General features: G+C 35.6%; 7 protein-coding genes across 15 annotated transcripts in view; 4 read left to right on the plus strand and 3 right to left on the minus strand.

Annotated features, from left to right (window-relative positions):
• Positions 1 to 412, minus strand: part of LOC106356897 (zinc finger protein 1-like) — a 1,293-nt gene extending 881 nt beyond the window's left edge. Inside the window, exon 1 of the mRNA XM_013796617.3 lies at positions 1 to 412. This exon is cut by the window's left edge and continues 881 nt beyond it. The gene's annotated coding sequence lies outside the window, so the exon portion shown is untranslated.
• Positions 413 to 3,314: 2,902 nt separating this feature from the next.
• Positions 3,315 to 5,039, plus strand: LOC106402376 (60S ribosomal protein L7-1). The gene is made up of 6 exons (XM_013843087.3): positions 3,315 to 3,560; positions 3,675 to 3,918; positions 4,074 to 4,171; positions 4,261 to 4,398; positions 4,493 to 4,595; positions 4,693 to 5,039. The coding sequence occupies exons 2-6, from the start codon at positions 3,706 to 3,708 to the stop codon at positions 4,909 to 4,911; spliced, it is 771 nt and encodes a 256-aa protein (XP_013698541.1). The 5' UTR covers positions 3,315 to 3,560; positions 3,675 to 3,705; the 3' UTR covers positions 4,912 to 5,039.
• A 2,404-nt stretch (positions 5,040 to 7,443) lies between these two features.
• Positions 7,444 to 10,453, plus strand: LOC106402349 (GTP-binding protein 4-like). 3 transcript variants are annotated; one of them, XM_013843063.3, is made up of 13 exons: positions 7,444 to 7,852; positions 7,925 to 8,055; positions 8,162 to 8,285; positions 8,356 to 8,420; positions 8,495 to 8,608; positions 8,702 to 8,776; positions 8,969 to 9,079; positions 9,167 to 9,280; positions 9,363 to 9,434; positions 9,512 to 9,548; positions 9,629 to 9,741; positions 9,877 to 10,086; positions 10,176 to 10,453. In XM_013843063.3, exons 1-13 carry the CDS (start codon positions 7,660 to 7,662, stop codon positions 10,263 to 10,265), a joined length of 1,449 nt encoding a protein of 482 aa, XP_013698517.1. In that variant the 5' UTR covers positions 7,444 to 7,659; the 3' UTR covers positions 10,266 to 10,453. The 3 variants fall into 3 exon arrangements, with proteins under 3 accessions (XP_013698517.1, XP_013698516.1, XP_022559690.1); XM_013843062.3 differs by having other exon boundaries at positions 7,497 to 7,852; positions 8,495 to 8,623; XM_022703969.2 differs by having other exon boundaries at positions 7,794 to 7,847; positions 7,939 to 8,055.
• A 3,458-nt stretch (positions 10,454 to 13,911) lies between these two features.
• LOC106406385 (factor of DNA methylation 5-like) lies at positions 13,912 to 17,094 on the plus strand. Of its 5 annotated transcripts, none has more exons than XM_013847032.3 (8): positions 13,912 to 14,151; positions 14,360 to 15,264; positions 15,335 to 15,516; positions 15,602 to 15,691; positions 15,777 to 16,064; positions 16,177 to 16,389; positions 16,474 to 16,716; positions 16,928 to 17,094. In XM_013847032.3, exons 2-7 carry the CDS (start codon positions 14,361 to 14,363, stop codon positions 16,714 to 16,716), a joined length of 1,920 nt encoding a protein of 639 aa, XP_013702486.2. In that variant the 5' UTR covers positions 13,912 to 14,151; position 14,360; the 3' UTR covers positions 16,928 to 17,094. The 5 variants fall into 5 exon arrangements, with proteins under 5 accessions (XP_013702486.2, XP_013702488.2, XP_013702489.2 ...); XM_013847034.3 differs by having other exon boundaries at positions 13,970 to 14,159; XM_013847035.3 differs by having other exon boundaries at positions 13,971 to 14,248.
• A 3,130-nt stretch (positions 17,095 to 20,224) lies between these two features.
• On the minus strand, positions 20,225 to 21,088 carry LOC111211332 (glutathione S-transferase T3-like). The gene has a single exon (XM_022712334.1). The coding sequence runs from the start codon at positions 21,086 to 21,088 to the stop codon at positions 20,225 to 20,227; it is 864 nt and encodes a 287-aa protein (XP_022568055.1).
• Positions 21,089 to 23,267: 2,179 nt separating this feature from the next.
• On the plus strand, positions 23,268 to 26,992 carry LOC111211333 (sister chromatid cohesion protein PDS5 homolog D). Of its 3 annotated transcripts, XM_022712337.2 has the most exons (12): positions 23,273 to 23,921; positions 24,147 to 24,350; positions 24,431 to 24,615; positions 24,683 to 24,809; positions 24,875 to 25,072; positions 25,141 to 25,231; positions 25,334 to 25,629; positions 25,722 to 25,795; positions 25,871 to 25,922; positions 26,010 to 26,099; positions 26,166 to 26,224; positions 26,306 to 26,992. In XM_022712337.2, the coding sequence occupies exons 1-12, from the start codon at positions 23,808 to 23,810 to the stop codon at positions 26,685 to 26,687; spliced, it is 1,872 nt and encodes a 623-aa protein (XP_022568058.1). In that variant the 5' UTR covers positions 23,273 to 23,807; the 3' UTR covers positions 26,688 to 26,992. The 3 variants fall into 3 exon arrangements, with proteins under 3 accessions (XP_022568056.1, XP_022568057.1, XP_022568058.1); XM_022712335.2 differs by having other exon boundaries at positions 23,268 to 23,921; positions 25,141 to 25,629; XM_022712336.2 differs by having other exon boundaries at positions 23,272 to 23,921; positions 25,141 to 25,629; positions 26,169 to 26,224.
• Positions 26,993 to 29,150: 2,158 nt separating this feature from the next.
• LOC111211330 (metal transporter Nramp1-like) lies at positions 29,151 to 32,728 on the minus strand. The gene is made up of 11 exons (XM_022712332.2): positions 32,062 to 32,728; positions 31,672 to 31,750; positions 31,545 to 31,585; positions 31,239 to 31,317; positions 31,056 to 31,160; positions 30,860 to 30,969; positions 30,601 to 30,782; positions 30,273 to 30,516; positions 29,959 to 30,195; positions 29,777 to 29,872; positions 29,151 to 29,670 (listed from the first exon to the last, which is right to left on the minus strand). Exons 1-11 carry the CDS (start codon positions 32,173 to 32,175, stop codon positions 29,362 to 29,364), a joined length of 1,596 nt encoding a protein of 531 aa, XP_022568053.1. The 5' UTR covers positions 32,176 to 32,728; the 3' UTR covers positions 29,151 to 29,361.
• Positions 32,729 to 51,484: the final 18,756 nt, after the last annotated feature.

Consider the following 51,484-nt stretch of genomic DNA (forward strand, 5'->3'; position numbering starts at 1 on the left):
GAATATATAAAGAGAAAGAAAGTAAAATTTGGATATAGATGTGAAGTGATGTGGTCGTGGGAAGTGAAGTGTGAGTTCTATTTATGGAATTGGATGGACATGTGACTTTTTTTTTTTAAATGAATGATGTTTACAGAAAAAGGACACTTTTGATGTGTGCAATCTGACCTAGAGCTACAGAGCCCACACATGTAATTGTATAGTAGTGGACAGTTGAGTAAAAGAAGAGAAAGAAAAATCATAATGTTGTAATGATCCATCATCCATTGATCTGAATTATTGATTTATTCTGGGAACATGAATAATGAGTGTTCATGATTATTCATGTTATACCTAGTGTAATAAATGCTATAAGTAGCTCTATCTTAATCAAATGAGTTTGTCTTTGTTGTTACCTATTTGTGCAATTTTACTATCGTTTATTCGTTATAAAACGTTATTATAATTATTATAAACATATGTTCCAAGAAAAAAATATATTATAAACATATATGTATGTATGTATGTACGTACGTACGTTTACGTAGTTCCATTTTTTAGGGTTTAGGTGAGATGTTTGATTCAAAATCCTGTATAAAGAAGCTATCTTTATATGTTTTAAGTGTTAGGTAAGTTAGCAATTTGGACAAGGATTACTAGGCCAATCAAATCTCCCCGACAATCACTTTCGTTTCAAATAATTTAACCTGGTCTCTCCTTTCGTTGAATGTCCAAAACTAAAAACCATACACATCCATCTCTCGTAAAAATGTCATTAATCATTGTTTATGATTATATATTCGTTCTTGTTAACTTATAAAACCATTCACCATTGGTATAAACTCAAGCGTTAAATCAGTTCTTTAATTACATTTGTTTTATGTAAGTTATATTTGTGGTTTACCAACCAAAATATGTATTTGATCATTTTCAATTGTGCTTATTATGAATAAATGTTTTTTTATGATTTGTACGCGTAATTAAAATATAATGGTATGATCGTTTTATAGTATCTTAAAGTACAGCCTCACATGATAATAATACCAAATGCATTTGAAATCTTATATATGTGTTCTGCCTTTTCTAAACAGTAGTTCATAAATGAAATGTTATTTTCTTGGCCGGCCAATGATTGAGATTTTGATTTCCTAGGTTATTAAAAATACCTATAGCTACGATCTTAGGGTATTTCCATCCCTACTCCATTTTTTTCTCTAAAATGGAGTAAAAGTGATTATGGAGTAAAAAATGCTCCAACTCAACCTCATATCTCACTCTATAATGAAGTTTACTCCATAAATGGAATAATCTATTTTTTTTCTTTTCATCACTCCATTATAGAGTGGGAAATGGAGTAGGATTGGAGCAATTTTACTTTATTTTCACTTATACATTGGAGATACTCTTATGTATAGTAAGACAATAAAATTACGAGCTGGTCATTACCGGTTCAATTTATAATACATCCAAATGTGATCTTATCACCAACATATGATTCTCCAACATTTATCAATTATGGATTTCTTTGAAATTAAAATCCATCATCTGCTGGAAAAAAGTTAAACCATTCATTCAGCTTTAGTTTCAAAAGTACATATTTAGTTTTGCTTTCATCCTTGTGAGGTGATGCATTTTGTTTCATGTTTGCTTTGTCTAATCAGTTTCGACAGTATATCTCCTCCTAGATTACCTTGTCGGTTCAACCTCCACACCAAAAATATATGAACCACCCTCTCATTCTTCATCAAACATAAAAAGTCCACTAACAATATTAGTAGAAATAAATTTTAAGTTGTGATTATATCGTAGAAAAAAATATAACGAATTCATTGTTTGAGTTGAAAAGTTTATCAAATTATTGACACATAAATTTTCTTCCATTTCTCTTTTTCTCATGTATGAAGAAATATTTTTATCTCTAATTTTAATGAAGGATAAATTAGTGAAAAGAAAACTCTTACTGTTTTTTAAAGAAAATTTAATTCTTCAAATAAAATTTGGTTATTCTTCTAACTATTTTTTATCGAAAATTCCGAAGACATAATAACTAACATCTTATTGATCCCTTTGATTAATCATAAACATTAAACATCATCACCTAATACAAATTTATTTTTCTGTGATTGATTTTATTTTACATCTAATCTATTAAAAGTGAAGTACAAAATATAATTAACTCTTAATTCATCTAATCTATTAAAAGTGAAGTACAAAATAGAATTAACCCTTAATTCACTTTAAATATTACAAGTCTATGACACTGGTCTAAACCGTACGTGTTTAACACTTAAATCAAACCATCTAAATTTAGTTTAAATAGTAACCAAACATTACACGATAGTTAACCAAACATTACGTGAATTCAATAATTACCAAAAGCTAAAAAACCACTACCTCTTCCTTTTAACCAATCCAAACTCTTTTATAGATTTGGAACAGGGCAAAACGGTGGCCGAATAGCAAAAAAATTGATGATAAAACATTTTCAGCTATACCAGTTTTGGAGGCGATCAATGTAGAAGAAAGTTCAAATAATCCCCAAGCAAAAACATTCTGGTTTTAGAAATCGGTAGTCTTCATCTGCTAAAGGTATTATTTTGAATTTCTTTCATCTCTATATCTCACCGAAGTTTTTCTCGAGAACAAGGTATTCCCAAAGTTTCAGTTTATCATTGATTCTACTTCTTCTCTTTCAAAACAAGATAACATAAGTCTCAATCAAGAGTATGATTGATTGTGTATGAAAAAAAAAAGACAAGGAAAAAAAAATCTTCTCGGGCAAATTATGAACTTCGAGTAGTCGATCGCGTCTTTCTTTAGATCTGAAACTTTTCTTATCAGTTTCCCCTCACATGTGGTTATAAGTAAAAAGGGAAATGTTATTGGAGTCGTCAGAGTGGCAAAGTTTCAGAACCATTATTCTCAAACGGGTGCTTTAGATTTCATGGTAGATGTGGCTAGCAACACTTTTATCTCCACGTATAAAATATGGGAAAAGTCGTGGAAGGCTTTCATAGGTAATATTGTAATTTAATCCATTCAATTTTCGTACCAAACTGACAAGTTAATGTTACAAAAATATATACGGTGAAACCTCTACAAATTAATAATGTTTGGACTACATCAAAATTATAATTTTTTAATTAATTTATAGAGATATTAATTTATCGATATACTAATTGAACCAAAAATTCAATTTGAAACTATAAAATTATATTATTTTATAAAAAATTTAAGTATATATTATTTTATAGAGTATTAATTTAAAAAGGTTATACTTTTTTGTTGAATTTGCAGTCATACGGGTGAAAGTCTAGTTCAACTTCACATATAAGCCAATCTCGAAATAATGGGCTTTCAATAAAAGTTAATGATACCCATAAGCCCATATATGGTTGGTTTATACCCTAGATTGTATAATTTGACCCGGACCGTAACTAGGTCTGTCTTAAACAGACAGAGAGACTTAAAAGTTGATAAACCCTAAGTCTCAGACAGCGGTTCTCGAACCAAAAGGACGATACTGCCGCCGTCTAACTTGGAATCTCTTCAACCACCGTTCGATTGCTTCGTCTCCACCGGTAAATAGTTGCTTTCCTTTCGCCTAATGTCTCTCGTCAAGCTTCGTGCTCCTTCTGTTTCGAACCAGAGTTATTACTTTGGCATCATAAATCATAGATCTGTTTGTTTTGCAGTGACTAGAGAGAAAGAGTAGAGATAATAGTAATGGCTGAAGAAGAAGCTAAGGTGATGGCTGTAGAAGAAGCTAATAAGGGATTGGACTACATACCTGAGGTTATACTTAAGAAGAGGAAGAACAGGGATGAGCTTGCCTTTATCAGGAAGAAGCAACTTGAGTTGGGCAATTTCGGCAAGAAGAAGAAGAAAGTTGCTGATATCAAACGACCTGAAGACTTTGTTCTTGAGTTCAGGGCTAAGGTCCATTTTATATAAACCTCAAGCTCTGATTATGCATCTATAAGACTTGTTTTGTAATCCTAACATAGAACTGATTCATGTTTACAACTTGTTGTATGTTTTGTTAATACTTGATCATTCTTTGTAACCTTACTGTTACTTGTTGTGACATTTAGGAAATAGATCTTATCCGGATGAAGCAAAGGGTAAAGAGGCCAAGGGCAACTCCTCAACCAGCAAAATCAAACCTTGTTTTCATCATACGCATACAAGGGTAATTTATTTTCTCCAGTGGTTTTATTTATCTTCCTATGCTAGTGTTTCCTCACCATCCCTCCTCCTTTTTCCTTTTCTGGTGAGCAGTAAGAATGATATGCACCCAAAGACCAAGAAGGTTCTTAACAGTATGCAACTAAGGAGCACTTTCACTGGTGTATTTGCCAAAGCAACTGATGGTTTGTTTCAAAAGCTTCTCAAAGTCCAGCCTTACGTCACTTATGGGTACTACGTTAAGAAAAATCATCTTTCAATCGTGAACTGTTTTGCTTGCTTGATTTTCTTTTATGAGCTCTGAACCAATGTTTGTCATTTCAAGGTACCCAAATGGTAAGAGCGTTAAGGACCTCATATTCAAGAAGGGATACACAATAATAGAAGGCAATCCTGTTCCTCTTACCGACAACAACATTATCGAACAGGTAATAAGTAGCTTCTTATTCAATGTATAGGATAGCTTATATCCACCAGATAATGACCATACTGTTCTTAAACCTTTTTAACTCGTGTTTACCCTAGGCTCTAGGAGAACATGGTATCTTTTGCATAGAAGACATTGTCAATGAGATAGCAAGAGTTGGTGATCATTTCAGAGAGGTTATGAGGTTCTTGGGACCCTTGAAACTCAACAAGCCAGAGGCTGGTGTCTTGCACGGGAAGAAACAAGTTTTCAGCGATGGAGGAGATACTGGAAACCGTGAAGATAAGATCAATGATCTCATAATCAAAATGAATTAGAAGCAGCCAGCAACAATCCATGGAACCGCTAGCTACTTTACTATGTTTTCCTTATAAAAAATCTGTATGAAGCTAAAGACAAATGCTAGTGCAATTTTGCTTAAAAAACATTCTCAAATTTATAGTTATATTGTTTGCTTCAGAGAATAAATTACACACATGTGATGCAGACATAATAAACAAAAAAAAACAATCTCAAGATTTGTCTTTAAATCATCATCATTTGCCATCAAGGAGTCGTGTATGCCTCTAGAACGAACAAATAATAGCGGAGCCCTCCCTTTTTTCCTCTTTTTTTCCATACCGATTTTACCCCTATGTCTATTGCTTCATATAGGATAGGTGTGTAATTTCGTCGGACTATGTTCTATTTAGACTTTTCTTTTTATTTTTTAAACACCAGACTTCTCTCATCTTCTCATCCTCTCACGTAAGTATAACATTTTTTATCCTCTCACCCATCTAACATTTAAAAGATATTTATATGTCAAGGGGGGTGTATCCAATCTAAAATTTGAAGTGATTTGATTTTTAACGAGGTTTTAGATGATTTTAAGGAATTACAGAGAATAAAATGTTTTTTGTTAAACCACTCTAGAGTATCAATTAAAACCATGTGATTTGAGTTTTATTTTTTTTAACTAAGAAACTTCATCCAAAACACTATAAAATCACTTAAAAACTTTAAAACTCCACAACTTAAAATATTTTTAATAACTGTAAATTTCAGAGTACTTTGTAAAATGTCAAGTTCAATAACACTAGATTTTAAATGAGTTTTTAAAATTCATGTTTCAATAACAGTAGATTTGTCATTTTGACACAAATCATCTAAAAATCTCAATTGAATACACTCCCCTAAATGTTTAGTTTTATTTATAAAATGTATGCGGTTGGAGAGAAACACACCTACTGTTTTTGTAAGAAGAGATGAAGAAAATAAAACAGGTATGAGCTCCCTTTCTCTTTTCTCTTGTCATGTTTGTATACTTTCCTATCATTTACTATTATTCGTTTTTGGCCAGACACGGTGGTGTTTCTAGTTTTCAGACATGAGATGGATTTCATGTATTGGTCGCCGATGAGAGCATTGTTGATCGGATTGTCATCAAGAGATAATGTAAAGGTCAAAAAACTTTGGTGATAATGTGATTGTTAGGATTGCAATTAGCCTGATCATTTTATTATTCAGCCCAACCATACCTTGTTTACTCGTTAGATATCATGTTATTAGATAATAATGACATTAACGCTGTAACTTGTCTATTAACAAATAACGTTGGTAATTTCTTGTTAAATTATTGTGAAAATATGATCACAGCAGAGTTTATTTTGGATGTTCGCATAAATGTAAAATTTATTTTAGACGACATAGAAGGAAACTGGTGCAGGAGTACAAACTCTGGGTGGCTGGATGAATAAGAAGATGGCTTTGTCGACAACATGGTTCTCCTGATTGGTAAAGGATATGTTTTCCGGAAAGACATGTTTAAAGGTGGATTCACAAGCGCTGATTTGATTCGTACGAGAATTAAACGAAAGCAAAAAGAAAAATAAGCTAAAGAAAGAAAGACGAAGACAAAACGTTGATGTCAACATATGGGGATCTTTTCCCATCCAAATGCTCACTTGTCTGTCGCTAACCTAGCTAGTTGCAGCTTAACCCAAAGATACAGTCGTTGACATTGGCAATATTATGAGGGAGGACTTTAAAGAGATAGAGCGGCGTTTGGAGAAGTCAGTTGACAGTTTGGAGAAGTCAGTTGACCACTAATGTTATGTTTGTCTGTAGCATATATGTAAGCATGTTAACTGTTAATACAAAGTGATGAACGAAGGGACATACCTATCTGACTGATGTCACACACTCATGGTAGTGTGTATGTTTATCCGTAGCAGTTAATTAATTACATTAACCGTTAAAATATCATTTTTTTTGTTTGTTGAGAAATGACTTAAAATTAACCTACATTTTCCAACTATAAAAAACCATGATTTAAGTTTATGTTAACAATACTTATTAAGGTAGTCTTGGCTATGTTACCAGTTAACCTATAATTTATCGTTACATTTATTTGTAGCATATAACTATTCATGTTAACTGCTAAAAAATTTTATGATCCAACATGACTGATGTTACACGCTCATGCTAATCGTGTCCATCCCAAGTTTAATGTCTGGCAACCCAAGTCCTACCCTAAACCATATATTTTTGTATGCTAGTAACCATCTTATACATAATTTAATTGCCTATGTTAATCTATGGAAGTTCAGTAAAAAAAGTCATGTTAACGTAGGATTAAAATGATATGTCCTCGTTTTGTATTGATAGTTAGCATTAAAATTAGAGTTATTATATTTATATTTGGCTCTAAAACCTCATCTGAAAAAATCTGCACATTTCGTCGTTCGATAAACATTTTTACCGAAAATAATTTGTGGTCCTAAAGCCATAAACAAAACAGTCACCTATTGAGTCCCAGTACAAATATAGCTCGTCTGCTGCGTTCAGGAGTCAGAACCTAGCATCTGACACAGCCCTTTTCCAGAAGGGCAAAATCGTGTCTCTTGGCCCAAAATCATACTCTGTTTACCTCTTTCGATTTTTCAAGGGCAGTCCTCTAATCTAATCGGTGTCTGATATTGGTATATTACCCTGAATCTCTATGTAAAGTCCTTCAACTGACATGGTATAGGCCCAATACACCAGTTAGCGTTGTTTTCATGGTTAAATAAATTTGTCGAACCATGAACCCAAAACCATTCCGGTCCAGTTCGGTTATCTCTGAATCCACAACTCAAATGGTGCAAGGCGTGACAATGCCTTGTACAAGCTTTCTCAGAAACACGATGAAATTGGCGTCGAGCTTGTTTCCCAATCAATGGCGACTCTTAGCATCATCACCACAGCTTTATCTACAATCTTTCATCTTCTCGTCAGGTACCTCTTCAATCGCTTCCTCAAATCCTTGTCTTTTCATCCTCCTCTTACCTCTCTCATACTCTTGTTCAGCCTCCACTTCAAAGTCTCCAACTTTGCGTCAATATCGGAATCTTCAGACAGCTGTTTCTCCAGTCGTCACTTCGAGTTACTTGCCCACTTCCTACATCACTCAGAAGCAGATTGAAACCCCTACCTCCCCGGTAAAAAGTTCCCACCTTTGGATCCCTTTTTTACTTACAAAAGTCTCGAGCTTTGGGTTAGGTAAAGTTTTTGACTTTTAACGAAAACGAATGTTGGGTTTTGCAGGAAAAGCAAGGGGCTCCAGTGCAGGAGAGTTTGGGGGCTTTTCAAAAACTCCCCATGGTGATGCCATCTATTGATTTGTACTCTTCTGCTCTCAGGAAGTCCAAAAGAGTCCAACCAACTAAAGGTTGTAATATTGATTCCTTTGTTCAAACTCGTTAGCTGAGTCTTGGTCCATTTTGCGGTGTCTCACTCAGGCATAGCTAATATTGCAAAGAGGGAAAGAAACAGAGGTGCTAAACAGCTTGATGCATTCATGAAAGTAAGCTCATTCTAACGCATCCTTTGGTTGAGATTCTGAGATGATTCTTGTCTGACTGGTCTTTGTTTGAAAAGGAACTGGCTTTACCTTTAAAAGGATACATGGAGAGTTTTCCAAGGAGGAGACTGTTGCATCCTTATGAGCGGTCTCTTATTGAGTTGACACTTGGTGATGGAAAATACGAGGAGGTATCTCTATTATGCGTATGCCCTTTAAGTCATTCTCTCCCATTACCCTACTACTGATTCTAGCATTGGCTTATAGATTAAGTTGTTCTTTAGGTGTTAGGAAAAGTTGATGCTCTGAGGAAGAAGGTGTTGTCTGTTGGAAAGGAACATGCTTCTCTCTGTGCTAAGGTCAGACTCCTCAATCCTGTGGAAGATAAGATTATTGTATTTTTCATGTTAGTGATCTCACATAGGTTGTGATTGGTACTGCAACACTAAAGGCGTTACCAACTTCTAAAATTTCATTGTTCTATCTTATTCTATCATAGTTTAGTTGAACGAAAAGCTAATAAAGATCTTTTGCTTTTCTTCTTTTGGCAGGCATTATCAAAGCGAGAAGCAGAGGATCGGTTGAGCGAAGGTGTGGAGAAGCTTGAATTGGTCTTCCAGCAAGAAGGAAGAGCTGTTGATGATTTGTTAAGCATAGCAAAGGTTCCTTGCTTGTTTCTCTCTCGCAATGGTTTGACCCTTTTGACTTAAATTATCAGAACTGTATGAATAGAGTTAAGCATCTTGCAGGTTTTGAGGGCTATGCCAGTTGTTGACTTGGAAATGCCAACCCTTTGCCTTGTCGGAGCACCAAACGTGGGGAAATCATCGTTGGTTCGCATTCTTTCAACAGGGAAGCCAGAGGTTTTGCCTTTTGTCCCAACCTTCATATTAGTTTTGATATTAACTTGCATTCCCTTATATGATATTCTTTTTGGGTTGTCAGATTTGCAACTATCCTTTCACAACCAGAGGGATTCTGATGGGCCATGTCATTTTGAACTACCAACGGTTTCAGGTTACATTACTTGCTTTGTTTCATCTAATCACATTCCTCATGATTTGGATTGTTAATCATCCAGAGACTCATTGCAGGTGACAGACACCCCTGGACTTCTCAGGAGATGTGATGGTAAAGTCTACTTGCTATATAACTCTCTTGTGTATGCATTGTTTTATGATATTTGATTGTTGTTTTTTGGGTCATGACAGAGGATAGGAACAATCTAGAGAAGCTAACTCTTGCTGTACTCACTCATCTTCCAACCGCGGTTCTATATGTTCATGATCTTACTGGAGAGTGTGGGACTTCACCTTCTGACCAGGTAAGTGTATACCATGTGCATCGTCAACTTAATTTAAATGATCTGAAGAAGACAAAACATGTGTGTGAGACAAGCAATTGTGTCTGGTTAATACTTTGCTGATTCAGTTATGTATTTGTTTTGAGGGCATTGCAGTTTAGGATATATAAAGAAATAAAAGAAAGGTTTAAGGATTACCTGTGGATTGATGTTGTGTCCAAATGCGACCTGCTTGGAGGCGGCTCTCCGGTGATTTATGCCAAAGAAGATAGAAGCAATGATGAAGAAGAAATCATTAAGTACAGGGAAACAGGGCCTGATGAATCATTTCATGTCTCAGTGAAAACAGAACAAGGTCTCAGTGAGGTATGTAAAACCTTACCAGAAATCTTTTCTATTTCCACAAAAAAATGAAAGCAAAGTAAAGAGTGTCTGTTTCTCTACATGGCTTGCAGCTAAAGAGCAAAGTAAAGGAAGTGCTGAGTAATGAGATGGAGAAGATCAAAAGTGGAGTGGGAGTTGATCCAAGTGTTGCTAGTTCTTAGGTAGATAGAGCCATAGAGGTTTTACCTTTTTACTAAAATCCATTTTAAGCTTTGTTACTTGTGAAGATGTATCTTCTGAAAAAGCATCAATTGTTGTTTTATTAATAACAGTATTAAAAGATTATACGTCATATCAAAATATAAATCATTGATGGATGCTTTTTGTTTATATATAATTTAATCGGATCTTTGATTCGGACTCATGGTTTTATGTATCGAAGTTACAACTTTGTTTGATTCAGGTGTGATTTTAAAAAAAAAACAGACGTAATACACCTATTACTAAAAAATCATATTACATTTAGGGGAGGTTATTGAGAGATGAATTTGTGTAGAGTTTGTGAATTTTAAAAATCCATTGTTATTGGTCTAGTATTTCAAAAATCATAGTAGGATCCATTATTATTGGTTTAAGAATTTTCAAAATCCATTCAAATCTTTTGTTGTTCAAAAAGTTTAGTTATTATTGATTCTCTAATTCTAACTAAATCTAGTGTTATTGGAAGATGAATTTTATTCATTTTTACTCATAAAACTCAACTTTCAAAATATCATATGTATCCATGTGATTTTCAAAATCCTTGTGATAAAAGTACTAGAAAACAAAATAATTATTCTTACCAAATATCTATTACACCTTAAATCCAAATTATATGTTCAAAACTATAATTCATTACATTTATATACTTTTACATTTTTGAATATATAATTATTTTTAAAAATATTATATTTTAATATAAATAATAATAATTAGATTTACAAATCTTAATAATTTTAAAAAATATATTTTTAAATAGTTTCAAAAAACATTTTCGAATTTCAAAAAGAAAATTTGAAAAAATATTTTTTTTTAAATAGAAAAATTATAAAAATGTTCAAATTTGAAAAAAATATATATAAAAACAACTCTTTATTTTTATTACTTATACATCTATACCGCGTATGAGGCAAAATATCCCTTTACATTTTTAATAAAACTTGTTTTGGTCATTTTTTTTAATGCTCTTTTTGTGACAAAATATTTTAAAATGACTATTTGAGAAAATTATTCAATTTTGTATGTATCAGTATTATTTTCTTTTTAATTTGAAAGAAAAAAATAAATAATCATGCTATATGATTAAGAAAATAAATATATTATATATTTATTTTACAAAAAATGATAGAAAATAGGTAATACAAATTCATGAAAATGTATATCAATCTAAAAATATTATGATCAAATTTCTTAAGTCAATGTATATAAATTTTCACAATCCACATAACTTTTTTAAATCTATCAACTCTCAAAATTCACAAACTCTACGCAATTCATCCCCTAATAACCCCCACCCCCCTTAATCTCTAATTTATCATTTAAATTTTGGGCCTACCAGAAATTTTTATTGGGCTATCAATAATTGGATTTAAACAGATGATCTATTGGACTTATATATAGTATAAATTAAATAGATATAATTTAATGTTGTAATACTATACCTCCATATGTTAATTATTTAAATATTTGTCGATGTTAATTTTTAAAATTATAAAGATTTTTTTTAAATAACAAAAATCATATTATCTAACAATGATTAATCTTTAATACCTTAAACCTACGAAAACAAATTTTAAACTATATAGTTTATTTTAAAAATTAAACAAAAACTAAATGTTTAATTATTTACTCGATAATATAAATCTATGAAGCGAAAGTTTAATTTTTTAAAAACTTTCTAAATTTGTGAAATGTTACAATATTTTTGAATATGACAATAAAACAATATTTTACTAATCTTTATATATATAGTTAAGATTTTAATAATGAAATGATAATCCGAAAATATTAATATAGAAGAAGATACAAATATATGTGAAAGTTTAAAACAATCTATTCAATGAAAAAAATATATTGTAAACTTATTATGTTTTAAAAATTGATAAACACATATATATTATAATATATACCAATTTAGAGTTGAAAACAAAATGTTTATATAAAAATAAATGAAAACAAAAATTCGTGCGGTTGCGCGGGTCGAGATCTAGTTATAGTTAAAAGTCGGTTTTTATATTTCTGTTTATAGGATTTCTACTTGTTTGCAAATTTTATCTTCGGTTCTAGGATTAGCCTTGGCATGGTTTTTACGGATCCTTCTTTTGTTTATATGGGACAAAAACTTCAAACACCATAGGAACCTAACATGCTAACTACCCTTGCTAAAACTACTAAGTATTTTCTAAACTACGACATCTCCATGTTAGCCAATACTATCATATAAAAATAACATCTAAACACCTCATGTTAGCCAATAATATCATATAAAAATAACATCTAAACACGTATGTCACATCTAATAACAGTTGTAACACCTAACACAAAATGTAGCTCCCAATAATGATGTAACTAGATGTGATATAGTAATACCAATTAACATCTAACAACATTTTCATCGTTAACAATTGCTATCTATTATATTAAAACTGAAATACAAAATAATACTTGCCTATTTTTAAATGATTTTTTTACAGATTTTTATTTTATTTTTAATTAATTATAACCACTTTATTTATTATATTTTCTAAAGTCGGTTAACCTTTGCATATATTAAGCTAATTGTTGAATGAGTTGACAAAAAAAATATTTACTGCTAAACGAAATGGAAAATAATAAATTAAAAATGAGATACTGTATATGTGGAATTTAATTACAACTAAAAGTCTGACTGGTGACCATTCGGAAAACAAGAGGAACGAATAAAAAAGAAATGTACGGGAATAAAATAGCAGGAATAAAAAGGAATGGTTGTTCCTTATCAAATTTAACAAGGAATAATTTTGTTCTTTAATTCTCTACAAAAAAAGAATGAAAGAGAATTATTATTCCTTATGAATTGTGATTTTTTTTAAGAACGTTAGAGAATGCATTATTTCTCGCCGTTCTCTGGTCACCATTCATACCTTAAGTAAATAAATATTTCTCTTCTCTTTCTTTCCTAAGTTGAACCTAGCATAATTGTAAAGTTGTAAGAAAATGTTACATTAGCTGGACCTAGAGTGCCTTATACACACTCTAGAACTATTCGATAAAATTATCAAAGACAATAATATAAAATTTTATATGATACATCACATAAAAAAAATTAAACAAACTCTTAAAAAACACATTTAACCATTAAAAAAATAAGAGCTAATATACTATTTTAAGAGAAATAAGTGATAAAGCCTACATGGAAATTAGGTTGACTTTTGTCAATAAATTTATATCATAATGATTTAGTTCCATGCAATTTAAGTTTTAACAACGGAAGTGTTTTTCCGTATCAATAATAACGGACTGCAGTCACGTTTATTGCATATACGATAAAAAAAAACTTTCAGATGAAAATATTTATATATTTTTGGTTAAATATGTTTTGGAAAAAGCAGCTTCATTAAGTTTTCTCTAAAACGTGAACAATCTGTAATAACCAATACAACAAAGATCAAATCAAAACGAATATATCTTCTTCTTTTTTTGACGAAAAAATAGGAGGAAAACAAAAATACAGTATTTCCAATGAAGTCTTTGTATCTGAAAAACAAAAAAAAAAAAAAACTATGAGAAGAGAAACTCAGCTCAGCCACTGCCCACTGGCACACACACAAATTTTGTCAGCTGACGGCTGGACCTATCAAAGCGTACTGCTTCACACTCTCGGGATTAAGAAAATGTGTTTCATATAATCCTAATCATACAAATATAGTAATTAATCTGCAAAACACATATTAATAAAACCAGACACCAATCGTAATCGAGTGGCCACGTTGCGACTCCTCAGCTACCTAATTGCTCTCCTCTCCTCTCCTCTCCTCTTTGTCACTGTCATCACATTTCTCTTTCGCCCCTCTCCTCGCCGCGATCCTCGTAAGCAAGTCTCGATTCTTCCTTTCCTGTACCAACTCTTTTCTTCACTTTCTTACTGTATATCATCTCTCTCACGACCTGCTCTGTGCTTTCTAGGGTTTGGTTCTCTCAGCTATTCCTCAAATCCTGTTAAAAGTTTTCATCTTTAGACTGTTTATGTTCAAAATCTTGTTCCTTTGCTTCTAAATCTGTAAGCTCTTTGTTACAGGATGGATAAAAGTTCCGAGTCTGAATCAGAGGTTAGTGAGTCCGAGATTGCTGACTACTCTGAGAAGCCTTACAAGCAACTGAGAGACGGAGAGTTGAAGGTCAAGCTAAAGTTGGACTCTTTCAAGTGCCCTTTCTGCTCTGGTAAGAAGAAGCAGCACTACAAGTACAAGGAGCTCCTCGCTCACGCCACCGGCGTCGCCAAAGGATCCGCCGCTAGAAACTGTAAGCAGAAAGCTAATCACTTGGCCTTGTCAAAGTACCTCAAGAACGAGCTCGCTGGCGACGCTGAGCCTCCGCGGCTTCAGCTTACAGTGTACTCGTCAAAGCAGAACCAAGCTGTTGTGAGTGACATGTACGTCTGGCCTTGGATGGGGATTGTCATCAGCCCGTTGAGAGGAAACGACGACAAGACTCTGCTTCTTGATTCGGCGTATTGGTTGAAGAAGCTCGCGAGGTTCAACCCTCTTGAGGTGAAGACCATTTGGGTTGAGGTGGATTCTGCGGTTGCTGTCGTCCCTAGGTTCAGCGGTGGTATGGATGGGTTCACGAGTGTTACAGAGCTTGAGAAGGAGTACGAGGTGAAGCGGTGCGGGAAGAAGGACTGGAGTTATAAGACAGGAGACTGGAGGTTCAAGACTTACGGGTGGTGCGCGCGTGGGGATGATTACAACTCTCAAGGGTCGATAGCTGAGTACCTGTCGACGGTGGGGAAGCTGAGGAGCTTCTCTGATATCTCCAAGGAGGAAATGCAGAAATCGAGTATCGTTGTGGATGATCTAGCTGATAAAATTGCTAAGAAGAATGAGGATTATAACCAGGTCCAGCACAAGTACAACGAGCAGATCATCTCTCTGCAGAGGCTTATCAGGCAAAAAGACGAGCTTGACCAAACTTATAAAGAAGGTTTGTTACTGAAAAGTTGATTGATCTCGGCTTTGGGTTTTAGGTTTGTGACTCTTGTTTTTGTATCCAGAAACAAAAAGGATGCAGGAGATTTCGCAGCGCAACGTCTACAGGATCTTACAAGAGAAAGAGATGCTGAGCAAGAAACTGGAGGATAGGATGAAGGATCTGGATACTTGGTCCAAAGAATTGGACAAGAAGCAAGCGTTAACTGAACTGGAGAGACAAAAGCTTGAGGAAGAGAAGAAGAAGGTAATAGATAGTTAGTCATTAATAGTATACTTATGTTTTCCAGGGTACTGATGATCTTTTTTTTTGTTTTGTCTTGTTGCGATAGAACGATGCGGTGAACTCCTCTCTCCAGTTAGCTTCACTGGAGCAGAAAAGGACGGATGATCGTGTACTGACACTTGTGGAAGAACACAAGGTATGTTTTCAGTAACTGGCTCAAACTAGATTGCCTCAGTTTGTGTTTTGAAGATTTTGAAAACTACTCTTTTTTCTGAATTCAGAGGAAAAAAGACGAGGCATTGAACAAGATCCGTCAGCTAGAGGAGGAGTTGAACAACAAGCAGAAACTTCAGATGGAGATTCAAGAGCTGAAAGGAAAGCTGAAAGTCATGAAGCATAGGGAAGATGAAGATGATGAGGACGTTAAGAAGGAAATGAAAAAGATGAATGAGGAGCTAGAGGAGAAGTGCTCTGAGTTGCAAGATCTGGAGGATACTAACTCGGCCCTCATGATAAAAGAAAGGCAAAGCAACGATGAGATACAAGAAGCACGTCAAGAATTGATTGGGGTATGTACTTTAAATGCTTCCATGTTCTTGGTTGCTAGTTGGAACGGCCATTGGTGAGACCTGAGCTGTGAGTGATTAATTGTTTGCTTGTAAATCTGTTTTTTGTTTTCAGGGGTTGGGTGGATTGTTGAGTGATCGAACCAACATCAGAATAAAGCGGTTGGGAGAACTTGATGAAAAGCCATTCTTGAAAGCATGCAAGAAAAGATTCAAAGGCGAAGAAGCTGAGGTGCAGTACGCCATCCTTTGCTCAAAGTGGCAGGAAACCCTCAAGGATTCAGGATGGTATCCATTCAAACGCGTGGGGACTGAGGACAAAATGAAGGTTTGTTATGTCTCATACTTCCTCGAGACTCCTTCCTAGTGTCTATGTCTAAATTTTATGAATCTTCATCTTCCACTGGTGCAGGAAGTGGTGGATGAAGAAGATGAGCAGCTTAAGAGCCTGAGAGAAGAGTGGGGTGAAGAAGTGTTGGAGGCAGTGAAGACAGCACTGGAGGAGCTGAATGAGCATAACCCAAGTGGGAGGTACTCAGTCCCAGCACTCTGGAATTTTAAAGAGAAAAGAAAAGCAACACTGAAAGAAGTGATCGAATACATGACGCTGCAGATCAAGAATCTCAAGAATCTCAAACGCAAAAGAAAGGGATAGGTAACTCAAATCTATTGAATTCCTTAAGTTTTTGCAGCAGTGTCTCCTCGTTGATCTTGGGCACATGCAAATAAAGAATCTTAAGATTAACTTGGCAACTGAATCTCTCTCGGTTAAAGACATAAAGTGGAGTCTCTAGTAGCATCATTGCATCAGTTGGGCTTGAATAGAATAATAAATGTAATCAAGTGGTCGTGTTCTTGTGTTGCAGGAAGCAGAGACGCTGGGGGAAGAATGAAAACGTGGTCTTTTTATTAGGAAATTGATAATTTAAGAACCTATGTTGTTTCCAACGATCAATAATGTTCTTACAGTTTCACGGTGACATTTGTCAGTGTTTTAGACTACAGTTTATAAAAGTCCTAGCAGTTAAATCTATTTAATACTTAACATTTTAGAAAATTGTTTTTGTTTTCTCTTCTGAAGTCAATAGCGATAAACAAAAACCAAATCTAGTTTTAAGACCCATCAACTACTTCTTTTCTCTTTTTTTTTTTTTTTATAAAAAAAACTAAGTTTTAATCCTTAATTTTGGTTTCATTATATTAATTTAAACTTGTGTAAAAATAATTATCAAAAATATTGCTTAAAGTTTTGTTTATAGGAAATCGATTTTACAAATATAGTATGTTAACGAAATATATACCTTAGCCGCAAAAGTATAGCATAACTAATACGCTATACAAATTTGGCCATGTTCTATGTTTTACCAAAATATTTTTTAATAGATAATAATGGATTTTTCGTAAACCATATAAATGCAAAAATTTATTCTATATTAAGATTCTAAATGATATCGGTTAGATTAAAAACCATTGTATAATAATAATTAGAAGGATCTATTTTAACTACATCGTTAAAAAAATGTATAGTAAAAAGATAGTCGATAAAAATAATAAATTAGATAAAAATAATTATCAAAAATGTTGTTTAAAGTTTTTTTTATAGAAATTCTCTTTTACAAATAGTATTTACGAGTATAATTAGTATTCTATATTTTGACCCCAAAAAAATTAATATGCTATACAAATTTGGCTAAGTTTTGTGTTAAAAAAAATATATTTAATAGATAAATAATTTGAAAGATTAACGATACTGTAATTTTCGTAAATCACGTAAATGTAAAATGATTGGCTACATTAAAAGGTATTGTATAATAATAATAATTAGTAGAGTCTATTTTAAGACCATGATTATTGCAGTTTCTTTGGAGGGTCTTTAAACAAATAACATCATTTAATTAAATGAAAACTAAATGAAACTGTAATAATCGATCCTTAGAGCATCATTATTGCTGGTACCATTAATTGGGTTCTTAGGAAATAATATAGTGATAAAGTACACTTAAAAACTTTTCTTAAGAAACGTGTTCTTTTAAATGCTCCAATGGTTGTTTCTTAAAGAAGGGTTCTTAAAAAAAAGTTAAAGATTAATTTTTTTTATTAAATATAACATATTGAAAGATAACATTTTAAACATAGATTTTAAAATAAAAACTTAAAAACATTAAAATAAAGATTACAAAAAAAGATAATAATTTAAAAGATGCATCGAAGCTCAGTTGTTGTCTTGATCACGTCCGAACTTACGCCATATATTTTCAACCAAATCATTTTTGAGTTCTTGATGCACTTGTCTATCATGAATTCTCGTTCGGACACCCATCATATTGGCCATATTTGTAGGGATATCTGTAGAATAGCTGAGATCGACATGAGAACCTCCGTAGCCTTCTCCTTGTTGGAAATCTGACACATCAAATTGAGTGTATTCATCTCGTTCGTTTTCTACTATCATATTATGGAGTATGATACATGCTCTCATAATCTTCCCAATCTTGATTTTATCCCAAAAGAGTGCTGGATTTTTGACAATGGCAAATCGAGATTGCAAGACTCCGAAAGCACGCTCGACATCTTTTCGGACAGCTTCTTGACGTTGAGCAAATAAAGTGGCTTTCGATCCTTGTGGAATTGGAATAGATTGGATAAAAGTTGCCCATTTCGGATAAATACCATCGGTGAGATAGTAAGCCAAATGATATTCTCTTCCCTCGACCGAGAAATTAACTTGCGGAGCTTGACCATTTATTATATCATCAAAAACAGGTGAGCGTTCAAGGACATTGATATCATTTAAAGTACCTGGAGGTCCAAAAAACGCATGCCATATCCAGAGATCATACGAAGCAACCGCCTCTAAAACGATTGTGGGTTTTCCCGAGCCACAAGAATATTGTCCTTTCCAAGCGTTGGGACAATTCTTCCACTCCCAATGCATACAATCGATGCTTCCTATCATCCCGGGAAATCCACGAAGCTCTCCAATATGAAGTAGACGTTAAAGATCATCTGGTGTTGGTCTTCTAAGATACTCATCTCCGAACAAGTTGATTATTCCGTCTACAAAATGTTCCACGCTTAACCGAGTAGTAGTTTCACCGAGCCGGAGGTATTAGTCGACCGTATCAGCCGCTGAACCATATGCCAACACACGAATAGCTGCTGTACACTTTTGAAGTGTAGAGAGACCAAACCTTCCAATACCGTCTTTCTTTTGTCGAAAGAATTGAACTTCATTGGAGAGGCGATCAACAATATGCATGAACAATGGTTTGTTCATTCGAAATCGGCGTCGGAATATATTTTCAGGATATGTAGGAGTATCACTGAAATAATCATTCCACAAACGGAGATGACCTTCTTCACGATTTCTTTCAATAAAAACTCTTTTTTTTCTTGTTTTCCTTTCATCTTCCTGATAAGCATAATGATTAAACAAATTTTCGAAAGTTTGCTCGAATGCTTGGTCGAAAGTTTGATCAAACATTTCATCCATTGACCCCTCAAAAGTGTTATTATTAGATGAAGATGCCATATCTGTTTTAGAAAATAGGAGGAGTAGAAGGAAGAGATTGGATGACTTTGGTAAACAAGATTGGAGTAGAAAATAGATGAAGGACTTTGGTAAACAAGAAAGACAAGCAATAAGAGAGAAGGAGGAGGACTTTGATCAACAAACTCGTGACCCCAAACTTGTCTCGTGACAATACATTCCAAATCTCGTGACCCCAAATCTCGTGACAATACTTGTTTGCTTCAATACAATACAAACTCTCGTGAGTTTGCTGAGACAAGAAGAGACACACGGGTATTGTCTCTGAACCATATGACACCAAAGAGATGGCTTCAGTCCGTGAGACACACATGTATTGTCTCCACTTCACTGACACAGAAGGCTTCGGTTCACTCCTCCCCTGCATTAAACGCAAACACAAAAATATTAAACGAGCAAGAACAAGGTTTAAACGAGCAAGAACAAGGTTTAATATCAAACAAGATCAAGGTTTTACATTACATAACTACCATTTCATAACTAGAACAAGAACAAGCGAGCAAGAACAAGGTTTTAGTTCACATAACTAGAGAGCAAGAACATGGTTTTGCATCACATAACTAGAGACAATACAAAGGACTTAACTAGAGAGCAACACACAAAGGACAGTGGTTCAAACAGACAACAAGTCAGTGATCAGCTTCTTCTTCAGAGCTTCCTCAGAGTCAGTTAGTGGTCCTTCTTTTCCAATAAGACTATCAAGCAGAGACATCTTGGATAGCCTTTCTTTGACAACAAGATCCTGTTGTTTAATGGACCACATCGTCTGAAACTTAGACAGAGGTATCTCATCAGACGTCGTCTTCTTACCCCGCGCCTTAGCCGCCTTCACACCCGGTGGTTGATTGCTTGCTTCATCAGCTTCAGACGTGCTAGCTTCAGTAGCGTGAGAGGTTGAAGATTGTGCACCATCCTCATACTTCCTCTTCCTTGAGCTTCCTTCGGTTTTAGAGTTTGAAAGATCACACCATTTCTGGTCGTGACGCAGCTCCATAAACGCATGCTCGAGGCTGAACTTCTTCTTATGGTTTGTGTAGAAGATCTCATGTGCTTTCTTCAGAACGTCATTGTCATTTTGTCCACTTGTTTTCTCCCTCTTTGCAGCCTCGTAAGCTCCACAAAACTTGGAGACCCCTTCGTTTATCTTCTGCCAATGTTGCTTGCAGTGGCCAGCCTCTCTCCGTTCGCAGCCTGCAACCTTCGGGCTTGCCGCGAAGTAGGCTCCAACTCGCTTCCAGAAATCACCTGAACGCTGCTCATTTCCAACCACCGGGTCTTTACTTGTGTTGAGCCATGCGCTTATGAGGACAATGTCATCTCTAGGCGTCCATGTGCGGCGTTCTCTACGCTCTACAAAAGTCTCTTCACTACGTTGAGTGGCCGCGAAGGGATCTTGTGAATGACCGAAGACACTTTTTTGTTGACTGGTTAGAAGATCAACAAAATTAGACCCATTCTGATATGGATTATAATCCATATCAAAACGTTTCAAAAGGAGGAAACAAAGAGAAGAAGAAGAAGAAGAAGAAGAAGAACGAAAGTGTTATGATGGAAGAGAAGAACAAGAGGAAAGATTGTGTTTAGATGGAAGAGATGGTGAACAAGAGTAACATTAATAAAGAGAAGAGGGACTTGACATATATCTAACAACCATCGACTCATTCATCACTCTACACCATCTAACCATAACTTCTATTTATAACTAACACAACCATAATCTACCACTTACCTAAACATTTATTACACACTTAACCGAGCCTAACAACAATCAAATGACTTAACTCAACCGAAACAGATCAAAGAGAAATGTGGATTTTACCTGTTTGGCAATGGTTGTGCTTTGATTCTTCACGTTGGTCATGTCTCGTTATGCAGCCACCTTAAGACAGAAACACAAAAACGAATCAAAGAATGAAAGAATGAAAGGATTTATATATTATTTTGATCTAAATTGTTTTCCATTCTCAAAGAATCTAGATAATCACACATGTTCAGCTAACAAGAATCTACTAAACCGTTACAAAAATGAAGTTATAGACATGATGATCATGGCGAGGAAATTTTGAAATTGAGTCAGACAAAAGAGTTTAACTGTCGATCAACATCTCTTTTTCAGTTTCGTGTTGGAAATAAATGGAGAAAACAATCAAGAAAAACACGATGGATCAAAATCAAAGACATGCAAAAATGAGAACTTCAAAGAAGAAAGTGAGTTTACCTTTCAATTAAACTCAGCAACAACCGCCGATTCGCAACGACGGGAAAGCCACCGATTGACTCCGTCGAGGATAGCCATCGGGAATCTTAGACGAGAGCCACCGAGATTCGTCGAAGAGAGTCGCCGAGATTTGTCGAAGATAGCCACCGATTCTCGAAGAGGGGAGAGCCACCGATTCTCCATGAGGTGCGAGCCAACGATTCTCCATGAGGTGCGAGCCAACGATTCTCAGGCATGGACGAGAATCGCCGACGAGTCTTCGTCGAGGGAACCTCCGAAACTCTTCGGGGAAGAGAGAAGCTCCACGAGTCGTCGCGTTGAAGTTTTCTTTTGCTCCCAAAATCACCAAACCAATGGCGTTAGAACACGCGTCCCATAAGAAGTGCATCTTCTTGGTCTTGATTAAGGCCCGCCTCTTAATTTAATTGGGCTTTTTTATTTATTTTAATTACTCTTAAACTTAAGAACCATGGTTAAGATCCACCAATAATGATGCTTTTAATGTGGGTGTTTGATAACCGATCCTTAAGTTTTGAAAGAGCACACGTGTCACTCTCAGCCATCAATTTTTTTTTTTTTTCTTTTCTCTTTTCTATTTTTCTGTTATTCTTTTTCTTCTCTTGTCTTCTCCGATGGCTCTCGTAACCTGCAATTGTTTGTTCAATTAGTTTCTCTTGGATGAATCTCTATTTCTCTGTCTCTCTGTCTCTGTTGAATCTAATTTTTTTTTGTTTTTGGTAGGTCGTAAGCAGAGATGCTGGTCCGTGGTCGTGAGCAGCTGTGAGCAGAATCGCCGGAAGTGAACCCATGACGAATCAGAGACTCCGCCGGTGAGGATCAGAAGAATAAGAAGACGCCGTGGCCACACCAGTCAATCTTCCTGTTTCGGGTGGTGAAGGAAGATGATGACGTGGTGCCTGAAGGCGGCGTGTCTTTTTTTTTTGGTTTAGTGTATACCTAAAATTGGGATGGTTTGATTTGATTTTTTTTAATTTATGGTTTAGTTTTGTAAACCAGAATGTATTTGTAAGCCACTTTTAATTAATAAATAAATAAGTCTATGAACGAACCACGACGGTAAAATCAAACTACCAAAGCTCATTTTGTAAGGTAAATTTCTGTCAAGCTACTTCACTTCTGTCTCCGTTGTATATGGAGTGTCAACAATTCGTGTTTGTTTGTTTGTATTTTTCTTAGTGATGAGTGTGTAAATTACTTGGAAACGAGTTATTTCTCTTTTGTATAACGTTTACAGATCAAACTTTGAGGGATCACTTGACGAAAATTTTGATCAACATTTTGATCAAACCTTTGAGATTTTTTCCATTCATTACCTTTGAGAATTTTTCCATTCAAGTTCGAATTTTTTTTTCGAATTATTCTCGATTATTGTACTAATCTTTGTTTTTATGTTTTTTTAATCTATGTTTTAAATGTTATATTTTAATATGTTTTATTTAATAAATAAAAATTTTATTAAAAAAAAATTAAATTTTTTTAAGAACCCCTAATTAAGAAACTTTCATTGGACCGTTCAAAATAGAAGTTTCTTAACTAGAGTTCTTAACCCCACTTAAATACATTTAAAATATAAAATAATCATTAAGAAACCCTCTTAAGGATCATGGGATAATCGCTCTAATTTGCCCGTTAGTAAATTTTTTATATTGCGAAAACAGTCGGTTTTTATCTTAATACATTAGATGTAAAAAGAGAGTAAAGAAACAAATATGGAAACAAATGGATGATTCAAACAGAATCTCAGATGTTGATTGGAAACGAAAACAAATTAAATGAATTTGAGTTAGTGGTGGTATATATATATATATATACACAAAGTTGTTTTGCATGTTTAGCACACACCGCTTAACCTCACAACTCAAGAACACCACCTTTCACTGCTCTGACCCCTTAAGAGGATTCGAAGCGTTGCGTCTCTGGGGTTTGTTCTTCTTCTTCTCTCGCAGAAGAAGAACTAATGGCTTCTTCCATTGTTGGATTAACCGATCTTTCGATATCACTCATCGACGCTGGAAACAGACTTCTCAAACCTCCTCCTTCTTCAACTGACGAGCTTCTTGCTCTTCTCAACGTACGTCTTCTCCTCTTCGATTCCTTCAATCAAAATCGTGTCTTTCTTCCTTTGTTAGGTTGGGTTCTTCGAAATGCGATTAGGGTTTCTCTTCCTTGCCGTTAAGGGAACCTCGGATGTTGATTTCATCTCATTGTTTGGTCAAATCTTGGACCTTTTTTGTGTTAAAGGCGAAACCTTTTCCCCTTTGAAACTCTAATTTTAAGTTGTCTCCTTCTGCGTTAGGAAACTGAGTCTCTGCTTCGAGATGTGGGTCAACACCAGCCCTTGTCAATGCAACACGCTCTGATCCCTTCCAAGAATGCTTTGGTGTCAAGTGGACTCTTGACACATCCTGATTCCGATGTTAGGGTCTCGCTTGCGTCCTGCTTAACCGAGATCGTGAGGATAACTGCTCCTCGAGCTCCCTACGGTGATGATCAAATGAAGGTAAACAACAACACTCTCTTCATCTCTCTCTCTCTCTCTCCTTCTGTAATGCTCTGTTGAAACTCTGCTTCTTTGTACAGGAGATCTTTCGCTTGACGGTTGAAGCTTTTGAGAAACTAGCTGATGCATCCTCCTCTGGCAGTTATGGGAAAGCCGAGTTTGTTCTTGATACTGTATCAAGGCTCAACTCTTGCTTGGTCATGTTGGACTTGGAGTGCGATGACCTCATTCTACGAATGTTTCGCATCTTCTTGAGAGTCATAAGGTAACTCTCACAGTATCTGAGAAACTCTTTAGATCATTATACTGAACTGCCTTTTTTTGTTTATTAGATCTGATCATCCTTCGGTGGTGCCTTCTTCGATGGAGATGATAATGATTACAGTAATAGACGAAACCGATGAAGTATCCACAGATCTGCTTGATACTCTATTAACTAGTGTCAAGAAGGAAAACCAGGTAAAGGCTTTTTCCTGTTTCAAGCTAAGCTCTCTCACCGTCAACTAACTTGGGATATGTTTTAGAATGTTTCACCAATGTCTTGGAGTCTTGCGGAGAAGGTTCTTAGTAGATGTGCCCGTACACTTCAACCATACATCATTAAAGCTTTGAAGTCTACAGGGACCAGCTTTGATTTGTATTCTCCAGTTGTTTCCTCCATATGCCAAACTGTTCTTGAAACTCCTAAGGTCCACAATACAGTTAACACCAAGGATAATGAGGTATGTTCATTGTACAGTTTCAGCATCTTATAACAGTGTCATTTTTAACGAATTAGCTTGTGATCTAGGACAAATTGGGCTCCAAGAGACCCCAGAGAGAAGGAACAAGACGAGTCAGTGTGTCGAAACATAGTCTGAAGCAAGAAGTGCAGTGTGAAGGTAAAGATGCAGAAACAGATTTAAGGATTAGAGGGAAGAGAGGAAGGAAACCCAATTCTTTGATGAATCCTGAGGAAGGTTATGATATTGATTGGCTTTCAGGGAAAAGAGATTCATTGAAGACATGTTCAAACAAAAAGCTTATTAGAGCATCATCATCATCACTTGGAAAGGTGGCTGCCAAGAAAACACCTCCGGCTCTGACTGGTTCAGTTAAACGAAGCCGAGTTAGTATTGGTGAGAGTGATCATGATTCAGATTCTCTTTCTTCATCAGAAGAAGATGAGAGAAAGATTAAAAGTTCAAGCAAGAAGAAGAAGCCAATATTTAAACCTAAGGGTGTGAACTCCAGCGGGAAAAGATCATCAGCTCGCACAGATACTAAGAAGAAGAAGAAGGTTTCTCAAGTTTCTATGTCGCCTTCTGACCCCATTATTAGCCTTTTGATTTTATAACATATGATTGATAAATGTATTATCTTCTTTTTCAGAAGTCTTATACGGATGAATTTGGGGAGGGTTTGGTCGGTCAGAGAGTTAATATCTGGTGGCCGCTCGACAAGACGTAAGTGTTATATGAAAGTGGAAGGTTCTTGTTCCTTAAGTGTGTACATTAATCATTGATTTTTGCACTGTGCAGTTTTTATGAAGGCGTCATAAAGTCTTATTGTAGTAGTAAGAAGAAGCATCAGGTGAGAAACCATCTATCTTTGTTCCTCATATCAGAATCATGCGTGTTGCTTTCTTTGATATTATATGGAATGTTTGTTCCCCCTCAGGTACTATATACTGATGGAGTAATAGAACAGCTTAATCTCATTAAAGAACGCTGGGAGTTACTCGAGGATCTCACCTCTTCTGACAGTGAGGTACTACAGAGTTTCTATTTCCTTTTTTCGAAAGAAAGTGTAATTATTGATTCCTTTATTGATCAGCAGGACATGGAGAGTGATCTAGTCAAGAAAAGCGGAAACACTAGTCCCTCAGCTATAAGGTGTGTGGACTAGTTGCTAGAATTCTAGTTATTTTGACTCCTTTCTTCTGAATGATGTTGTGTGTATGTTTATGGTGATAGATCCTCCAGTAGACCATTTGTGAAGAAGGATTCCGGCAAAGCAAGAGAAGCAAAGAATCTCAAATCGTTGAATGCTGAAACCGACAGAAGAGAAGAGCAGGAAGATGTGGACAGTCAAAGGGAGGATGAATATTATAATAGTGAGAAGCAAGAACAGTCCGGAAACAAAAGTGCTGAGAGCTTGAAAGTGGCTGATAGAGAAGAGAAGGAAGATCCAAGGTCAGAGACTGAGAGTGAAAGAGAAGGCTCGGAGTCAAAAGAGCCCAAGTGGAGAGAAACAGAGAATACGGAGGACGAAGCAGAAGAGGTTGATGATGATAAAGTGAGAAGCACAAGCTTGCGCGAGACTGAGAAAGACGCTGATGAAGATAGAGAGTCTTGAACTGGAGTTTATACCTAGGGCATTGTGAGCAAAAACCATTTTTAGATAGATTCTTTCTGATCATAGACTCTGTATTTTTTTTCTTTGTTACACACGAGATTGTTTGTTGAACTAGTTTGAGAGATGGCATCACCTGGTTTGTGCTGTGTCAAGAGAGTTTTAGAAAGCATGATCGGTGTTGGTAGTAAAAATCTAATGGTTATGACTTGTGAGCCACGTTTCTCTGTCGGTAATAAAGTCATTTTCCACGTGCGACATTGAGTAACGACTCTGGAAATCGTCTGTGTATTAAATTATTAATTACATTCACTAGTCTTGTTTCGGACACGGTTTGAATGAGACACTGCCACTCATTTGTTCAATTCATATACACGTGTGATCTTTACGTCATTTATGGCGCCGTTTACATGAACCCTAACCGTGACCCTCAAGCCATAATCGACTAAAGTTGTTGGAGTGATTTTGATTTCTGCAAACACACAAATGTATATTTTTATCTAATGATTCTTCAAAAAGTTTTTGTCACAAAAATAGCCATGAAGAAAATGACCAAAATATGTTTTATTAAAGGGTCAAAATATATTTTTACCGTGATGTTAACTAATCTAAACTTAGGGTTTAGAGTGAAGAGGTGAGGTTTTGGGGATAAAGTTTCAAATTTTAAAAAATAAAAAAATAAATATTAAGAATTTCAAATTAAAAATGAACTATTTTGATCATTTTTTTATGACTATTTTTGTGACAAAAACTTAAAAATAACTATTTGAGAGAATTGTCCTTCTTCAAACCCACCGACTAAACTATGTGACCTAGTAATTCTATGTTTAAAGCATACCTATTTAGCCCTAAAACCTCAGTTTCTAAACCATAACGTTTTTGGCCTTGTAGAACTGGTATTGCTATGGTAACATGGTGGCGGAACAATCGGCGTGGGAGACGCAAAAGGCGAAAGGTGTAGACTAGATGGTGCTAAATCCGGTTCTAGTTCTCGGAACACCGCTCCAGTCAGCGGTCAACGCTAGTCTAGTCCATATCCTCAAGTACCTCACCGGCTCAGCCAAGACCTATGCTAACTTGACTCAGGTCTATGTGGACGTCCGTAACGTGGCTCTAGGACATGTTATGGTCTACCAGGGGCATAATTAAAACTGTTCATAAAACTAAGAATATATTTGTTAAAACAAGGGGGGCATATTTAAAATTAGTCAATGCTTTACATAGGATTTTCAAAATGAGTTGGGGGCAGATGCCCCCCTCTTACTCCATGTGCATCCGCCACTGAGAGTCTACGACACCCAACGCCTGAGGGCCGTTACATCTTTTTCAGAAATGAAATTTATAAATATCAGTTGGGATATAAAAGGGACATGAGTGGTATTTGGTATTGTGACTTTTGACTATTTATCCCGTATAATATTTTAAAAAATTCTTCGCTTACTCCAAAGTGTGGTCTCTAGTTTCATGACTTGTAATTTGGCTTGTTCAGTGATTAATACGCTACCTTTAGAGTGATACACAAGAAATCGTATCCACATTTAGTTATGTTTTGAGTTTTTAATTCGTTTAGCCTAGGTGTTCGGACGAGAAGAATGCGAGGGCAAAGCCTTACAAGTTCACTATTCAAGAGCTTGCAAGAGAAAGGCCATCTTCCTCTTCCTCAAGATTCGAACCAAAACAACGTCATAGTCGAATCCTAGAACATGATACCATTACCAACCATAGATTCTGATCATACCTACATAAAATATTTATGCCAAGGTGATACGTCTGATTTGACCAAGTTATTTGTTTAATCTTGATTCATTACGGCATCTCCAATGGTGTACTCACCATTGGAATCCTTAGGTATATTATATTATTTTTTTTTTCAAAATAGTTAAGTATTCTAATCAAATAAGTATGTCCAATGGTGTTATTCATTAGGAATTTTTAAGAATAAAAAAAATAATAAATTTAAAAATATTTTTAAATTTTTTAGAAAAAATTAAAACATGTTAAATTGAAATATTTATTTATTAAATTGAAATATTTATTGTGATGAAACCCGATTCGATTGAAAACCCTAATCCCCAATTCCGTAACCTAATTTGCGAAGAAAACCACATGAAACCCTATGTAAATCCAAAGAATCAGAGGAGAAAAAATATAACAACCCGTCGATTCATCAATCCTACCCGGAGAGAGCGAATCGCCAATCGCTGAGACAAACTTTTTTTTTCTCCTCTCCACTACAAATGACACGAACACGGAAAACCCTTCACGCGATAGACAAAACTCAACTACCACGTCAACAAGGATTCACGCAAAAAAATCCTTAGGAAAGGATTGATCCTTAAGCAATATGAGTTTAATTTTAATATTATATGGTTAATAGTGAAGGATTTGTACTTTAGGATTTATATATAGAGCTGATTGCTTTCTTTTTGTAATTGAGAATATATCACTCTTATATGTATTATATAATAGTGGAAGCAGTGATCTTATTATCCGATGTTATGGAAACGTTATCCTTACATAAACGCAAGAGAACATGATTAAGAAAAAGAGAAAAAGACAAACCAATTACAAGAAGGTGTACAAACCCTTTCATTATAGCACAAGCAAAAGGTCTCTGTGAGTTGTTTCAGGACCAGTTTTATTGGAATCAAAAGTTTAATGATGATTGAAATACAACTCAATCAACATCGGACGTAGAAAGTTTGCCATGCAACTGCATATCGACAATGTCTTGTCTTGGAAGTGTCTCTACAGTTTGTGAGTTTGTTGATGCAAGAAGTGGAATAGCTTTCCTGTTTCTCCGGAAGACAAGATAAACTATGGAGGCTAAGTAGATAGCAATGCCTGAGAACCCAAGAATTCCACAGAAGACAACAAGGCCAAGCTTCATGTGACTATGGACTAATAGTTTAATGAAACTGCTTACTAGATAGTATATGTTAATTCCCATGATTAAACCACCAATGACCCAAGTCAAAGCTGAAACCTATTAGAAAAATAAGTAACATATCAAGTTAAGAGAAATGAAGTTAACAAAAAAAAAAGTCAAGGGAGATGAGGGTTTAGTGAAAATGTGTTTGATAGTTACATACCGCCATTGGGTTTACGTATGAACCCATCTTGATTTTGCAGCTAGTGAATTTGAGAAGAGGAACTAACGCAAACGGGAGCTCAAAGGATAAGATCATCTGTTTAACGTTCATTCAGTCAATGATTTGATATGGTGTAGTAAGTCATATAGCATATGATTAGAGATGGGATATGATTGTGTTACCGAGGCAATGATGATTAACTTTCCAGCTCCAGCTGAACCACCAATGATAGCAACGACTAGACTAGGGATAATAGCTAAGCATCTTGTTAGAAAGTTTCTGAGCCATGGCTCAAGTCTTAGGTCAAGAAACCCTTGCATTACGTATTGTCCAGCGTAAGTTCCTGTTATCGTTGAGCTCTGTCCTGAAGCAAGAAGTGCTATGGCGAATAGCTTTGAGCTCCATTTACCAACAGCGTTCTGTTTCAAACCAGATGAAGCAAAATAAACATTAATGTTTTTAAAGAAACAAAAGACGTGGCGAGCAAGCAACTTACCCGTAGCAGAAACGAAGCCTTGTTTAAGTCCAAATCCTCGCATTTAGCTCGGTCTTCAGGGCTTAAGTCCGGGGCATTACAAACAGCACCACTTACTGATATCACAGAGACGTTAATGAGAAAGGCCACCGTTAGAGCCAATCCGCTTTCTATCAAATAGAATCTACAAGCCTCCTTGATACCAGTAGCTGAACGTGGGATCTTTCTTGAGAGAACTAAGGCAGAGTGGAGGAAGAGATTGTGCCTGTGGTGAAGAGACGGTCGTATAAGATTTTATATAGAAAAATGCTCTTATGAAGATGTGTGAAGAGAGAGAGAGTGAGCTTACGGCATAACCATGGCCCCAAGCAAAGAGATTGCAAGACCAGTTGCACCGTTTCCTTTGAGTTGGGGAACAAAGAGACCATGCAGGACTTCTCTTGGGTCTGGCTTTGAGTAGTGGAGCTCAACGAAGAAGCATATAGCAATCGTGAACACAAGAAATGCAATCAAGAACTCCAACTTTCTCACCTGTAAACAATCATCTCATCGGAGTTGACTATACACATAGCACCGTGAAATAAAAAAATGATAGTCAAAAGTCATACCCCATATTGTTGAAGTGCTAGAAGCATCAGTGTACTTAAGCCGGTCAGAAGAACACCAATCCAAACCGGTATGTGAAAGAGCATGTTGAGAGCAAAAGCTGTACCGATTACTATAAAATGAAACCAGTGATGGCAATTAGCACTTACAGAGATATTCTACTAGAGAAATGAAGTGAAGAGTAAAGAAAGTTGGTGCCTTCAGGGATGTCACAAGCGGCTACTGCAATTTCAGCAACAACCCATAACAAAAAATTTGGAACTTTGGAGTATTCGGCTCTACAATGCTCAGCTAAGTGTTTTCCTGTGACCATATAAGAAAATTTTATCAAACGTAATGTATAAAACTTAAAAGCAAAGAATGACTCGAAAGAATGTTAACCTGTGACAACGCCAAGATTTGCAGCCAGAGATTGAATCACCAAAGCAGCACAAGAAGCCACCAATATGATCCAAAGTAACTGTTGTTTAAAGATTCAAAAAAAAAAAAAATTGGAACTATGGAACTATAAGGTGAGCAAGCGAACATAGGGAAATGAAACATTGGCTTATGACTTCTAAATTTTAAGACATAATTTACAAAAATATAGATCCACAAAATTATTTAAATTAATTATTTTTAATTAAAATCTTTACTAAATTACTTATAGCTCCCCGAAATATCAAAACCTGCACAATATATACGTACCTCATACTTGTATTGTGCTCCTGCTTGCAGATCAGTCTCAACTGCAAAAAAAAAAAACACAAAACAAAGAAACAGTGATCATCTATAATTATAATCAAAATGAATTTGCTCTATGATATGATCTTACAGTTTCCAGGATCAATATATGCGATTGAAACAAGAAAGCCAGGGCCTAAGTAAGCAAAGAAATTCTTCCAGCTCTTCTTCTGCAAATATATTTGAAAGAAAGTTATTGATTAATACAACAATAAGATCCTCTCATTGTGTGTTTAAGTCTCGATACGTTGTTGACTCTAACAGCTATTTCTTGACTCGGAAACTGTGACTGGAACTGACTTAGTTCAGCTAAATAGTAAAATATTACAACATATCAAGCGAACACATGTGAGTTTTGCAAAAGATTTGAAAAACAAAAACCATGTTTTTAAAGAGCAGAATCTATAAACTTGGTGATTGAGTTGTGATTATGGACATCATCATATTTAAGGGAGCTATATCTTGATTAAGAAAACCAAACCTCGGGAACAATAATCTGATTAGGGTCAGAGTTATCGATGAGTGGAGCGTTGGAGAAGCTTCTATTGCCACCGTTATTCGAAATGAATTGAGGACGTTCAGATGCTGAAGCCATGGTCGTCTCTCTTCTTAGTAATCTCTTTATTAATGGTTTTGACTATGAGAACACGAGAAACTATATATAGAGACTGGTGGACTTAATTAGTGAATAATTTAAGTGTGTGAACCCAAAATACCTCGGAATCTCAGGAACAAAAGAGAGTAAATAAGTGTAGAAAAAACAAGAAAAGGTGTGAGAGTATCTCTAAACTAAAAAGAGGAGAGTTTAAAGGTTGTGACTGACTGGAGTTTAGTTTTGTTGGGTCCTCAAAGTGCACTAGAGTCGATTTATTTTGTGTTTTTTTCTCTCAGTTTTGTTATGATCCAATCCAACAAAATCACAGGAAATTTTGCATAATAAATTAAAAATATTTTAATACTGATTTGTTATGGTATTACAATTGTAAAAAATATTAAATAAATGATTGTACAATTGATGGTACTATCTATATTATAAAGATTCAGTTCATATGTTGCTGGCAAAAAAAAAATTCAGTTCATTGAAACCAAGAGACTAAAAAGATTGTCACAATAATTTAAGATTAAAATTGTAAAAAAATAATTAAGAATTTTGTAGATAAGCTAAAGAAATTAACTGGAAAGTCTTTTTTTTTTAGCAAAAACTGGAAAGTCTTCGATAAGTTAATATCAATGGTCTTTAGTTATAGGAGTCGACTTGAGACAAAAAGTATAAAATAATTTGTATAGGGTAACGATTGGATCTCAGGGACTTTGATCAAGGTGGGTCCCAGTCACTTTCAGTGTGGCTCCACAGATTCTCTCTGTAACAGTGTAATTGGATGGCTCTCACTTGAACCGTAATCAACAATTATATTTCTATTGTTGTTATTGGCACCATCATGACAATATACTTCTGTATATATATTTCTATGAATAATAGTAAGTAGAGTAAAAAGGGAAAAAATATTTTTTACTCAGGTCAGTTATTAGTGAACCACAGACTAAATTAGTTTTTGGAGTAAAAAAATGCACTAGAACACTACAAGAAAACGTTTCTATAACAACGAAGATTTACGAAGAAACATTTTCGTCGTAAAGTTACATGGAGTTTACGACGAAAGTACGTTGAAAGAAAAATTCATCGTAACCGCTACATCGACATTACAACGAAACATGTTACCGTTATATTTAGGTGAAAACGTGTATTCTATGTGCTTTAACTTAACTAAATTCGTTGTAAAGTGGTTGTAAATCATATGTTAAAGACATGTAAAATCCATGTAAAACATTCCTTGTAAAATCATTGTTATATTTCACCTACCAAACTCGAAAATTTCTCTATATATATGTCATTTCCCACAACTCTCTTCCTCACAACACACAAACGGAAAAAAAAATCAGAAAAAAAAATTTTCAAAACAAAATCTAAGAAAAAAATGGCCGGTGGCGGTAGTATTTACGAGTTACGGAGTTGGATGTATTTGCACAAAGATTCCGACGGGAGGGTGACGAACACATTTCTGAGCGGGGCGGGCTGTACACCGATCACGTAGGAAAGCGGTAAGATGTTCTGCCCCTGTCGGAAATGTAAGAATTCAAAATTTGCAAGCAGTGAAACTGTATGGAAGCATTTAGTAAACAAAGGATTTACACCATAGTACTACATTTGGAATCAACATGGAGAGAGTTATGGGGAAAATAAAGCTAGTAGTAGTAATAATAATTTTGAGGATGCTCATCATAATGAAGAACCGAATCATTTGCATAATGAATATAATTATCATCAGGAGGAGCAGATGGTAGATCATGATAGGGTTCAAGATATGATTAGTGATGCATTTTTAGAAACAACTACAACAATAGCTGATGGAACTGGAAATGTCCAAGAACCTAATTTGGATGCAAAAAGATTTTATGAAATGCTAGATGCTGCAAATCAACCAATCTACACTGGTTGTAGAGAAAGTCTCTCTAAATTGTCTCTAGCAGCTAGGATGATGAATATTAAAACGGATCATAATTTACCTGAGAATTGCATGGATGCATGGGCAGAGTTGTTTAAAGAGTATTTGTCAGAAGACAACGTGTCTGCTGAATCTTATTATGAGATTCAAAAATTGGTTTATAGTCTTGGGTTGCCTTCGGAGATGATTGATGTTTGCATCGACAACTGCATAATCTACTTGAAGGAATATGACAAGTTAGAAGAGTGTCGATTCTGCAAAAAACCACGATTCAAACCGCAAGGCCATGGGAGGAATAGGGTACCGTACCAAAGGATGTGGTACCTACCAATTACAAACATATTGAAAAGATTATATCAATCTGGGAGGACTGCTGCGTCGATGAGGTGGCATGCTGAACATGTCCAGAGAGATGGCGAGGTTGCACATCCATCAGACGCAAGAGCATGGAAACATTTCAACAAGGTACACCCAGATTTTGCTACAAATATTCGGAATGTCTATCTTGGGTTATGCACCGATGGATTTAGTCCATTTGGAATGTCTGGTAGACAATATTCTTTGTGGCCAGTCATTCTTACGCCGTACAATTTACCGCCGGATATGTGCATGGAACAAGAATATCAATTTTTGACCATATTAATTCCTGGGCCGAAGCATCCAAAACGGTCTCTTGATGTTTTTCTTCAACCGTTGATAGAAGAGCTAAAACAATTGTGGTCGGAAGGGGTGAGGACGTACGATTGTTCCTTGAAAAACAATTTTGCGATGCAAGCAGTTCTCCTGTGGACGATAAGTGATTTCCCTGCTTATGGGATGTTGTCTGGCTGGACAACACATGGAAGATTATCTTGTCCATATTGTCTTGGATCGACGGATGCTTTTCAACTGAAGAATGGTAGGAAGAGTTGTTGGTTTGATTGTCATCATCGCTTTCTTCCACTTTTCCATCCATACAGAAGAAATAAGACATTGTTTCAGCACAAAAAAGTTGTCAGAGACAGTCCTCCTCCATATCTCACCGGCCAGCAGACCGAAGAGGACATTGATTATTACGGAGCTCAGGAAACAGTTAAGGTTGGAGGAAACTGGCATGTTACTGGAAATATGCCTGATGGGTATGGTGTCTCTCACTATTGGCATAAGAAGAGTATATTTTGGGAGGTACTGATATCTTGCATATTTCCATTGTTTTATTCATTCACCTATGTGCATTTTGATCATATAGACTAGGATTTAGCCATGTTTAGGTTGCATTTTGCATACATGAGTCTTTATCAGGTATTGGAGTACCACATGGAGTTCTTGGAGACATTTGGGTGCATTTGGAGCTCAAAAGAGGTGATAAAGGTGATCATTGGACGAGCAGTGCATGGGAGTGACCTCACCGGAGCGACACCGTGAAGTCGCTGTGACACCTCTTCAGAGCGACATGGCCAGAGCGACACCCCGATGTCGCTCGCGTTTTCATCGCTCGGAGGCACGAGAGCGACCTTACAGCGCAGCAACACCATAAGGTCGCTCCAGCTGGGAGCGACGTGACCGGAGTGACACAGCCAGGTAGCTCGCGAAGAGCGACCCGGAGTGACGTCTCGCAGCGACCCCTCCAAGTCGCTCCCGAAGCCTTGAGCGACCTCTCGGAGCGAATACTAGAGGTCGCTACGCGCCTTTTGTTTGCTCGACTTCATGTTTACTCTATGGCCTTTTGGTCATTTCATTATGCACATTATTACTTTCTAAACCTAAGATTAAGTATCTTTTTGGAAGCCATTAGAGGCATATTATCTTTTATCAAAAGAAAACCACCAAAACCTCTTGGAAAGTGCATGTCTTTGAATCAATTGATCATTTTGTTATTGCAATTCTGTTGTTTTCATATCTATGATCTGTATTTCTCTACATGATTAATCTGAAATCCAATATGGGTTTAAGAGGAATCATGAAGAGTAGTGAGTAATTCATTCTTGAATTCATGGGTTAGGGAGATTAAGGGTGATTAGGCTAGATCTAGGATGTTATAGTGTAGATCCTTCTTATTCCTTTCTAATAGAGTATTCATAATGCATCTTCTGAGTTGGCCTCTCAAAAGTTGATCTTTAGGCATTTCCCACCCACAAGGTGTTTGATGAAATGCTTGAGACAACTCTCCTAAGCTTTTAACATACTTTACCAAAGACATTTGTTGTTAAAGGTGTTAAGATAGCCAGTAGACTTGTTAGTAATGATTGCTTTCATATTATTCAACCAAAGACATTTGATGTTTAAAATATGTTAGTAAATGAACATTCATCTAGACATAGAGTTTGTTTAAGATTGTGTCTAAGCTTAAGGTTGATAGTTTGATTGATCATTTGCCATCTTTAGTTCGAAACTTGATCACCCAAGGTCTAATTCCTATACCCATGAGTTCTCTTTTATCATAACCAAAGAAAGTCACTTCTTTTATTGTTTTAGTGTTCTGTTCTTGCATTATATTATTAGTAGTAGTTTAAAACCATCCAAATTATCAGTTGCATTTAGATTAAGTACGTACTTGCATTCTCGGTGCTTTCAAATCCCTTAGAATTGGTTCGACAATCTTTTATACTACATCATTTGTCTTAGGAGCCTTGAAAACTCCTAACATCAGCTACCCTATTGGAAGGATCTTCTCCTACGCCACAATCTGGATGTCATGCATATTGAGAAGAACTTTTTTGAGAACATCACGAATACAATACTTAACGTCCCTGGGAAGACAAAAGATAACAAAAAGTCAGTGATGGACTTACCTGATATTTGCTCAAGAAGTGAGTTACATATCAAGAGCAATGGAAACGTTCATGTTCCCATCTTCCGGTTGTCATCAGAAGCCAAAACAACTTTGTTTGACTGGGTTGCATCAGAAGTTAAGTTTCCTGATGGTTATGTTTCAAATCTGTCAAGATGTGTTGAACGAGGTCAAAAGTTCTCCGGAATGAAGAGTCATGATTGTCATGTGTTTATGCAACGACTACTTCCATTTGCTTTTGTCGAGCTCCTTTCAGCAAATGTCCATGAAGCACTTGCAGGTAATTATAAATTTATAATATAATACATATGTTATGAAATGTTATTAATTTGATTACTTTTGCAATATACAGCCATCAGAGCATTCTTCAGAGATCTTAGCACACGTACGTTCAAGGAAGAAGTCATCGAACAACTTCATCAGAACATTCCGATCATATTGTCCACCTACCGTATGAAGCATTGCTTCGTGGACCTGTTCACAACGGATGGATGTATCCGTATGAGCGACAGATGAAACATTTGAAGGGAAAAGCAAGAAATCTTGCAAAGGTGGAAGGTTCAATAGTTGCGGGGAGTTTGACAGCCGAAACATCTAACTTCACATCATACTACTTTGCTCCAACTGTTCGTACGAGAAAAAGAGTTCCTAGAAGATATGATGATGGTGGAGTACCGACATCATATGCAATTGATGGTGTTCCTGACATTTTCTGCCAAATTTGATGGTTTGGTGGTAAAACGAAAGAAGTATGGTGGTCATGTGAAGAGGATAAACATAGTGCCCACACTTATATTCTGCTCAACTGCGAGGATACAATGACCCGTTACTTTGAAAGGTAAATATTTTTGTGAATATTAATTATGTGAATGTTAATTATATGAATTGAAGTTAATTATATATGACTTGATCATTTGTTAATTTACAGCATGTTTGTATCTCAAGTTGAAGAAGCAATACCAGGAATATCTGCAACTGATGCGGACACACGGAAAAATAAGCACTTTGTCAAGTGGTTAAAATCACATGTACGTAATATATCTCATACATTGATTAATTAAGCAAGTTTTTTGATACTTCAATATTAATTAAGAATATATGTTTTTAGCAGGTTGATTATAACGATCCATATTATCCCGAGGGATTCGGTATAACAAATTTGGTGTTGTGGATGTCAATTTTGGGAGAAGATACAACAAATTTGAGCCTTTCATTTTAGCTTCACAAGCCGACCAAGTTAGTTTCCTTCTTATCCTCGCCTTCGAACTTCCGGGATAAACTAGTTAGCTGCTATCAAAATTACACCTCGTGGACGTATTGTCGCTGGAGAAAAACCTCCTTTGCAAGAAAAAGACATTATCACTGAAGTTGAGGTACCTGAACAACAAACTGATGAAATCCTTTTGATCGACCCGAAAAACTTTCAATATGAAGATCGTCCCGAAGATGCGACAGATGAAGCACGTGAAGACGAGTTCGAGGGAAGCGACGATGATGATTGTAATGATAGTGATGAGAACGAAAACGATTTAGAGTGATGTAATATTGATGAGAACGAAAACGATTTAGAGTGATGTAATATATGTAACAAATGTTGTATTTCTCTATTGTAATGTATGTTTAAAGAAATATTTTTTTTATATCATCTTAATGTATGTGTAACAAATGTTGTTTTATATAATATGTATTTCTTTAGATTTTAAAAAATTAAAAAATTATTTGGAGTTTTAGGGTTTAAGTTGGAGAAAGAGTAAGAAGAAGATGATGATGGTAGATGATATGTGACTTTGGGGTTTAAGGGATTTCATTCTCGGGGTTTAGGGTTAAGCGTAGTAAAATCCTTGTAAAAATAACACGGGTCTGGTAACTTCGTTGTAAATGGTTAAATTGATTCCACGTAATTTCGTCGTAAAGGAAAAAAGACGGATCCTGGTAACTTCGTCGTAAATGAAAAAAGACTGGTTTGGTAACTTCGTCGTAAATGAAAAAACACGGGTCTGTTAACTTCGTCGTAAATGAAAAAAAACGGGTCTGGTAACTTCGTCGTAAATAAAAAAAGACAGACCTGGTAACTTCGTAGTAATATTACGTGGAGTTTACGACGAATGCCTTTCCATATATATTGAGACACCGCAGAACGAGGCTACCTCGTTCATTCCTCCCAAACTCCTTTGCTCTCCCTCTAAGGTAAAGCCTCTCTCTCTCTTTTTTTTTTTTAAGTTAGTTAGTTTAGGTGGTTAGTTAGGTAATTAGTTTAGGTGATTAGTTAGGTGACGGAATAATAGTTTAGGTGATTAGTTAGGTGACGGAATAATTTTTTAATTATGTCGTAATTGATTAAATTTATTTTAATTTTTTTTAGATGGCTTCTAGGATGAAACCAGCAGCACCTACTTATTCTCAGTTGTTTGGCGATGGTTCCGGTGCTTCTTCTTCCGGTCCATCATCTTCAGATGCAGTTCCAGACTCTCAGACTTCTCAGAGAGTTTCTTCGAGTCCTCATCCTCCACCGCAGTTGCCTCCACCTCCTCCTCCAACGGCTGCACCTCAGCCTGCCCCAGCAGGTGCAGTTCATCCAGATTTGTGTGTGCCTTCATATGCACCATACGCGAGATATACGGTGGAGGATTTGCTTGTCCAGCCTGGACGGAAGAGTTTGGAAGTTCTAGACCCCGTGGAACTTATTGGTAAGTTATTAATTTTTATTACATTAAAATTTAAATTAGTTTTATTTTCTAACAATTAAATTATTTTTTGTTTCAGGTTTGGGGCTAACAACCGTGTTAGCCGGAGCATTTCGGAGACGATTAAGGGTTACTACGACGGGGCATATCCGAACTGGAGCATTACACCAGATCACGTTAAGACCACTTGGTTTAAATGTTTTGCGGTAAGATTTTTAAATTTAATTAAATTTTCACTTTTAAATATTACTTTTTATTTTAAAATATTTATTATTAATTGTAATTTCTTCAAAATTTTTGTGTTTCAGCAAAAGTGGCATTGGTCTTTGGGAATCACCGAGACGGTGAAGAGGGAATTCGTTGCAAAGACAAAGACCCGCCTTTGCAACACTGTCTCCGATTGGAAGGACAAGTGGGAGATCTACGGGTATGAGGGAAAGCCCACTGAGCTCACGACGGATGTGTGGGACGGCCTCATCGCCTATTGGAAGCTACCCTCTTCGATCAAAAAGGCCAATTTGTGCTCTGCTTCTCGAAGAACGAAGGATAAAGATGGTCATTTGCCCATGGTTCACAGAACCGGACAAAAATCTCATGCAGGAATCCGTCTAGAAGCTGTAAGTTTTGTTTTTAATATTTATTTTAAAATTTTCAATTAATTTAAATTTTAATATTTAATTTAATTTTTTTTATAGTTAGAGAAGACGCGAGTCTTACCTTCTCTGTCTGAGCTATTCAAGGTGACTCACGCCACATTCGACTGAGTTTTTGTGGATCCTGCATCTGAGAAACTCTTCCATGCAGTGGCTGCTCGGATTGAAGAACGGGAGACGCAACTAACCCAGCAGTCTCCCGATAGATTACCCGCCACATTCACCACCGAAGAGGCCGACAGAATCTTCGAAGAGGTACAACTTAAAATTTTTGTTTACATTAATTTTAATATTTTAACATAAATAACTATATTAATATATGTTTTAATTTTATAGGTGGATCCTAAAAAGAAGGGACGGACAGTCGGCATATGCTCTGTTAACGAAGTTGCAAGGGTAACTTCTTCATACACTTCGAGACGAGATGAAGAGACTTCTCAGATGAAAGCTCGAATGGATAGCCAACAAGTTTGTTTAGACTCTCTGAGGATCTGCTAGACGTGATGGCGGTGGAAAACCCGACTCTGCATAGAATGTTGAGTGAGAGACAAACCGCTCTTGGGTTGCCAATACGAGATCCCGAAGAGTCCGATCCAAACCGTCAACAGCCGAGCAACCCCACCGACTACTTCGAAGATATGTAGTTTTTTTAATATTTCTGTTTGTATCATGAATTTAAATATTATTGTATGACTTTTAAATGCTTTTTTAAAATATGTTTTTCATTTTCATATTTCGTTTTAAAATTTAAAATATTCTAAATTTCGAATATTAAATATATATTCAAATTTATTACTCCCTCAGTTTCATAATACTTGATGTTTTGCCTTAGTGCACAAATATTAAGAAAACTACATTTTTTTTAAAAAAAATATTTTAAAGATATAATTTTAAAATCTGTTAACCAATTGTAAAAAAGATTGTAAAATCTAATTGGTTGAACAGATTCCAATAAAGTTAAAGTTAACCTTAAAATCTCAAAACTTCATGTAAATTGAAACAAAATAATCTTTTTAAAACATCATCTATATTGAAACGGAGGGAGTATATAGTAATAATAATATAACAAGAATCGATGTAAACTCCTTGTAAACATTATATGGAGTTTACATCGAATGTTTACGAGTGATTAACATCGAAAGATTTACGAGGGTTTTACATCGAAATGTTTACGTGTGCTTTACAACGAAATTGTTTACATGTGCTTTACATCGAAAACATTACGTGGACTTTACCACGAAACCTTACGTGTCGTTTATGTCGAAGACTTTCCTTGCGCTTTACGAGAAATATATTTCATCGTAAACGTAACGAGTCCTTTACGACGGACGCTTAACAACGAAATGTCTTTCGAGGTTAATTCGTCGTAACACCCTGTTTACGATGAATTTAAAACGAATATTGTCCTCGTAAAAAATATGTTTTCTTGTAGTGGAATGATATGGTCACAACCAATATCACCAATATAAAACAAGAAAATTTAATTTATTTGGACATAAAATTTCGATTGTGTTTATGTCTTTATGAGAGAACAAGAAAATATTTGTTAACAGAGTTGAGAAGAAATCAACCGTTTGTGACGCAGGTGAACATATTTTCGTATATATTTTGTATATTTTTATAGTTTATAAAAATGATTTTATATATTTGTTTAATTTATTTCATACTTTATAAATTTTTTTATGTTTGATAAAATAATCCGTAAAACTGCAACTTTAAAAAAAAAACCAAAATATAATCCGGTCTACCATATAATCATATAATACAAACATTATTTAATTTTAGCATTTTATTTTTATCAAGTAAAAGTATATTGATCTAATGTATAATAGTATGCATATAAACTATTTATTTAATAAATGAAATTTAACTAGTATGTTAAGTATTATTTATATATATATATATAATTATTTATTTTTATTTTAACGATGATATATGAATATTTGAGCTGTACCAATAAATATATAATAAAAATTGGCCTAATTTAAAGTATTTTTTTTGTCAACGCCTAATTTAAAGTCTATTCAATCAAAATACTAAAGTCTTCTACTCAATTATGACTTTTAGCTATATTCATGGAAATTGACTCAGGTATAGATTGGTTCTTATCTTTTTCTTTTTTTTTTTGGTAAAAGGTTCTTATCTTATTCATGGTGCAGTTATTGTAATCAGGCCTGATTGTAATTCATGTATACGTACTTATCTTATTCATGGTGCAGTTATTTTAATGCATTGAAAAATATATAGAGAGAGAATCTACCAGTGTAGAACATGAAGCATATAGTATGAAATGATCGCACCAACCTATTAAGTATTACCTATATACATATCGAACATATTTAGAGAATCTACCGCCTACCAGTGTACATATATGATAGAGACAATATGTAAGTAGTATTGATGTATTACATATAGAGTAATTGGTAAGAATGCACCCAAAAGCTTATATAATTTGTCATATATCTTTATTTCTTTTTAATATTTTTTATGACTATAATACATTAATCTCTCTCTCTCTTTTTCCTTTTATGTGTTCTAATTTTTTTATCTCTCGTATAGATTCTTCAAACACTACAAAAAAACAGGGGGATTCTCATGGCCGAAATCGTCAGAAATTCGTCGGAATAGACCGATTTCGACGAATTTCTGACGAACCGACGAATTTTTGACGAACCTGTCTGTCAGTATCGTTTTGTCGGGAAAAAAAAATTCGTCGGAATTTCGTCAGAACTTCCGACGACTTTCTGACGAATACCGAGAAACGTCATTCTGACGAACTTCCGACGATATTACGATGCGGACACACGAGACCAGAGTTCATCGGAAAAACTATGTACCGACGGATAACGTTCCTCGGACAATTCCGACGTAGTGGACTCCTCGGTATATTCCGACGGACGTTGGTTCGTCGGAATATACCGACGGACATTTGTTCGTCGGAATATACCGACGGATATTTGTTCGTCGGTATATTCCGACGGATATTGGTTCGTCGGTAAATTCCGACGGATGTTGGTTCGTCGGTATATTCAGAGGAACCGTTGTCCGTCGGTATATTCCGACGCCCAGAGTTCGTCAGAATATACCAATTTTAAAAACGAATTAATTTTGCATTTTTATATATTTTTTATATTAAAAATTAATTAATAAATTAAAAAATCAGAAATTTAAAACTAATAATATTATAGAATTTAAATTCATACAAACCGAAATAGAAAAAAAACATTCAGAAAGTTTTAAAAAGCCGAAAAAAACTAAGATGAACTCGAAGACATCAAACGATCTAGCTTCTGCATTATCTCGGTGTTGAACTTCTTCTGGGATGCCAACTCAGCAAGGATAGTGGCATTCTCTGAACGGATAGTGGCATTCTCAGAAAGGATAGTGGTGTTCTGCTCCTCCAATGCCCCAATCCGTTCATCTTTGTCATGTAGCTCCTCGAGAATCATGGGATCGGCATACGGAGCTTGCGAAGAAGATGCCGGATACGAAGAAGCACGGCGGGCCAACCCAACTAAACGGCCTCTTTTCCTTTTAGGAACCGCCTACAAATATATTTAAAGTTAGTAAATAGGGACAAGTAAGTAATCGACATTATAAAAAAAATATATTAATAAAAAAAATTACCTTTTCAACCATCTCATTTATTTGCAATAGAGACAAGTTGGTTGAAGCTCCCGTAGAATCGCCGTCATCAGAGAGAGGCTGAGATTGAGATACTATTTCAGCTTCCAGCAAATCAACGACACCTTTGATCACGGGTTCTAGGGTCCTGAATTTGACCTGTCGTCTTGTTAGTGTGAGCCACCTTAATGAGTTGGAGACGATCAACGGGATTATCGTCATTTGCTTCGATCTAAAAAAACCGCCATTATTAGCCAAAGAATATATAAAATATTTATTTAATAAATATAAAGATAAATAATAATAAAAAACTTACAAGTTCATCCTCCTTAGTAGACATAGAGCAAGCGCCGAGGTTGTGCACATACATACCTTTCCCGCCACGATCGCTCTTCCGGTTCTTGGAGTTCCTAGAAGACGTCTCTGCAGTTTCTTCCTTCTCCCAATGAGCTATCAACTGCTTCCACACCGTCCCGTTGATGAACCATGGCCTCTTGTTCTTCTGCCAAACTGTCTTCCACGCGTTTATCTGCTTCGTATAAAAGTCCATGGCCTTTTCGTTGAATTTCTTACGGACTGTTTCCGTAAGATCGGAGTGCCAGTTGAACTCTTGCTACAAAACAAACATAATTTAATAAGTAAATATATTTAAAAAAAATGTAAAAACTTTAAAAAAATGAAGAGTTACTATACCGCAAACTGACGAAACCACAACTCTCGTTCGTCGGAAGGGATCACACTCCACTTTGGATATCCAAAACGGAGCATGAAGTACATCATCTGGTTGATGCTCCGACAAATGCCATTTTTCGACTTGGTGAACCTTTAAAAAAAATACAAGTTAGCAAGTTAATTAAAGGAAAAAAACATAATGGTACAAATAAAAAAAATACTAACCAAGTGCTATGTCCTCGTCGTGGGTTGGGTTGGAGAACCGGGAGATGCTCTCGACCTGGTTGTTGAACCAATAGTTGAACTGGTATGACCCCCGGTTCCTGTTGAGCAGCAGCGCTAGGGGCAACGGGAGCTGGAACGGGAATATATGCGGGAACCGAGTTTTGTTCATGAGACGATCCCGATGCACAGGAACTGCTCAACGAACTACGTCGAAGACAAGCTGCGGGGCGGGGTTCATCCTCGGTCCTAAAAAAAAATTAATAAATCAAAAATATTTTCAAATCATTTCTATTTTTAATGTTTTCATTTATATATTTACAAAATATTTTATAAACGTTTTAAAAAAAACTATTAAACCTTTTATTATACATAGTTTATAACTAGAAACTTACAAAAAATAATAAAAAATTTAAAATTTTTTATTATACATGATTTATATATATATATATATATATATGTATACACAATTATAAAAAATTTATAAATGTAGAAAAATGTTGTTAAATATTTATAAATTTTTAAAAAAAAATGTTTTATTATATATAGTTTATTAGTGGAAACTTATAAAAAATTTTAAAATTTTTATTATACATGATTTATATATATATATATATATATATATATATATATGTATACAAAATTATAAAAAAATTATAAATATAGAAAAATGTTGTTAAATATTTTTAAAAAAAATTAAAAACGTTTTATTACATATATTTCATTACTGGAAACTTGAAAAACGTTTTTAAAAATCAAAAAACGTTTTAAAAATATTAAAACGTTTTGTATTTTAACAAAAAAAAATCCAAAAAAAACTAAAACAACAATCCAAACAACAATCCTAACTTATATATCCTAAACTATCCATTCAATCCTAAAATTTTCAATCAAACAACCTAAAATCCAAGATCTAACTTCCAAAACCCTAAACAATTAATATAAAAGAAGGTTTGGGATGATTCTTACATGATTTGGGGTTTGGGGAAGAGATATGAGGGTGAGAAGAGGATTCGCCGGTGAAGAGAGGTGGAGAAGGGCCGGAATCGCCGGAGAGATGGAGAAATCGCCGGAGAGAAATCGTTTTGAGAGAGAGGCGGAAATAACAAAGAAGGAAGAAGAAGGGTTATTATATCCGAAAATTTTTGTGAATCGTCATTTGGTATAATTAAAATATACCAAATGACGATTCACAAAAATTTTCACGCGGTTTGGTTCTCCCGGGCAAATTGGATTTCCGACGGAATGTGTCCGTCAGTATATTCGGACGGAATACTGACGACTTCTTCCGACGACTTAGTGTTTAGGGTGTTGATTACAAGTTTCTAAATGCAAAATTCATATCTTTGATAACATATATAGTATTTGCATAAAGATTTAGCAATAAAAATGTTTTTATAACACGATTTTACACAACAACATTTTTTGTAATGTAAGATTATATGAATATGATTGTATAAGTATATGAGTGTTAAGATGAGATGTTATGAAAACAATGATATGCATACATAAATATTTTAATGAGTTGTTATATTTGAACGGTTGCGATCTAATACTATACTAAACACTTATTATGTGTTATTTTCATAGTTTTGGCATCTAAATTTATAGATTTTTATGATTGAAATTTTTTAGAAACACATGTCGTCGGTAATTCGTCGGAATATACCGACGACATTCCGACGAACTTGTCTAGTTCGTCGGAATGTCGTCGGTATATACCGACGAATTACCGACGACCTTTACAAACTTCAACGAAACCCTTGGTCGTCGCTATGTCGTCGATATATTGGGAGGGATTTCCGACAGACAGACCAATAAAAAAAAAAAAAAAAACTAATAAGAATCTTCTGAATCTTCATCAAACTCCCCAACCTCGGCTTCTGGCTCCGAATGTACAATAGCATCATGTCCAAACACAGTCAAATTCTCAACAAGTTGAACATTTTCCAAATCTTCAACTGCCTGGGCGTTGCTGGTAGACTCTGGTTGCAATGGTTCATCATCATCAGAAGTTCCATCCACTCGTCCTCTTGGGTTGATTTGCGTTACAGTAACCCATGGATCGTCTCTGTACGTTACCCGAGGGTAACTTATGTAGCACACCTATACATATCAATTATACAAGTATTAGTAAAATATATAACATTAATTTTCCACTAAGTCGTCCTATTTCCTTGACCACATAGTTTGGTCCCTGCACAAATTCGCGTATCCAATCATCGAACACAAGACCTCTGGCCTAACCATCAGTGTCCGTAAGTCTCCGCTTCGTGAATTTTCCACTAAGTCGTCCTATTTCCTTGAACATGCTTGGGACAGTAACATGATATGTTGCTCTCTCCCCTATATCATCATGCCGAGCAGGTCTTCGGTGTTTTGTATGCACTTCTGGTGGAAAATAATTTTCAGCAAAGATTGTAGTTTCTTCATTGATCACCTGTGCCACTATAGATCCTTCCACCCTGCTTTGATTTTTGACCATCTTCTTCAGATGATGCATATAACGCTCAAAAATATACATCCATCTGTACTGCACAGGACCACCAAGTTCCAATTCTCTTGCGAGATGAATAGCAAGATGTTCCATTACATCAAAGAATGATGGAGGAAACATCTTCTCAAGGTTGCACATGCTGACTGGTGCGTTTGTCTTCAAATTATTAATACCCTCTTCAGTCACTACTCTGCTACATAAGTCGCAGAAGAAAACACTAATCCCTACATAGATAAAAGACATAATTTTCGTAAGTATTAAGTTTTTATAAGCATAATTGTTAAATATAAAGATAAATTAAATTGTAAAAATATAAGATACCTGCAATTGCTTCATGAACATTATGTGCCAATAATGCTGAAAAAGCAAACGGAATGAGGCACTGCATAATTACATGACAATCATGACTCTTCAAGCTAGTAAACTTTCCTTCGCTTCTATCAACGCAGTTCCCCAAATTTGATGCATATCCGTCAGGAAATTTCATTTTATCTGTAATCCAATCAAAGAAGGAAATTTCATTTTATCTGTAATCCAATCAAAGAACTCTTCTTTTCTAGCACCATCCAGCCGATAAATGGGAAAAAAGGTCGTACCGTTCTCATCAACGTGAAGTTCAGAACGGTCACAGATATCGACTAAATCCAACCTTGACTTCAAATTATCCTTCGTTTTACCTTGGATGTTAAGGACTGTGTTCATCAGATTGTCGAAGAAGTTCTTCTCAATATGCATGACATCTAAATTATGCCGCAATAGATGACTCTCCCAATATGGCAGATCCCAGAAAATACTCTTTTTCTGCCATTTATGTAGCTCTCCAACCGCACTGACTCGAATGTTTTCATGTCCACCTACATCGGGCGTCCTTTCTGCATCAAAATACCTAAACTGCTTCAACAAATCTTTCCCACTAACTTCCTCAGATGGACCATCAAACACTTGCTTGTTCTTCGTAAACGAAGTCTTACTCCTGCGGTATGGATGATTAGGTGGTAGAAATCGTCTGTGACTGTCAAAACAACACGTTTTCCTTCCGTTCTTTAGTTGGAAAGCATCTGTGTTATCTTGACAATATGGACATGATAGCCTCCCATGTGTTGTCCATCCAGATAACATACCATATGCTGGAAAGTCACTTATTGTCCACATAAGTACTGCCCGCATCTGAAAGTTTTCTTTGCACGAAACATCGTATGTCTCAAAACCATGCACCCATAGTTGTTGCAACTCATATATCAGTGGTTGAAGAAACACATCTAGTGATCTTTTAGGATGATCTGGCCCGGGGACGAGAATTGAGAGAAACAAAAACTCTCGTCGCATGCACAAGCTCGGCCGTAAGTTGTACGGTGTCACAATAACTGGCCATAGAGAATACTGTCTTCCATGCCTTCCAAATGGGCTGAAACCATCAGTAGATAATCCAAGATAAACATTTCTTCCCTCTTCCACAAATTCTGGATATGTTGACTGGAAATGTTTCCAAGCCTTCGCATCTGAAGGATGTCTAATCTCACCATTTGTGGAATGCTCTGCATGTCATCTCATTTCTTTTGATGTGCGCTCACACTGATACAACCTCTTCAACCTTTTCGTCAAAGGCAAATACCACATTCTTTTGAATGGGATCGGAACTCTTCCCCTAATCTCCTGATAACGAGGTTTCCCACAAAATTTACATACATTCCGTGTCTCATCCGCTCTCCAGTAGATCATGCAGTTGTCAATACATACATCTATCACTTCATACGGTAGTTGAATACCGGCAACAAGTTTCTGAACCTCGTAGTATGAACCCGGTGCAAGGTTATCCTCAGGTAGAATACCTTTGACAAAATCAGTAATCGCATCCATACATTCTTCAGCCAAATTATAGTCTGTCTTAATACCCATTAATCTAGTTGTAGATGCAAAGACTGAATGACCATCTCTACAATTTTGATACAAAGGTTGTTTTCCTGCATCCAACATGTCAAAAAATCTCCTAGATTCGGGATTTGGTTCTTCCCCTCTATAATGATCATGTACTATCTGCTCAGTACGTACACCATAATCTATATCCGTTCTAGATTCTTCTAACCTAATATCAGGCTGAAGTTCACTAACAGGCTGAGGTTCGCTAGTACTACCATATTCATAACCAGTTTCCCCATGAAGGTACCAAAATTTATAATTACGTGAAAACCCTTTCATATACAAATGAGTCCAAACATCAAATTATTTTATAACCTTATTATTATTGCAAGTAGAGCAGAGACATCTTAACATACCACTTTTTGCATCCGGTTGTTGTTGAACAAGCCTCATGAATTTTCCAATCCCTTGAACGTATTTTTCTGTAAGCAAATTGGTGTTCGGATCCAAATGAGTTTTATCCATCCACGAACGATAATAAACTTCTGAAGACATGATTTTCACGGAATTGTTATGACTAAAGAGTATGAAGAGAGAATGAAGTGTGAATGAGGAGGGGTTGTATTTATAGGAAATTGCTTACGGCCCTCCGACGACTTTCCGACGAAATTCCGACGGATGTAAAGCAGTCCGTCGGAATTCTGTCGGTATTGTCCAATCTCAAACGGCTATACAACGGTCATATATATTTGTCGGCAACGGTCACATGGTTCGTCGGAAATTCGTCGGAAAATTCCGACGGAATACCGACGACTGTACTGTTAATCGGAATGTCGTCGGAAGTTCGTCGGTATATTCCGACGAATTTCCGACGGCTACAACGGTTACATTTTTTATCAGAATGTCGTCGAAAAGTCGTCGGAAAATTCCGACGACCCATGTTTCGTCGGAATTCAGTCGAAAATGGCCGACGGAATTCCGACGACTTCAAATTTTTGGATTTCGTCGGAAATTGGTCGGTAATCCGTCACAAACGTCCGACGACATTGATGTCTGTCGGAACCTCCGTCGGAATTCGGCGTGTTTTCTTGTAGTGAAATCATCTTCTAATTCAACACAAATTTTATTTTTTTATTCTGATTCTTTTGACATCCATAATGTTAATCTTATTATCTCACCCCAATTCTAATGTTTCTAATTTCGACTCACAATCAACTTTTAGATAATATATACGTAAATACATGAAGTGTTAGCTGTTACAAATAGTTTTGGGGCTATTTGATAGATAACTAATTAATTGTTAATAGTTTTATATATGATTTGTTAGTCGATACATTTGTTTGATACATAGATTGTTAGATGATACTGAAATTATTAGCTGATATGTTAGTTGATATGTAGATTGTTACCAGCTATGTAAATATTTAGCTGATAAATCTAGAGTTACTTGTTTTCGATAAAGCATGAGGATATTTTCGTCCGTACAGTGTCAAAAAGTTACTCTTTTTTTGGTTATCCATAATTATGGACATTCAGCTAATTTCGACGTTAATCGGGTATATTCCACACATTCACTCTTATATATATATATATTGATTTTGGAGATTCTACGGGTGTAGGTCCATGTGAAATGATGGCGACGGTAATGTGGCAAGATGCATTCAGTTACTAGATAAGGACGGGGAATTTTTACTGGTATGCATGAGTTAGGGCTGGAACTGGATAAATGCGTGGTTGTAAAATATGGGCTTTCAATTATGACATAGATATTGGACTCTTGGTGAGATGTGAGAGTGTATGGGTTTGGTTCAAACAACTAATAGATATAAAATGGGCTTTGCACAGAGGGTGGAGATCAAGTTGTGGAAAGCCAGGATTGAAGCATCTGAGAGGATCTTCACATTTCTCTCGAACCAGACTACCTTTAGATTAAGCATTGCCAGGTAACAGGTACGTAATAGTTTCTTTCTTGAATCTCTAGCATTGCCTTTATTGCATGTTCAATTTCTAACAGGATTAGCGACCTGTTTTTCTCCTAATTAACCAACTGAAAGGATAATGAAACAGTAGATGACCACCACGGTAAAGAGTGCAAAATGAAACATTCGCCTATAACCTTCAAAATATTAGTGGTTAATATAATCATTCAACTTCTACATTGACTAAGTTAAATATACGTATTGATTATTTAGTAATTGTTTCATACTCCATAAATTTCAGGACCGGACATATCCATGTATTTAGAGACGCGTTCGTGCATACTGCAGTCTATTAGACTCTTCCAATGAATTCGTCACGAGGATATTTGAATGAATCAGTTGAGACCGTATTATATTATTGTTCCTGGACAAGTCCTTTTTGTTTTTGGTCGGCCATCCACCATAAAGAAACAAATATTATTATTTCAAGAGAACAAAACAG

The sequence above is a fragment of the Brassica napus genome, chromosome C6, assembly GCF_020379485.1.
Source record: "Brassica napus cultivar Da-Ae chromosome C6, Da-Ae, whole genome shotgun sequence".
NCBI classification, from domain to species: domain Eukaryota; kingdom Viridiplantae; phylum Streptophyta; class Magnoliopsida; order Brassicales; family Brassicaceae; genus Brassica; species Brassica napus.

Excerpts from the sequence above, each read along its gene's own strand:
- LOC111211330 (XM_022712332.2), bottom strand. The coding sequence starts at position 32,175 with ATGGCTTCAGCATCTGAACGTCCTCAATTCATTTCGAATAACGGTGGC. Across the intron at positions 31,586-31,671 it reads ATATATTGATCCTGGAAACT|TTGAGACTGATCTGCAAGCA; the intron begins GTAAGATCATAT and ends TTTTTTTTGCAG. Across the intron at positions 30,517-30,600 it reads CTTGGGGCCATGGTTATGCC|GCACAATCTCTTCCTCCACT; the intron begins GTAAGCTCACTC and ends TCTTCACCACAG.
- LOC106402349 (XM_013843062.3), top strand. The coding sequence starts at position 7,660 with ATGAACCCAAAACCATTCCGGTCCAGTTCGGTTATCTCTGAATCCACA. Across the intron at positions 7,853-7,924 it reads ATCTTTCATCTTCTCGTCAG|CCTCCACTTCAAAGTCTCCA; the intron begins GTACCTCTTCAA and ends ACTCTTGTTCAG. Across the intron at positions 8,421-8,494 it reads AGCTTGATGCATTCATGAAA|GAACTGGCTTTACCTTTAAA; the intron begins GTAAGCTCATTC and ends TTGTTTGAAAAG.
- LOC106402376 (XM_013843087.3), top strand. The coding sequence starts at position 3,706 with ATGGCTGAAGAAGAAGCTAAGGTGATGGCTGTAGAAGAAGCTAATAAG. Across the intron at positions 3,919-4,073 it reads TTCTTGAGTTCAGGGCTAAG|GAAATAGATCTTATCCGGAT; the intron begins GTCCATTTTATA and ends TGTGACATTTAG. Across the intron at positions 4,596-4,692 it reads ACAACAACATTATCGAACAG|GCTCTAGGAGAACATGGTAT; the intron begins GTAATAAGTAGC and ends TGTTTACCCTAG.
- LOC111211333 (XM_022712335.2), top strand. The coding sequence starts at position 23,808 with ATGGCTTCTTCCATTGTTGGATTAACCGATCTTTCGATATCACTCATC. Across the intron at positions 24,351-24,430 it reads ACGGTGATGATCAAATGAAG|GAGATCTTTCGCTTGACGGT; the intron begins GTAAACAACAAC and ends TTCTTTGTACAG. Across the intron at positions 26,225-26,305 it reads ACTAGTCCCTCAGCTATAAG|ATCCTCCAGTAGACCATTTG; the intron begins GTGTGTGGACTA and ends TTATGGTGATAG.
- LOC111211332 (XM_022712334.1), bottom strand. The coding sequence starts at position 21,088 with ATGGATTATAATCCATATCAGAATGGGTCTAATTTTGTTGATCTTCTA.
- LOC106406385 (XM_013847032.3), top strand. The coding sequence starts at position 14,361 with ATGGATAAAAGTTCCGAGTCTGAATCAGAGGTTAGTGAGTCCGAGATT. Across the intron at positions 15,265-15,334 it reads TGACCAAACTTATAAAGAAG|AAACAAAAAGGATGCAGGAG; the intron begins GTTTGTTACTGA and ends TTTTGTATCCAG. Across the intron at positions 15,517-15,601 it reads TTGAGGAAGAGAAGAAGAAG|AACGATGCGGTGAACTCCTC; the intron begins GTAATAGATAGT and ends TTGTTGCGATAG.